Source organism: Copadichromis virginalis, linkage group LG18 (assembly GCF_057382275.1).
Source record: "Copadichromis virginalis isolate Kocher_CV1m ecotype Utaka linkage group LG18, C_Virginalis_male_GT1.1, whole genome shotgun sequence".
NCBI classification, from domain to species: Eukaryota; Metazoa; Chordata; class Actinopteri; order Cichliformes; family Cichlidae; genus Copadichromis; species Copadichromis virginalis.
This window is the reverse complement of record NC_140635.1, coordinates 20,717,292-20,789,380: the sequence shown is the minus strand read 5'-3', so window position 1 is coordinate 20,789,380 and position 72,089 is coordinate 20,717,292. Positions and strand designations below refer to the sequence as shown.

The following is a 72,089-nucleotide window of genomic DNA, read 5'->3' as shown; positions in this document are numbered from 1 at the left end:
GTGCAGTCCCCCCGGAGAAAGTCCTGAATACGGCTGCCACCTGGTGGTCAAAACGTGAAGCTCTCAAGCTCAGGTCTGAGAGGACTTGAATGTGCAGTATAAATGACTTATGAAAAATATTTCTCTAGTGACACAGTAGTGGTCAGTTATAAAGCTAATGTGCTTTCTTATTTTTTAAAAAGGTAAAAGAAACTAAAGAAAAGAAAAGCCTGCTCTAACAGCATTTGCACTCAGCTTTGCAAAGTGGCCTTCGCCCTTAATATTTGGCAGTTTTGTCCAGTGTTGACTGTGCAAATACAGTAATAAAGACCTGGAATAAAAAGTGGGCCTACTATTAATTCCAATTCTGGACCATAGCTGTTGGTGAAGGCCTGAAGAAAGCCTGATGCCTGATAGAGAGGTCACCCTCTGTTTGGTGCTCTTTATTTTGACCATGATGGGCCTCAAGGACAGCCCAGCAGCTTCTTCATAATGTTGATAATGTGCATCTTTATCTGGAGAGTAGATGAGACACCCGAGGGAGTAACGCAACTCTGTGACACTAGAATTTCAGAATGGCTTGACCATGCTTACGGTAATATCACCACACCTTGCTAGTAAAGGCTTGGACCCCCTTTGCCTTCAGAATGGTCTTAATTCTTCATGGCACAGATTCAACAAGGTGCTGGAAACATTCTTCAGATATAAATGTCCTGATCCACCAGATCTCAAAGGTGCTTTAGACTGTGGATTCCATTGGAGATATGGTGCATTATCCTGTAGGAATCAGCCCTTGGAAGACGTGTCCACTGGGTCATAAAAGGATGCACAATAGGAGGCAATCTGTTATCCATTTTTGGTGAGTCGGTGTGAGCTGTAGCTACACCTTCCTGTTCTTAGTGAAAAGGAGCAGCAGTAAGTGTGGTCTTCTGCTGCTGCTTCAAAGACGGCCGTTCACAGACGCTTTTCTGCCTCGATCATAATATTTTAAAATTATTGTCACCTCAAACACCATACCATGTCAAAAGTCACTTTAATCACCTTTCTTCCCTGTTCTGATGCTTAGTTTGAACTTCAGCAGGTGGTCTTGACCTGATGCCTACATATCTGAATGGAGATGCTGCCAAACAAGTGGGTAATTAGATATGCACGTTATCGAGCAGTTAATAACCATGCATTTAATAGTGGCCAGTATATGCATATTTTACACAACCCATCCATGTCTCCAGGACAATTACTTCTGCATGAGGCAAATCACATCTTGTAATTTCATAACACATCTAAGATACGACTCCGTGAAATATTAACTGAGAAGGCTAGCTGAAAACGTCAGCCAGTGGATATAAATGGCAATAAAATGCTTAATAACTTTTAAATCTAATTTTAAGCTTGAAAGACAGATGGAAAAACTGAGTTCAACAGCTGTATTTATGAGAGCAGAGAACAACCAGCAACAGTGAAAACATACATTTTTCACAATGTCGGAAAAAAAATCTGCAAAAATCAGTCACATCAAGTATTTCAGAATATGTAACTTAAAAAAAGGATTGTGGAAAATGTAGTTTTAAACATACCTGCATGCAGTACAGTATTACACTAGGCTGACACAAGATAGTTTACTGTCTTTGTATGCTACGTGACTTATTTGTGGATTTACAAAATCATACAGCTGATGTAAAGATTAAAAAAAAAGAAAGAAAACTATCCTCAGGTTTACTTCATAAGTAAGAGAACTTTGGCAAATTTATAGCTGACAAAAAAGAAAGAAAGAAAAGAAATATTTGCCAAGTTAATCTGTACTGATTTTCAACTACCATGGAAAATGAACAATTACATTTACCCTGGTCCAATTTAAACCACAACAAGACATTTTATTGAAACAAGCCAGGACAACAAAAACAGCTGTGAAATGACTGAGCAGTGGTCCTTTAACTCTTTAAGTGCGACTTCACAAAACACATAGGGGAATGTATGTAAGTGGGGAAGCAGACAACATTTTCCCTGCTTTCTACCCACAGGTTGGACTCTTAACGTCAGCTGTGATGAAATGTGTGCGTTCTTGCAGTCTTCAGGTCATCACGTGATGGACTCCATCCTTTTGCTTGAGTGACAGATGAGTTGTAGCCCATCACTAAGAACACCAGCAGCCTGGTTTTCAAAGCAGGGCCAAATTGAGGCCATCCCGAGCTTAGACATTACTTTAGACAAATTATTTATGAGCGGTGTATGTAGACTTTACTTTGAATAATTAAGTCATGCCTGCTTCAACCTTTGGAGCTCTCATTTGGTCCTGCTGTGGAAAAGTGGCAATATTTAATAGTCCATCATCTCCTCTCCTCTTAATTTCTTTTCTTGGGACTCTGTCCAAGCTTTGTTGATTGTTCTCTTCATCTCGTCGTCTCCCTCTGCATAAATCTTTTTCAACACATTCATCAGGCCCTCGCCGGGGTCAGCATTATCGTCAAGGCTGGGTTTTCTGTAGAAAGGCGGCAGGAAAATACTTTAATGGTGCAAATAATTCTTTGGATTGCTCTCATGTAGTATGTGTGCACCCAATCACTGCACTGCAATCACAGTGGCTTGAGACACAGCACTGTTGCTGCACTTTATTTCACAAACTAAAATCAATAAGCACATTTCTAACTCACTCTTTCTCTTTAGACTGCTTTTCCACCGCCGTTAGACAGTCCCACTTCTTTGTTGACTGCTTCTTGCACATGACCAAGACCATGTCTGTTTTTATCTGTTGCAGAGAGCAAAAGACAGTTTCAGAGTGTGGACAACAGACTGGCAGCTCAAATCAAAGACGAAAAGTGACAGGAACACTGACACTGCATTTAACAAGGTTTACGTATAATCACAATAGCCACCTTAATAAGTTAATGCAGTATATTTAAACTCATTGCTACAAGCTTAAAAATAGGGTGTCTGCTGCCCCCTAGTGGCCACACATAATTTTGTTTTAACTTTAAATGTTTTACTTTATTTGGCTTTTCATTGATGCTTACTTTTCTCTGACAAACAGGTCAATCACTAAGAATCACTACTCCAGTTTTTCTCTGCAAAATGACTAATATTTCCTGAAATCTTAAAATAAATACAAATAAATGCATCTATTTAAAATGATGCACAAGGTACCTTTTCACCTGCTTTCTTAGCTATATTGATGCGTACATGATTTTATTTTTTTTTCCCATTACTCTTCATCAAGCAGCAAGCTTACATTACAACCATCTAACATTTTTCTCTGGTTTAAAAGAGATTTAGTGTGATGGCTGCAGGAGGTAACATGGCTTAGAACTGTTGCAGAATATGCAAAGGCAATCTTAAAAAATAAAAACTTTGATTTGTCCTGCCACAGAGCTTTTGAGTAGCACGGAGTGGCTACCTGTCAAGCATTACCCTCTTGACAGACAGCAGAGGAAACCTGCATTATGCACAGCTTCATGCAAACTGATGTTTTAGCTGTGAGAGAAGGAGAGAGAGAAGAAGTATATACTGCAAGTATTTGGTCGATTACTGGCCTGCAATATCAGAGACCTACACAGTTTTGTGAAATATGGGGATAGTCTGCTGAGAGAGATTGCAACACTGCTTCCTAAAGCACACCCACTCATCTAAGATGACAAAGACTTTTGACCCAAAGCCAGCAACCGATTTCTGAAATACAAACATCTCATGGCCGCTGGGCTGAGGAGAAGAAGCTGAGTAAGCAGCAGATGATTTGTTTACCTTTTTGTAGCTGTCCTGTTCATTGATTGGATACAACAAGTTCAGAACTGTCATTTCGTGGTTTTTGCCATCTAGATCCTTCACCAGCACAGAAAATGACCTGCAACACAGACAAGGGGCAAATTCACGTGCACTGATAAGGGAACAGGAATGTATAAACAAACTGAACACTATGCTGATTATCAACTCACCGTTCTGTAAATTTGACCTCCACATTTTCTGCTGATATTTTGTGCACATCTTTCAATGCCAGATAAATTTTGACAAACTTATCTGACTGGTCCCATGCTGCAGAAAAGATGATACACATGTGAACAATTTTGAAATACTGTTTTTTCCCCTCCCCAGCTCTTGAACGCATCTTAACCGCTTGGTTTTCTCAGTAATGTTTGATAGTGCTACTCGATAACTGCCCCATACCATAGCTGGTAATCTTGACAGTGTATGCTGCCTTAGTGGCTGCAGATGGGTCTGCCTCCTTCCTAGCCTGTTGTTCTTTTTGTTGTCGTTTAGCTGCGAGCTCCTTCTCCACCTTTTTCTGCTCCTGTTTAAGTAGATCCTGAACTCTTTTCCTCTCTGCCTTCTCCAAGAGGGACCCCAGCTCCTGCAAGTCTTCCTCCAACTGTTTAATCTGTATGAGGGGAACAATACAATCACTGAGACATGCACATCCACTAATAGAGCAGTGCTGTCGGTTTGAATCCATCTACCAAACATTTGTTTAATTAAAAAAACAAAAACAAAACTATATAAGTAAATAAATGTGCAAAAACTAACATTTCATTTCTAAATAAAAATTTCTATTGTAACTTAATAAATAGTAAGAACAAAGTGCCTTCTACAATAATTATATAGTCACTAACCCATTTCCCACAATCAACTCTCGAAGTCATATTACTTTATTTAAATGTAGTCTAACCTAACTCACAACACACGTTGGAACTATGCATTTGTCTGCGATTTATCTGGCATCCAAACAGCTTAGAAGCCTGTACATATTACAGTTATTCATGTCTTGAGAGATCCTTTACAGATGTATTGTAATATGTATGTATGTATGTATGTATAATTCAAATGTAAAAGTGCTTAATGATACTGTACATGAGTGGGTCTAGTAACATCTCCAGACAGCTAACAGAGACACCGAGTAACTACCGTACTGATTTGTTTAGCAGCGCAGTAGTTGTTTTACACTGAATGATGTTGCTAGAATGTTCTGGTAGTCCACTAAAAGCTAACAGCTAAGTTGGGCCGCGAGCTACTGGCACCCACCGCCACGCACGACTACCGACTGTAATCGTATTTGCCAGACAGGCGTTTTGTTTTAGTTTACAACTGTAACGTTACCCTGGAGAAAAAAATAATAATTTTTTTTTTTTATCAGGCATCACGCAGCTGCTCGCAACGGGTTGATAGGACTGACGTTAGCAAGCATTGCACTAATTTCACTGTATCTATGTAAATCCAGCTACCGCAGCTAAACCTTAAAAGATGCAGTTTTGCTGAACACTAAACTGAATGAAACGATTCTGCTCACCTGTTCGGTTAAATCCATTCAGGCTTATCAGTATCAGCTACACTATGAAATGCCGTTGCGGTTCTTCTTCACTGCTCTCAGACTACTTTCCAGCGGCGCTTCTTTCCAAAGCTCTTCCGTCTTCTTCATTTGGCAATTTGCAAGGCCGATTACAGGTGTGCTACCGCCACCTACTGTACTGAAGTTTAATCATTGCTAAACAGCAAAGTGTCCTTGTATGTAGAGCATGACATGAATTAAATGAACCGTTTTAAGGTAATTTCAACTTTTTTACTGAACCTTTTAATGTAAAATCAAATGAATGTTACAGTTTGCTGGCTTTCAACAAACTTGCACCACTTTAAGAGACACATTCTATTTAATTGCATTATATATACGCACATTGGCCACTCGATCCTTTATCTGCTCATTAATGCAAATAACTAATCATGGCAACAACTCAGTGCATTTAGACAAGCAGATGTGGTGAAGATCAAACTGAGCACAAAAACAGGGAAGAAAGTTGATTTAAGTGACTTTTGTCTGAGTCTACTGGGACTGCTCTGAGCTGATAGGAAGGCAACATTAACTCAAATAGTCACTCATTACAATCATGGTAGAAAAAGCAGAAGCAGCATCTCTGAATGGATAACATAGAGGAAAATTTGTGTTTTGAATGATATAACCTCTATTAAAAACATGAACATAAGTGCACTCACACACACACACACACAGGTGTACAAGCAGGTACTCACAGACACACACCATCTTGGTTGGCTGCTGCCTCTAAACGTATCATGAATTATTAGTACTGTATGCTGCTTAGCAACATTCACTATTATTTACTGTTACTGATGCTTATGTTGGTTGTTGCTGTGGTTTCCCTACTGTGTTGTCTTCTTTTTCTCTCAGCAGGTGATCACGCAGATTGTCATCATCTTTTCTCTCTCTATCCCTCTTCTCTATTTATCTTTCCCTCTCCTTCTGTTAATTCTCTTCCCAACCTCTCTTTCTTTCTCTTTCCCATCCCCTGGTCCTGTCTGTTCTGATTGTAATAACTCAAAATGAAAAATTAATTAATAACAACAACAAGAACAACAATAATAATAATTATGAAGGTTGAATAAAATATGACAATCAAGTGGACCAGTATAGCAAAAGCCGTAATGGTCTACTTGGGAAAATAAATCTGGTGGGCATTTTTCTTGGCCTTCAGAAAATAATTCTGCTACAGTGCCGGAGAGGACACAAAAAAATTAAATAAAATAAATCTCAGAAAACCAGTTTCTTTTCATACTCCACTGATTTTTTTCCACAACACACAACATATCAAAACAACAGCAGCAGAAAGACATTGAGTGCCACTCGTCACCTAAGAACAGGAAACTGAGGCCACAATTCACACAGGCTCACCAAAATTGGAAGAAGATTGGAAGGAAGATTGTTGCCTGGTCTGATTAATCTCATTTCTGTTGGAACATTTTATGGTAAGACCAGAATGTGGTGCTAACCAAATGAAAGCAAGGATCCATCCTGCTTTGAAGCAAACGTTCCACACGTTTGGTATTTGTTACATCTTAGATACTTTTCAACTACATAAAAGACCAGTTATATATTACATACAGAATAAATGAAAAGAAAGTAAGTGAAAGGAAAATGTGGGCTTTCTTGCCTATGAATTACATCTCATTTTAGGGCAGCCATTACCTTAAAAAATAACTTACTTCTTTTCCTGTGACAGTAGAAGGTGCTAAACTTTTATAAAACTTTTATATTACACATAACATTTTATAATAAACCAAGACACTCACAAAACTGTAATGTACAACAATATTCATTTATTTATCAGTACTCATATCAACTTTCTCATTTTTTATATTAAGAAGGCTAATAAGGAAGCAACAGCACCTTACTGACCAAGGAAAACATAATTTACACAAGTAATCAAATGTAGCTGTCTATTGATAACCACTGAAAAATCTTGTTTTTCAAAATGTCCAGTGAGACCTCATCACCACCTTGCTCTCAGAATCCCAGACATCTGATTGTGGTCAGCTAGATGACGAAAGACAATACGGCTAAGACGCCACCTCCGCTTCACTCCTCGTGGTCGGGAAGTCATCACACACCTGTTACGTATCCTCACAGGGCAGCTGTCTCTGGGTAGTGCTGAAATCTCTTTGTCTGCTATCTCCTGCAAAAAAAATGAATAAATAAGTAAACAGACATTAGTACTTCACTCTGTACTAATGTCTTTTCAAGGATTCATTCTGTAACAGTTCAATCATTACCATTGCTGAGTTATTTATTAATACACATATGACTTAGACGTCCTTCTTCAGTGTATACCTGAAGCTCTTTGGGTAGGATGGTGTTCTTCCTCAGTGCGTTAATTCGTAACCTCTCATCAGCATAGTCAAAGGCCATCTGCCTCCTCTTGACATCCCTCAGCATCCTCCAGTCAACATAGTAACTTCTCACCTGCTCCACCGCCCCCCAGCAGCTCCTCAATGCCTGCAAACAGTGCTCCTTCAGTTAGTGAACAAGTATTTAGTCTGCCTCTGTACTCAATTACACACACTGTAGCTCTAACTGTCTGAACCACCTTTAGGCCCTAACAATTTTCAGACAAGCCAGAGCAGTCTAAATCAAAAGCTGATTATTTCGGCTCATCTGCACTGCCGTGTGCCATTTGGACAAGCTTTCACTTGAAAATACAGCATCTGACCTGATGTTAGCAGTTTCAGTTCTATGACAGAAATCAAGTTTGCCCGAATTAGAGCATCAGGTGCCCAAGACAACAGACACACAGATGTGAGCCAAAAAATAAATGAAACCTCCTTCGTACGCTTCCGAAATAACAGAGGGGGAGAGACCCTGGTGATTCGGACATAAAACTATTACATGCAACTTCTGATGATCCATTGAAAACTTGCCTTCCTATGACGCTTGCATATTCCACACAGATCGTGTTAACAAAAGGCTCACTTTGCAGGTTCAAGTAAAACTAAACAGGGAATAATTTTATCCATATAACGAGCGCTCAGCTGTAAAAGAAATCGGTTGCTCTTGAGGGATAACGGGCCACAATTAATGCTAACAAAGTCATCATTTTATTCAGCTTAAATATCTTGCTTTCAAGATCATTAGAAGCCATAGCCATAGCAGTAAAAATAAGTTAATCACTCAACCTTTCTTGCTAGAACAAGCACGGGAACTGAGCATATACTACCTGTCCTCTTATAATTTTCATGTATTATAAGAGGACATGTATCATGTCCTGTTAAACCCTTCAAAGAACCATACTGAGCCAGGTTTGACACATAGCAGGCTTAGTAGCCGCGAAGCTAACGTCAGAACGCTAGTTACATCAATAAAACAGCCAATGTTACATTTATCGACCGAAAGTCAGAGATAATAGATTGAGTCTGAATGAAAACACAACCTCAGCTAATACATGCAAGATTACCGTAAATGCTTTACCTGTTTTGGGACGCAGACGGTGGAATAAAGGGCATTTAACCCCAAACATGTTAGTCTGTTAACCGCCATATTGGATTTGACTTGCGCGAAACCACCGGAGGTTGAAAGAAAAAACATTCAACTTTACCGCCACCTATCGACCTGGAGTGTGACCAGATAAAATGAGACGTACAGTGTCTAAAAAAATGTCAAATTTATGAGCGAAAACGCGACACATTTACAAGTAAAGCGTGACAAATTTATGAGAAAAAACTCGTAAGAGGGAAAAATAGGAAAATTGTGTCTTTTTTTTCAATCAAAGACAGACTTCGCCTCACTTTTCTATCTTAAACTGCAAGGAAGTTCACATATACTACAAGCTGATTTCTGTTTAAATCGCTATGTGAGTGTTCAGCGATTGTGAGCATTGAAACATGTATTTTGTTTTTCATGATTTATCTTTGTAGACAGCTTCTACAGACACCTCCCAACCAGTCCCGTTGATAATGGGATTTCAACATTTCTTATGAGTTATTGATCCCAAACATTCTCTTCAACCTAACCACGAACACTTAAGTGATATTGCTCCCTTTCTTTAAAAAAAAAAGAAAAGAAAAATTGTTTGCAAGCTTTTCTCGCATTATTCTTACATTTTTTTGTCTCAAAAATATATTTTTTCTCACTTTTACTCTGTCCACAGTGTAAATCACAGTATAATAAACAAATATTATTCAAATAACTGATGCTCAAGGCAGTTTATTTTGTAAGGTTGAGACCTTACAGCAGGGGTGTCCAACTCCAGTCCTCGAGAGCTACGGCCCTGCAGCTTTTAAACACATCCTTCTTCCTGAATCAAATAAATAGCTTATTATCAGGCCTGAAAACTTGATGGCATGCTGAAGAGGTAATCCAACCATTTGATCCAGCTGTGTTGGAGTAGGGATGCATCTAAAAGCTGCAGGACAGTAGCTCTCGAGGACTGGAGTTGGACATCCCTGCCCTACAGTAACAGAGAGAAAACCCCAACAATTAAGTAACACCCTATGAGTAAGGGCTTGGTGGCAGTAGGGAGGGGAAAAAAACCCTTTTAACTGGAAGAAACCGTGGCACAACCAGGCTCAGGAAGGGGCAGACATCTGCTGTGACCGGCTGGGGGAGGAAGATAGGACAAATGACACTCTGGAGAAGTGAGCCAGAGATGAATGATAACCATTAATTAAATGTAGATTTGTGTATAAACACATATAGAGTGAAAAGAGGTGAGTGAAGAAGAAACACTAAGTGCTAATTATGGTGAAGTTAATATTAGATTTTTGCAGCAGCATTACATTTGTTATTACATTTACTTCATCAGTGCTGAACCTGCTGTGATTAGTTTTGCTTTGAGTCTCAAGTAACTGATAATCCCCTTTGAGAACATGCTGTAACAATCTGAATTTACTTGAATTTTTAGTCACGTGTAGTACCATTTGACCACCAGTAGGTGGCAATGTAGTCCTTTCATGATAAGGTCATACTCTCTCTCTCACCACCCACCATGACCAGGGCCCCTGTTCCAGCTGAATCTAAACCTTGTGTCTTAAATCTTCTGAAGCACAGAGTCATCTCTGCTTCCCCAGCACTTCTAACAATGAAACCCTTGTGTTTTAAGGAAGCACATATATTAAACAGTGTGCTCTTCTTCTTTCAACATATGTCTCAGCAGGGTGCTGTCTTTAATAGATAAAAAAAAAGCATATAAGCAGAATGGGTTACTTTCTTAAACAGTTCCTCAGTACTCTGCAGCCTGGAGGAGATGCGTTTTTGGATAAATATTAACACATGACAAACTCCAGGCAGTGCTTCCTCTATAAAAAGCATTGTTATGAACCAGGCTGGAAAATTGGTATAGGGATCTAAGCACTGACTTAAATAATAAATGACTCAAAAAGTAAGCACATTACTGCTTACAGATAATGGTATTTGTAAACCTGTCACAGCACCAAGCGTATTAATGTACCAAGAAATTACCTTAACTTTTTTTGTAATGGATGTCAAAATATTCGGCTGTCTTTCATTTTCTGGGTTAGCGGGAACAACTCTTTATGAATCACTGTAATTGCAAAATTATTTGGTTTGTCAACCAGGAGAAATGTTTTTGAAATTTGCGAAAACACAGCTTTTTCATTTGACAGCACCAGTTTATCATACTTAAATTGCTTTTTGGCTCCGAGTTAGTTTTGGCCCGTAGTTCAAAACTTCCCGACACGGCTGTTCCAAGATCATCATGACGAAGGCAGAATTTTTCTGTCAGTGATTTCTTTTACTTTCCTGAGCAGAGTTGAAAAGGTGACCCGTTGCAATTAGGAATAAACGTTTGTGATGGAGAGAGGAAGTTAAAAATATTCCTTAATCAGTCCTTAAACAATTTGACAAGATAAGAGTAAGGTACTCTTTTAATGATAAAGGGTCATCATTCAAATATAGCACAGGTAATATAAAGTAGTTATAGTTTAGAGAGCTTATGGGGGGCAATGCTGGTCAGTCTCATTCAAAGCAATCGACCTAACATATGAAAACAACGAGAACAGGTGGTGTTACAGATTAATGCATGCAAATCGAACTTTAATTTAAGCTGGCAACATCCTTTGTCATCATTATTTCTCAAGCAGCGAATCTATTCTAAATGACTTGGGACGAACAGCTCTGCAGCTGCACTGACAGAGTAAAGAGTGGGAGGTACTGTGTCACTGTATAACAGCAGTGTGATAGGGGTCACCGGTGACAAATGTCCAACGTGCCAGCAGATAATTTAAATTAGATCAATGATATAGTGTTTCTTGCCCGCTGGCTTTAGGGAAGTGATGCAATTTCAAGGTGTCTTGCGCTGGTGTCACCCTGGTGCACCAGTGCGCTTTACAGAAGATCCGCAGATCTAAGGTCAGATCACAGCTAAGACTGGGGTAATTTGGACACAAAATCAGGCGATATGAAACTGAGATGTAACTGAGAGAAGTTGCAATTGCTCACCGAGGTGGCCTAATGAGTAAAAATAATGGTGCAGCGGTGAACTCAGTCAACACCCATGACGTGATGTAACCAAGCAGCAGCTCGGATCACGGGTTACACCAGAGGGTTACACAAAAGGCTAAACCACCATCAAAGGGTCTCTATGTACTCAAGATGATGTGGGTGTTGGGCTTGGTTCTGAACTACTCCAAGCAAAACAACATCTTTAAAGTAGCGACGTACTTGCAACAGCTACAGTGGGGCAAAAAAGTATTTAGTCAGCCACCGATTGTGCAAGTTCCCCCACCTAAAATGATGACAGAGGTCAGTAATTTGCACCAGAGGTACACTTCAACTGTGAGAGACAGAATGTGAAAAAAAAAAAAAATCCATGAATCCACATGGTAGGATTTGTAAAGAATTTATTCGTAAATCAGGGTGGAAAATAAGTATTTGGTCAATAACAAAAATACAACTCAATACTTTGTAACATAACCTTTGTTGGCAATAACAGAGGTCAAACGTTTACTATAGGTCTTTACCAGGTTTGCACACACAGTAGCTGGTATTTTGGCCCATTCCTCCATGCAGATCTTCTCGAGAGCAGTGATGTTTTGGGGCTGTCGCCGAGCAACACGGACTTTCAACTCCCGCCACAGATTTTCTATGGGGTTGAGGTCTGAAGACTGGCTAGGCCACTCCAGGACTTTCAAATGCTTCTTACGGAGCCACTCCTTTGTTGCCCGGGCGGTGTGTTTTGGATCATTGTCATGTTGGAAGACCCAGCCTCGTTTCATCTTCAAAGTTCTCACTGATGAGAAGGAGGTTTTGGCTCAAAATCTCACGATACATGGCCCCATTCATTCTGTCCTTAACACGGATCAGTCGTCCTGTCCCCTTGGCAGAAAAACAGCCCCATAGCATGATGTTTCCACCCCCATGCTTTACAGTAGGTATGGTGTTCTTGGGATGCAACTCAGTATTCTTCTTCCTCCAAACACGACGAGTTGAGTTTATACCAAAAAGTTCTACTTTGGTTTCATCTGACCACATGACATTCTCCCAATCCTCTGCTGTATCATCCATGTGCTCTCTGGCAAACTTCAGACGGGCCTGGACATGCACTGGCTTCAGCAGCGGAACACGTCTGGCACTGCGGGATTTGATTCCCTGCCGTTGTAGTGTGTTACTGATGGTGACCTTTGTTACTTTGGTCCCAGCTCTCTGCAGGTCATTCACCAGGTCCCTCCATGTGGTTCTGGGATCTTGGCTCACCGTTCTCATGATCATTTTGACCCCACGGGATGAGATCTTGCGTGGAGCCCCAGATCGAGGGAGATTATCAGTGGTCTTGTATGTCTTCCATTTTCTGATGATTGCTCCCACAGTTGATTTTTTCACACCGAGCTGCTTGCCTATTGTAGATTCACTCTTCCCAGTCTGGTGCAGGTCTACAATACTTTTCCTGGTGTCCTTCGAAAGCTCTTTGGTCCTGGCCATGGCGGAGTTTGGAGTCTGACTGTTTGAGGCTGTGGACAGGTGTCTTTTATACAGATGATGAGTTCAAACAGGTGCCATTCATACAGGTAACGAGTGGGGGACAGAAAAGCTTCTTACAGAAGACGTTACAGGTCTGTGAGAGCCAGAGATCTTCCTTGTTTGAGGTGACCAAATACTTATTTTCCACCCTGATTTACGAATAAATTCTTTACAAATCCTACCATGTGAATTCATGGATTTTTTTTTCACATTCTGTCTCTCACAGTTGAAGTGTACCTCTGGTGCAAATTACTGACCTCTGTCATCATTTTAAGTGGGGGAACTTCCACAATCGGTGGCTGACTAAATACTTTTGTGCCCCACTGTATAATTAATTGCATGCTTTAGCACTACATCTAAAGTCTTTATAAAGTCCTTAAGTTCCAGGGAGACACATTCAAGCCATAGGAAAAGTCTACTAATACATACCAGACAGCCACGAGCAACCAGCTAACCTTCCTGGTATTCATCAAAGATACCTTCTCCTCTAGTGGTTTATGCATTCTTTCATCTAACCCTAAACAAGATGATTAAAACAAACAAGGATCTCTTGGCTGATCAAACATGAGGCTCATTCACTACGTACCACATGCAGATGAAAATGTGACAGGAGTAGTACGTCTGTATATTTTCTGTGTGCGTGTGTTTTTTTACGGTGTGTTTGATTCAGACATAACACGGTTTTCAGGGGATGGTGGAAGTGGCATGTTTGCTGCCAGCATCTCTAAGCTTTCCTACCCAAATATCTGATGTAAAATAGATGCAGAGAAAAACACTCTGGATCCACATCAGATTCCTGGGTAGAAACGACTGTGTCCGCACGTCTGATCAGAATGATATTTCCAAAGCTTGTAGGCAATAAACAAAGTGTCATTTTTCTTCTTACTGGATTGGTTTTCCCACATTTGACCTGTGTCAACATGTCTTGTGAACATTATTCATACACAGCCCGTATAAATAAACTGCACTGCAGCCCTTTGGCAGCTCAAATATTAGACACTAGTTTGAATGCAGTCATATCCAGCAATTCCTTATCATAGCTATTCCTATATCATATATTATTTTTATGTGACCGTGATATGAAATCAAAGATGAATTGCGTCCCTCATCTGCTTAAAGATGTGGCCAATTGGAAACATAGTCAGTCAGTCATACTTTTATTCATAATTTAGCTCATTTCAGGTATGTCATGTAAACTGAAAACTGAAATTAATAAACAAATAACTATATTTTATTCTTGGAAAAAAAAAATACACTTAACAGACTGCTTTAGTTCTATTTTATCTATAAAGCTCCACATCACAACAACAGTCGTCTCAAGGCTCCAGCCTGATAGGAAGGCAGCAGTAAGGTAGCAGTTAAATAACCAAGGTATGTAAAAGAACATCTCTGAAGGCACAATAGGTCAAAGCATGAAGCAGATGGGCTACAGCAGCAGAAAACTACACAGGGTACCAATCCTATCATCTAAGAAAGGAAATTTGTCCACAGTTTTCAGCTGGTTTGATGAATCTTGATTTCTGCTTCCACATTTGATATTGTGTAAACAATATCAAAGTATGGATCCGTCCTGGTTTGTATCAACAGTGTATTGGTCGCTTTATGGAGTGGGGGATATTTTGTGGAACATTTTGGGTACCTCAGAATCAACTAAGCAGCACCACAGCCTACCTGAGTGTGGTCTCTGACCATTTATCACCAAAGTGTCCCGTGGCTGCTTCCAGCAGGATAACATGCAAATTCACAAAGCTCAGACTTGTTTCGAAACATGACAGTGAGTTCAATCAAATGATCTACACAGTCACCAGTAGATCCAGTAGAACAGTTCTCTGGGTCAGAGGTGGTTGCCAGACTGTTTCAGTCAGCAGTACCTTTAATAAATACTTATCATAGCCAAATTATACAGAAGAGCATCTCTGAATGCATTATAGATGGAACCTTAAAGCAGATGGGCTACAGCCGCAGAAGACTGCAGAAGAAGAGCATGAGACTCAGCTGGTTATCATATAACTTAATGCCACGGCTGAGTATTATTGCTGACTATGGCCATGCATTCATGACAACAGTATAGTCGTCTTATATTTTCAGCAGGATAATGCGGCCTTTCACAAACTTTAATAGCATGCTGGTATCTTTAAATGGCCTTCACATTCATCAGATCTCAATGCAAAAGAATATTTTTGGGATGTGCTAGAACAGGATATTCACATCATGTGCAGCTGAAAAATCAAAAATCTCTGGCAATATATATATGCTATTATATATATATGTGTGTGTGTTGCAAAATAATGCAACTCACTCAATTTCAAGTTGTAGACAATTTTCTCTGTGTTTTCATTTCTTCTAAATGAAAGTAATCTACATAGTCTACTTTCGTGTGCCTCTTTATAGCTTCTCTAAACACACCATAGTCATTTAACGTCAAGAAAGAATTCTGTGTTGAAAGACCAGCCATTGCACACATGGTACATTCTGTGATACTGTAAACTGATTTCAGTTCATTTTAGAAATTACACCATTTCTATGAAATAACAATCAAATGCATGTAGTACTGTAAATGGAGCACGAAGGAAAAACTGTAACAGTGAGACATTTGCTGTGTTTCTCTGGCAGAGTTAAATAAATAACTCTTTCGCCTACAGATGTTATAAACTTTACAATCTCAGCCACAGTTTTCAAGTTTTCAACTGCTCCTTTATTCGGAACCGGATGTCTTGGGCATTCCTCCCCCCCCCCAAATGAAAAGAACCAAGCATATGCTACTGCATTTAAAGGCACTTTAATAAATCTTTGACAAAGCAAACCTTTCAGGCTGGATTTTTGATCACGGAAACTCATGCAGAAGTCTACAGTATATTTAAGCAATGTGAACACTTGCCTTAAGATGTGAGAGAATCTGCAAAATTAGGGGAGAAAATGATCCTTGAAGCCTTCTAAAATTTCACAAATAAACACATTATTGAGATAAACACTGATAAGGTTTTGTTCCACAGTGACTGCATTTTAATCAAAAAAGATTCTTACATCTACGAACTGATTTTCAGAATTCCACATTTCTGTAAAAGAAACAAAAACAACAACAACAACAAAAACAATCAAGCAACATAGACACTGTTCGTGTTACTGCATCAGGATAGGTGTTAAAATATCTTCTCTTTAGTGGCATTTCAGCATGGAAACTCTGTTGCTTCTCAGTAATCAGTGTGCATTTGAACCAGATACAGCTCATTTAGCAAGAGGCCATAACCTGACTGACTTGGAGGTCCCTGCTTTGCATTGCTCAGGAATGTCCAGCATTCCCCCAGGAGGGACAGACCATTCAGCTTGCAGGCAAGTATGCTATGTATAGGTTAGTCCAGATGCCAGACAGACATTTAAGGTTAATAAAGTACACAACAATGATTTGCAGTTAAATGGAATTGAGCCTTTAATAAAGGGGAGTGAAAAAAAGATTTTGGTTTTATTTTAATAAAAAATGTATGAAAGTTTATAGTAAAGTTAGTACACATACATACCTAACATATTAATACCAGTATGTGGCACTTTTAATCAGTGTTAGGCCAAAGATTTATTTTTAAATTCAGGGTATAGCAGATGCATAAATAATATGATTGAAATGAAGATGATAATTTACTGAAACTTGATTTATCTGTGTGTACTTACATCACAACTCTCTTCCAGTCTGGATAGTGTTAGCATGAGTGTTATGCAACTTTATCATTATTTTGTCCTGGCTGATGAGTCACCAACTTAATATTGTCAATCACAACACCATAAGAAGGGGAAAAGTTAGTATTTTGAGTCCCATCTGCAGATATGCTACATTTAGTAATACTCAACCTAGGGGAGTCTTTTTTCTAAAGTCACAATTCACCTCTCCAAGCAGTGCTGGTTGTTGTGGGATTAAAAGGTCTGTTGCGTAAACTTATAAAGTCTGAATTTATTTCCAATACTCCTCTTTCCTGTGATTTGGAGATTTGATATTTAGTTCATTGGGAAGATGGAAAAAAAAGAAGAACTTTGGATTTGAATGGACTCGTTGCTTTGGTAGAGAAGGGAAGAGAAGGGTAAAAACACATCTGTGATTATACTCACAGGGCCATCAGCCACCCTATAGGAGGTATAGTGCACAAGCTTTGACCGCACATCCTTCTTGTACCGAGACTGCTGGTGACGAATTACAAGGCTGAAATAATTTCCTATGTGTCAGTGTTAGAAGAAGTCTTCTTTCGTGTGACCTCGCTTTTTCTGTGTTTGCAGTTGAACCATATTGATATAGCCAAAGAATAAGGGGTTTCTAATTCTTCTGCAAGAATGAAGGTAGTGTGTTATTTGCCCCTGTTAAAAAGTGCCTCTCTTTCCAAGTAGAAAGCCTTGAAGTCTTGGCCCTGCTTAACTCATACTTACTGTCTTTTAAAATGCATTATCTTAGCAAAGAGAAGATAAAGCCATATATATATATATATATATACATATATATATATATATATATATATATATATATATATATATATATATATATATATATATATATATATATATGCATATATGAAATTGGTGACAATTTGTCACACATTCCATAAAGACATTACGGTAAGTCTGGTAATTTCCCTGGTTGGATACATTTTATAGAGGAAGCCACAAAATAGTACTCCATGACTATTTATGCTGTAAAAAGAGAATTAACCTCCAGTTTTTACAAGAAGTGATGTAAGTTTTCCTGCTCCAGCTTGTCCCACTTTTAATTCTCACCTTTTCTCTCTTCTCCTGAGGCCAGCTCACTGCTGTCGCGTCTTTAAGATCAGAAAGCATAAGGAGTGCTAAGTTATGTCAGCTGGGTGAATGGAGGTCAGGTCTCCCCACGGCGACACATGCACAGGAGGACCAGACCCTGATGACTGGTATCCACATTAGCCCAGGAAGCTCTGTAACAGCTGCTGACACCAACTCATCTGTCACGCTGCTGCTCGACTTCCCCTGTCTGATCCAATTAACTTGTTTTCAAATACGCTTCACTGACTCCCTCTATATGAATTAGGACTCATTAATTATCATTCTGATGGCAGCTTCATCTTATTTTATGAATCAAAGCGCATGTAAGTGCCAAGTAATTTTTACCGTAGTGTTTTTTTCTTTGTGTAAAATTTAGAGTGACAAATGTATTCATATTTTTGTTAATGGTTTTAGAAATGGTTTTGTGAGGCAAAGCATATGTGTCACAAGACTTCTGACAGATCACAGGTCTGATGCCAGATCACAGCCGTAGCAACATGTTGTCAGATCATTTTCAGCACTTTGCAATACACTATCTAACAAAACAGAAGCCAAAATAAAAAAAGAAATATGTTGATTGCTCACCAGAAGTCGAATAGCTTCAGCCGCTAATCACGATGTAGACAAACAGTTACTCCACATATGTTGTATTTACCACTTTCTGTGGTTGGAAAAGAACTAAAGCTTTACTGTGGTGTGTGTTAAAGATCACTGGAGATAACAGTTTGAATGTGTGTTACGCTGGTGTATGAGTGTCCGCAAGTGTTCGTACCATATATCCCAAATGTGGAAGGAATTAAAGATGTCTAACCGCACAACATGGGCTCTTAAGGAAACACATTCAGCAAAACTTTCATATGGCTTTAATCTGTTTTCCCGGAAATGACTTCAGCTTTATCTACATGTATGGTAGTTTTCTCATCTAATCTGCTTTCCACCAAAGTCACACACCAAGACCTTTGACAACTGTAAACATGTAGAAAATGACTCTGAAGCTAGTGTTGGCTACAATTCCCCTGATACGATCTTGTCATTTCTATGTAAACAAGGAGCAAACGTTTTGCCTGTTTTTTGGCGTTTTTCTTTTTTTAGTAGAAATGGAAAAATCTGCTTTTTAACCACAATGATGGAAAATTGTCAGCTCTGAGTTGGCTGTTTTTATCTACCATAATTACCCTCAGACAAGCCAGGCATTCAGTAGGTCTTTAAACACATTTCATGTGTTAGATATCTGAGGGTGCTATTTGGACCTATCTGTCAGTCCTCATTTCACAACAGGCCTTCATAGTGTAGCTCCCCCTCAGCTCAAATCAGTGCTCTCAATCAACAGCTTCCAGATCCATGAGGAGACACGCATTCAGCGTTTCTGTTAGCGTGTGCATGACTAAATGTGCCATATGATTCAAAGGGTAGAGTTAATGTGCTTTTTGTATATTTATATGGAGCAATGAGGGTTCAGGTCTTCATTACTAAAATGGTTGTTTAAGAACAGAATTACAAGCTGTCGTTATAAATGTCTGATGCTGATCAAACGTATTTACACTAATGTGGTTGCAAGCCTCAGACAATTTTAAGTTCTCAAGTTCTGATAAACTTCTAAAGGCTAAATGTTTTCATGATGGGTGCTAAACCTTCTCAGTAGATTCTAATGAAACCTTTTAAAGTTTAGTAATGTTGAGTAAACAGTTTGATGTTCTTGCTGAAAGTTAAAAGAAGGGATGACTAACAATGCTATTCTGAGCTAACCTGTTAGCTTAGCATAGCATAAAAAACAAGAAACTGAGTTTTTCTGTAGAGTTCTTGCAGTTTCCATTATTTAGTTTAATATCTATTTGATTGACTTAATTAGATAGAGCTTCAGAGGTGCTGGTATGTGCGTTTTGATACCTTTAGGCAGACCCAAAAACACCCATCAGAGTTTATGCTAAGCTATTTCTGTGTCGCAGATCTTATACTTTTGTATATAAACTTGCATTTTCTTTTAGCTTCCTGGCAGGTATTCTATACATAGCCAACGTTTCTGTACTAACCTATGTATAGAATACCTGCCAGGAAGTTAAAAGAAAATGCAAGTTTATATACAAAAGTATAAGATCTGCGACACAGAAATAGCTTAGTTCAGCTTGAGCATTATTCAAGCTAACTGAATGAAGAGTGAGGTGGACAGTCTTTGAAAGGTGTACCAGGTGAGCATTTTTATGTACTTTGTTAGCCCTTTTTGTGTCTACACTTAGCCAACGTTTCTGTACTAACCTAAGTGTAGACACAAAAAGGGTTAACAAAGTACATAAAAATGCTCACCTGGTACACCTTTCAAAGACTGTCCACCTCACTCTTCATTCAGTTAGCTTGAATAATGCTCAAACTGAACTAAGGTCTTTCTGTGTCTCAGATCTCATACTTTTGTACAAAAACATACCTTTCTGAATCTATAGTAAGTATTGCTACATGCAATGTACCACAAGCAATACAAGTGGTCTGCAGTCATAATGTTGTATGATGACTATCCTTAATAGTCACCACCTTACTGGAAAGGAGACAATGAGCCAATTTTCAGCGAGCAGGAGGAAGATATATGGTCAGCAAATGCATCCATTTATATGTGTTAAATTGTCATTGTCACTGTATAATATTTTAATATTACAACATATTTATTGAATATAATATAAAATGAAGCAAACTTCATAAAGAGTTGAACTATACTTTTGGTCAACCAAAGATGTCACAGCCACCAATATTAGGAGAGCAGTTGTTTTCTAATTTATTATATCAAATTTATAACTGCAAACTCATTTTCTAGTAAGTGCGCAGATTTGCAAATATGGAATAAAAAAAAAAAAAAAACCTAAAATTTTTATATAGCTTTGGATTAAATGATGTCGTATGTATTAATAAATAATGTTGTCATAAGTTCAGTTAATGTCATCTTTGGCATGTTTTATGTATCAGGGTACTTGCAAGAGAGTATTGGAGCAGCTTAAAAAATATTTTGCAAGATTTTTCTTCCAAGAATTACATGATTATGCTGACAGCTGCTATTTATCTTGGCTGTAAGTGAAAACAGTGAAAAAAGGTAGCCATCAAATTGAATCCAAAATCTGTTTAAGGGAATATGGCAGGACGGAAGATCCTGACATCAACACTTTATGATTTCTAGACACAGAATATTACCTAAATCTGTCTTAACCTTAACCCTTGTATGGTGTTCGGGTCTGTGAGACCCGTGTTCAGTTTTTTTCAAAAGAAAAATTAAACAATTAATTATTTTTTCACGTGTAAATGTGTTGTGTCTTTCCACTCACTCCACTTGATTATAACTGATTTATTTATAACATTTTATATAAAAGAAAAACGAGAAGCACATTAATTCATAAATGTGATCTAACAAAGGTAAAGGGAAAAAATTAACCATGTTTGCTGTTCATATGTCTTGTAATTGGGATGAAGTAAACATCTGTTGAGTAATTTAACATAAAATTGTTTGATAGTGTTAATTTGGAAAGCCAAAACTCTAGCGGGTCCACCAGACCCATGAACACTGGCTGAGTAACAAAAATACGAACACCACACAAGGGTTAAGTGAAACCCTGATTCAAGGCTTGCGGGTAAGACACAGAAAAATACTAACATTTCATGCTCTTGCAGAACTAAATTAGTAACACTCTATAACCACCATCAAAAAAGTCTTTGTGTTATGAGGATGTGCAGTTATGACGCTTTTTATTTTATCCTCTTATTGCTCTTCTTCCAAAGCTTCCTGCCACAGAATGTTGCCTTTTTTATGATTTTAATGCTGTTTTGGGAATTAAGAAATATTGCTGCTAATATTTTTTTTATTATTGTTGTTTTAAGTGTTATACATTAGTCTTGTTATGATCCTTGCTCATCTGTGAAAGATACATAACAACTAGCCACCAGAAATGCCAAAAGAATGCTTTTTAGCTTACTTTAAAAAAGTAAAGCTGTTATGGAACGGCTGTGTGCAGGCAGGAAAAGGACCCAAAGTGCAGACTCCGGAGACAAATGTGAACTTAAACAGCTTTAATGCTGAACTCAAAAGGGTAACAAGGCTGGTGAATGGACAGGTGAACAAGGTCCCGACTGGCGTGTGAAAGGAGAGGAGGTCCATAGCAGCGTAGAGGCAGGTGGAGAGTGTGTGTCTTGCTGAAGCAGCGATGGGGAAGATTTAGTGAGTGAGAGAGCAAGCTCACCAGCACTGACTTGCTCTCTCCAACTTAGTGTCCTTAGCAAACTGAGTAAGCTGAGGGTTATGCCTAATGATGGCATCTACTGTACTTAGCCCGACTGCCATAGTCCGTAAATCCTGTGACTGGGCAATGCGGTTGAGCAGACTCACCATCCGCATTATCTCGGCGTTGAACTCCGAGGAAAAAGAGTCTGTGGGGTCCATGTTCTGGTCGCGATCTTCTGTTATGTGAAGGTTGTGTGCAGGCAGGAAAAGGACACAAAGTGCAGACTCCAGAGACAAACGTGAACTCAAAAGGGTAACAAAACTGAGACTACAAAACACACTTACACAGACCGAACACACAGCAAGATAAGGGTAGATCACAACATAGACACAGAGAAACACAGGGCTTAAATACACAGAGGGAGCAATCAGGGAATGGGTAACAGGAGGGAAACACAGCTGGGGCAAATCAGGCCTAACGAAACAGGGGAAGCAAAACCAGATACATTAACATCAGACATGGGTCGTGTCCAAATTCCTGAGGCCGCATTTGTAGACCTATTACGTCACAGCGACGCGCCGAAGGCTGTCCAAATTCGTAGACTCCTCCGAATGTAGCCAACAAATGCGTCCTCCTTTTCCCCGAATTTTAAGGATGGGTCGGGTGTGTCCTTCGTGGCCTACCATATCCCAGAATTCATAGCGCGGCCCAGCCAAACTCCAGTTTCCAACAATGGCGGCCGCTACTAAGTTTTAAAATTACTCATACTAATCTTTCTGGGTCACAAAATAAACTTTTAACATTTTTTCAGGCGAGGAAGTAGCTGTGTAAACATCAAATATCTGCTCGGTTTATCAAGATATCGCATATTTGCAAAAGTGCTTCGACGTTTTCGGAGGTGTCTGCTACCCACCAGCTCGATAACTAGCCAGGAGCTCGAGGGTTACTGATGCGGCCGAGAACGGCACAACTCCCGGCACATCATTTTCAGATCACCGCGGACTTTCGCTGCTCGGGTTAAACGTAATATATAAGTCACTTAGACAACCTAAAAATGTTATTGTTGGGCTTTTTTCAGTGTTTTGTTTGTTTGTGAGTAAATCGGTTTGGCTGAGATTAAAGTTATTAGATAAGATTAGATAAAATAAAACTTTATTAATCCCCTGGGTGGGTTCCTCCTTGGTTTTTACACAGCTGACTAAACGTCAAACAGAAAACTGATTAAACAGAAGTATGAGACAGTCGAGAATTTACGCCAGTGTCCTGTTATATTTTAGATAGCAAGGAGCAGACGGCTGAGTTTATTAAACTCCACCGAGACAGCGGTGACGCTAATCAGAAGGCTAGACCGTCCAATTTCACGGCCGTTTACTTCCGGCCTACCCGACCTTCTGAGGACCCGGCCCACGTAGACCGCGAAGGCCGGGTCCTCAGGAGGATGCAGCCCATGAATTTGGACACGACCATGGACCTTCAAAATAAAGCAGGAAACAACACAGACTGAACTAAAGACACAGACTCACACGCAGGGACTGCAACAGAGGAAACCGAGACGTAAACCATAAGACAGAACACAGACAAAGAAACCAAAGACTAGAAATGATAACTAATATAATAAACTCAAACATGGGTCAACGACCCAGGCGTCCTAACAAAAGCATCATAAAAAAATGATTGTGGTTTGACAATTCTCTTGTTTTTGCTACACCTTGTGACAGAAATGTTACCTGTCAGTTCAATCAAGCGTACTAACAGAGAATCTCACGTACTGTAATGTCAGCTGCAACAAAATATGTCTGTCTTCACATAATCTCATAATGATTTCTCACCGTGTGCTTGAAACTCATATTTGCACTTGTTTTAAAAACATGAGGAAAAAATGCAAACCACAAGCCATGACTAATCCTGCTTACCAGACCCTATCCTAATTGAAAAATAACTGCGATGTTAAAGCCAAGATTTTCCACTGTCATGAACAAAACACAAAGTAAGGTTATTGCCGTTGTTGTTTTCAGGCATTGTTTTTGAATTGTCTCCATTATTAAGCTCAGGTTGAAGATGAGGAGTTTCCATGTCCAATTAGGCAGACTAGACTAGTACTTTTATATTTCTTACCTTCAGAAAGCTTTCATTTACATCTTTCATATTACATGTCAACGTACACACACAGGGCGAATGAGAATTGACATACACCCTGATGCATTTTTATCCCATGCAGGCTAACTCATTTGAGGACCAGAGGTGCGTGGGTTCTTCTAAAGACAGTTCAGAGTTTTTCTTTTTTCCCAAAGAAATAATACAGAACAGGAGCAAAGACATGCATCGCATTAAAGAAACCATAAAATGAAATTAATCCTGCTGGGAAAAGTTCTTTTACATCTGCTGTTAGTGTGGCGTATATTTCCCAGCATGGGAAAAATTCACAGTGTACAAAAATGCAAAATTTAAACGGTCACACCGTCAACTTTTATAGTGACATGCATGAAATAGTTTCTCTTTGTCCTATGAAGCTATGCAAATCTCATCACCTCCCACACAGCATGCCCCCACAACAAAGCGTATGGATAGACTTTAAAGTTCCATTTGCAGACTTTTTTGTAACATTTATGCATCCAAAAGATGGAGGTCTTTCTTGTTTTGATATTAAATAGATTTGTGAATTAAAAATGAGAAGAAGTTGATTGTTACGTTTTAGTATTAAAGTCCGTTCAGATACTTTTGTCTGACTCTTTCTTTACAAAATCCTTGAAAGCAATTGCTAACAAACAGAAAATGACTCAGAAGAAGTTGCAATTTTTGTAATAAGTACAGAGGAAAGCAACGAAAACTGTTTCCATCGTTAGGAAGCAGTTATGCCATTTATGATGCACTGAATTTACCAAAATCAGTCGCTTGTTAAGGGGTTTGTCAGCAGAAACACAACAGTAATGCTTCATGACATTTACAGCTAAATTTTTGGCAAGTGAATCTTTGCATGCATGCCCCTGATTGTGACATTTGTTGTGTTCCTACAAACACAATTTAAGAGAAGGAACATTTCATGCAGTGCTAAATGACCAAAGGTAAAAAGACCTGATAATAATGGTGTTACAGTATTGCCTACTGTAATACATGGTTCAGTGTGTAACCTCTAGTTGATTTCTCTGACTCGTCACAGTTTTCACAATAAATACTACGTTACCATGTATGTTGCTTATTATAACATATTTAAATTTAACATTACATTTGAGCTTTTGTTATACTTTATTCTGCTCCATAAAATGTCCAATAGTTTGATAACAACAATGGTTATTTTAAAATAAACCCATTGTCTCTATATGAGGTCATACTTTTGGTTCAAAGATAATGCATAGTTTCAAATTCAAATTCAAATTCAAATTCAAATTCAAATTTTTATTTGTCACGTACACAGTCATACACAGTACGATATGTAGTGAAATGCTTGGACAACTGCTCGTGACCTAAAGAAAACAAAAAAGGAAAAGGCTATGAATAAGAAAGGAAATAAATATGAAAAATTAAAAAGGGTAAATTTAACTAGGAAGGAATAAAATAGTTTTTATACTTATCGAGTCCAAACAATCTCAAATAGCTAAGAGAACTTTAAATAAATACATCGCAAACAAGATCTCCAGTCTCAGGAGGTTAAAATTAGAATGGCATTAGGGAAAATGTGTTTTTCTTCCATGCTAATGAGAAGCTAGATACCACTCGCATATCAATTTGATACTACAGCCACAAGCTATAGGGCTTAGTACAACAAATACTGCAGATGCAGGAGAAATACTCTAAATTTAGCGGAGGAAATACTAAATAAATGGATTATCTCCCAGAAAGAAAACAAATATGTATATGTTCTCTCTGGGATGTCTATGGCCATACGAGACACAAGAGGCAGTTTTTAAAAGAAGTATTTTTTGTCATTGGGGATATCAGATCAGACTCTTTTTTTTCTTCCATACAAATCTTATTCTCATGATTTTACTCTGCACTCTGACGAAATTAATTAAAAAAAACCCTGATTCATATCTACATATGCCTTTTTCTAATAACAAGGACCGAAGAGATTTGTACGAGTTGAAAGGAATCTTTCAGCTTGATAAAAAGAAAGTCAAGACAACTTAATTAATCACTGTTGGCTTTACTCTGGAGGCATAGTGTAATTGAAAGTGTCCTAGATTCACAGTTGTCTGCTAATGCAAGTTTGAAAGAGGGCTAGAAAGCCCTGTTATAGAACCAAATCTAAGGCTCAGCAACACATACTGATGTTCCAAGGTTACGTCTTAACTTCTGGAAGAAAGGTAAATTCTCTGTAATGACTACGCCATTATTGAGCATATGGTGAGCCATTCATCTCTGTCCATTATCCAGGGAGGAGTTTGCCACTAACGGCACCAGAGATACCGCTGCTGAAGGACAGATGTTATCTTTCAGTAGCTATGCTGTCTTTAAGTGACAATAATACTATCATTGGTCTTTTTAGTTATTTGGAAAATATTGCTATTTATATATATGCTATTTAAAAAAACAAAACAAAAGAAAAAAACCTGACCCATTCATCAACAGCAAACCCACAGTGAATTTTTATAGAGTTAAATACTTATATACTTATGACCTTATATATTTATATGGGAGACTGAATTTACATCATTATTTAAAGGAGACTATTTGTTATTTCTAAGTCATTATTCTTTCTCAAGAGTTGCCCAGAATTCCAGTTTTTGAGGAAACATTTTACATTCGTGATGACATACATGGTGCAACAAGTGCTGCTTAAATAGACAAACCTGCTCAGATTGAGCACCTAATTGTGCAGTTGTACCATGTTAACATATCTATAGATCTGTATAGATCTGTGGATCTTCAGGGAGGAGGTGGATGATGAAACCGAACGAGGGAGTGAATATTTGGTGTGGGATATTCAGTCTGATCCAAATCGAATTCTGGGGTCCTCGTGTGTGAATATGTAAAATAAAAAGTAGAAAGCAAAGGTGAAAACATGTGATCACAGGTCTCTGTGCCCCAAAGACATCTGACACCTTACTTATGTCAGCTTAAAGCTGTCATCCGTGACACACGGGGTCTTCAGTAACAGTTGCAGTGTTAACGGGTGATGTGTTTTCTGCCCTCGCTTGTATGGATGCACTTAGCTTTTGCATTTTATTCTGTGCTAACAGGAAACATCTTGAAACGCAGTACTTTTTCATTGCATGTTTTAAAGTGATGACAGTCTGAGGAGGCAGGTTTTTGAAGCTTGTGGTTTTTTCTGTCGGCTTGAAAGAGTTAGCGTTGCTATGTGTCTTCACAGTATGCTTAGCGGTGGCCCGTTTCACAGAAATAAATTGAAAAGGAAAATAACGTGAGAAATATTTCAGAGAGAAGAATATGTAAGTTTTAAATCACATCAAGACTTTGGGGTTTCTAATTGCCAGTCATCCAACCAACAGCAAAGTGATTATTATTACTCAAGAACTCATCCCCAAGACAATATTTTTTCCAGGAAATATCCCTGTCTTTCCTTTTCTTTTCATTTAATGTTACACAATCTGTATGCCACTGCTATATCCATGCCATTTTAAATATCCCCCCCCTTTAGTTCTTCTTGTATATTCTTGTGCACAATTTTGACACTTAAGTTGTTTTCTTCTTCTAACCTAAACCCACTCAGAGTTTTTCTTGGCTTCAGTTTTGCCCCTTTTGACCCAACCTCTACTCAGTTATTGTGTCTTAAATGCTACCATCTCTGCTATAGAGATTAAATTTAACTCCCGCTGCTGGCTCTCTGCTAGCGTAACTAAACTCACACAGGGAGGAAAAAATAAAGGAACGAGAGTGTTGAGACGAATGAGAACTATGAGTGATAAGAGCCACGAGGTAAACAGAAGTAAATGCAACTCATTATCTCCTTCTCTTGTCCCCCATTTTTGTTTTAATCACTTGAGCGGATGGGGGAGAGCAGACACTCCCCAACTAACTGCCCATTGGCCTACAGGCATTTAGAGGAGATTTTAACAGTTGTAGAGGGAGGGAGGGAGGGAGGGAGAGAGCGCTGGCAGTGCAGAGATCCTTGACTCGTTGGCCCTGGCCTGTCAGCAGGTGGTAGAGAGAGAGTTGCTGAGTGACACTCGGTCCGTCAGAGAAAAGTCAGAAAGAAGAAAGGTAGAAAGGAGAGAAAGTTAACAAAGCTCCCCCCAAGGGTAAGACATATTCATATTCTTTTCATTTTTAAGTGCCATTTCTAACTTAGATACGTTAACTATATGCTCCTTTTCTTTTTTGGAGGATTCAAATATTGCTTCACTCTTGCTTAGGATATTTTTATTTGTGCATTTCTTTTTGTCTGTTCTACCTTCCTTTAGCCTTTCCCTTATTTTTAGAACCCTGTTTACCTCTTTTTTACTCAGAAGGTTTGAGGGGCAATAATGAGACATGACAGCAAATGAGCTAAAGTGAGACCCAGAATTTATCAAGTGTCCCAGGACTGAAGCTGTTCTTGCGTTAGTCTGGGCTTGCTTTGCAGGACTTGGTTTAAGAGAAGGTTTTGTAAAACTTGGTAAGCGATACAGACTGATTTATGATGATATTTGACACGATCAACAACTTCCTGTGAGCATTTCATGCTTAATTTGCATAATCAAAGCATACTTAGTGTATTTCATTGAAATATGAAGAACATGCGTTCAGGTAAACATTTATAAATTAAAAAAAATAAATAGACAGATCGTCGTAACGTAGTATAAATGTGATCAGTGTGATTATTTTCCCATCAGAGTAACTGTGACAGCCTCAGTTTTTCTAACGGTGTATTAAAAATATTAATTTCATATCATGAATATGATTGTTGTCATGACAATCCCGTGCTGTTTGACAATGAAGCTGCCATCATAGATTTTCCTCTATGATAATAACAAAAATTATTAGTATTCAATTATGTGCTGAGGTGAGAAATGTTCTCGCAGGACTGTTGATCCAGTAGATTTACCTTTAATGCTACTGTACTGGCACCGCGAATTCACAGAAGCCCTCGCAAAATGAGCTACAGATGTGGGCCTTGAGCCATGCAAAATGATAGAGAGAGAGAGAGACCCACAACCCTGAGTGGGTGGCTTATAAAATGTGTTCACATTGCATAATGTTACTGCTTTCATGGAAACATCAGTCATTTTATTTACTCAAACCGCCTGAAAATGACCTTACTGCAAAGCTACTGAAAACACTTTTATTTTTAGAAAAGCTAATCTATGTCAGGTATTTAGCTGCTTTATTATTGCCTTTTCACTGGGTTCTTCTGTCAGCCCACTGAGGGGAATTAAGTCTCTGCGGTTCTGATGAAGCGAGGTCCTTATCGAGGTCTCCTTGTGGTCTATGTATCAGTAGGAGACAGACAGAATCGTGAAGATATGAGCTCTGCTCTCAGACGATAATTGCTTTCAGCTTTGTTTTATTCATTTTCGTTTCCATGTTCTGTCTGCGAGTTGCCATGTGTGAAAGGAAGAGAAGAAGGGAGAGGAACGTCTAGAAGTTTGCAACCACACATGAGGCACGACCTTACCTCTTCTCATCCTCCGGCTTGTCGGTTTGTTCCATAGAGATTAGTCAAAAGTTGAAATCCGGTGAAACAGTCAGCCTTTTGTCTGATATTTAATGGCTCTCTAGAGAGGATAGGGCAAATGTGCAAAGACTGACCGGGTCTTATTCTACTTCACGTTTCTCTCTCGGAGTCTGTATTCCCGATACAAGCTTTCCTCTGCAGCTGTTTGTTTTTCTTTTTATGTGCAGTTGCCTTTTCTCCTCTTTCTCTGTATTCTTGTGGCCGATTGTTTAACACGGTGAGGTTTCAAAGGCTTTGACAGAGAAACACACAAATGCACAATCATCCCTCACAGCTTGTCAAGCAGCCTTTAGTGAAAGGTGTCTGCCAGTCCAGACAGTCTTGTCTCAGGTCGAATACATTTCTCTTGTTACCGTTGGAGGGCTCCTCCACTGCTTCTGGAGGCCATAAATACCAAGTTTCATAAACAGGACACAGATGGGCAGAGTGAACAAATATTATATCAGCAAACACTACTAACACAGCGTTGCTTTCAAAGGAAAGTCATTGTCAGGAAGGACCGTGTTTACGAACACTCTGAATTAGGTTTGTGTTGGCTTGAAAGCCATAATGAAATGCCGAATGACCCATGTGGAAAGCCCATCGGTTTCCCTGCTTTATCCTGCAGTCTAGAGTCATTACTGGCAGTCAGCTGAATTATGTTTCCAAATCAACTGGACGCCAAAGCCAGAAAGCTCACTTTTACAATAATCGAAAATATATCATGGTTTATGTCATGGCAGATATTGAATTCTACACCTTTATTTAGATCCCATCTGTTTCATTCATTGATATTTAATCTTGCCTGTCAGTTTACTTTTAATCACCCCCTCTTCCACTTGTCCATTAGTGGAGTGAATGATTGGTACCTAATAAATCATAACGGCGTATTTGTTCTATACTGTCCTTCACATTTATACATTCATATGCCAATTATCCATCATCCATCTTCTATTTCTCTCACAGACTGTAAATTAAGATGGGATTAGTCACTCTGATGTCAACCAGCAGTACTGAAACATCTACATTAGTGTTTTGGCTTCCTCATTGTTGCCTTTTGGAGCCAAAAGTAACCATATTTGGATGACAGGGAGTTGTTATGTGACTTTAATAAGGTAGGTGAGTTAATAAAATACTTGAATTTCAAACAGCAAAACTGGAACCCACAGTCTGCACTACAAAGCGTACAAAAAATTTCCTATGCTACAAAATGGACAGCAGTTCGGTAAGTTGAATTAGGAAGGTGAGGCCTCGCGGACAGTACCTTTCAATCAAAACACATCACTAGCTTTATGGAAAGTCCAACAGGATGAGTTGCAAAGAAAAAAAGGTAAAATTAGCTATAGATAACATTTTGTAACAGGCTTTAAACCTGCCTGTGTTTCAGAGCTGAAAGTGCATCAATGTGCACGCTTACAAAGAAGGTCTGGAAAATGAAAAATATGAAAACACTGAACAAACTAATGTTTTCACTTATAATTACAGTACCATCTGGAAATTCCAGTCTTTTTAAAATAGACTAGCTCCTGATATTTTAGGTTTTTTGTGGTCCAACTGTTCAGATTTGCTCAAACCAGCATGAAAGTTGAATCAAAATAGCAATATTTTCATTTATGACACTGAGAATTTGATGTTAAACGGACTATACATGTTTTATGGTGCAATACTGTGAAACCCTAGATTACAAATTATATAACTTTCAAAACTTGACACAATTACTCTTCGCAGTGTGATTTGTTTTATTAGTGTGTGCTCAAATACGAGACTTACACAGAACTGCTTTAACTTTTTAAATACATAATTCAACTAACCAGTCCTCAGACCTTTTTTGAAGCAGCTATCTCAAATTACAGATCGAAATTTAACATTACAATCAGAAAGACCTGTGAAAATTTCAGGGTTCTATCTTTAATACTTTTTGAGTGATTCATGTTCAAACATGACCTCAGATGTCAATGAAAAAAAAGAAAAGAAAAGAAAAAGAAAGAAGGTGGGTAGATGAGACTTAGGACAAAAATAAATACAAATACTACAAAAACAGTGTAACATATGAAACTAAAATTTCACAGCAAGCAATATACTGCATGTGTCCAAACTTTGAGCAGTAACATTTTTTGTGCAAAATGGTCAAGCAGTGTTGGAACCAACACTTTTCAAAGAACTGCAGTTTTGTCACACTGTAGCACTGGCTCCGTTTTGTTTGTTTTTTTTAGCCCAACTGGTGTCCATCCATCCATCCATCCATCCATCCATCCATCCATCCATCCATTCAAATGTAACTGCCCCACTTCCCTCTTTATCCCATTTTCTTTCTCCATTAATTCCTCCATCTGTCTGTCTTTCCAACATGAGGACAGTCTCAGCAGTCAGACACGACCCTGTGCTATGCTTGGAAAGTCACACTGCAATCTCCTCCAAGAGAAATAAGAAAAGGCCTTGAAAAAGGCAAGCATCAAATAAAACCTTGACAGGGAGCTATAAACATGCTTGTTAAGCATCTCTGTGAGCCCGTGCTCAGTGCTATTACACACCATACTATACCATCTGTAATGTGGCTAACTGCTAGAGTGTCAGTGATTCCAACACACAACTCTCCATCACTTCTTCTCTTACCTATTCACTCTCCCTCACCCACTGATCCATCTGATTCTCGATCCTGTTTTCCGCTCTCCATACCCCTCACTTTATTTCCATTTTCCTGTCTTAAGGCCTTAATCTCAGTTTTACAAGCCTAAGATTTGGCCATTGACAAAAGACCTTCTAAGGTCTAGTTTTTCACCACAGCATAGGGTAAAAGACACAGCATGTCTGTGATGTCATAGCTTGGATTGTTTGCACAGGCACCGGTCTCTGACCTCAAGCCTTTGACCAGCAGTAGTTAAATACACAGCTAAAATAACCAAGCTGGATATACTGAGTTTGAACTGGTCATGATAATTACACGTGCATTTGCCTCCCTAAAAAAAGCACTGGGAATTCTGAATCACAAACCTACTTGAGTTGTGTGCATTCATTTGAGCTAGAACTCATATTCCAGCACTTAACTCAAAATAAAATGTATTGACTCGATGAAGAGAAGCTTTCCACTTTAGAGTTTGAAAATATGTCACGTATAACAGCATGTAACTCAACTGTAACTCAAAATGTCAGATATTGTCATATTCTCAGTTTCCTAGGATCCCTGCTTAGATTATATGTTAATCTGATAATGGTGTCATCGTGGTATTGGCAGATTTTTAGTTCTGCTTGTTGACAACTTAATATTCTGGCCAATGCTCTCTCTCAATGTCTAATGGGATTTTAAGTATTAGTTTCTCTGTCTGCACATTATTTTTTAACTTTTCCAGCTGTTTTAGTCTTTGATGCTCAAAGAGAAAATGTTTTGATAGATTTCCAAGTCATTCATTGTTTCCACTTCAAAATTTCACATTTTGAGCAAACACAGGAATAAATCTCAAAATAAGAGAGCTGTTTTTGCCCAGTTCTTAGAGTTTATAATTTATAGTAAAGTTGAGCTAAAACACTGAAATAAAACTGAATAATAGTTATTTTTGTATATCGTGACATGCCGGAAAAGCCTGAGAAATATTTGCTGGTTTTATTTGTGCAGTAGTATATTTGGTCCTGTATTGGACCCAGTGGAGCCACTCAGTTTACATGAATAGTATAGGCCTGTGAGACTGAAGCCATGTATACACTCTGAAAGCTGCTGTTTCAGCTCCTCCCCCTTTAAGCAAACCTGATTGGCTGCCCCTCATAAGCAGAGGGTGGGGTTGCTGTGCTCACAACCAGAGCTGTATGTCTGACCATAGTAAGGAAATTTTGGTTCATATGGATTATTTGCACATACGCTGACCTCAGTAATTAAAACTTTATTTTGCATTTATCAAGCATGACACCGTTTCTCCTTCTTTCTTCTTCACTTGATTAGAGGTTTTGTGTTTCCATAGACCACATGAGCTCAGCACAGTTAGCTCATGTGTTCCTTCAAGCCACCTTTTAAACTTTTGTACCATAAGGTTTAATTCAAACCAAAGTCCGGCAAAAGGGCTATTGAAGCTTAAGCAGGATTTCTATTTTGAAAGCATGTAATTTAGCTTCCCCGGGGAAGCCGCTGCAAGGTTTTAAGTTCACATGACATCACTGTCATTAGACACAATGACATCATCACCGAGGACAAGCTTCTGCATTCGCTGAAGCTTTGAAATGCCTGACTGAGCACAATTTATGGTTTGCGATCTCTGCCAAAGTGATGACTATTCACTTTCTACTGCCACACTGTGGAATGAGAGCTCCATTACGACACACACAGGGTGACACAATGGCTCAGGTTTCTTGTGATTAAATATACAGTAGTCTGCCCCAGTGAATCTAATGTAACTTATGTATTTCTGTCCTCAGCTCTGTATAAGACACTGTTGAAGGTACAAATCTGTGCCTTTGTCAGCCACGAGACACAGGTTCAGTCAGGCGCAACAACAGACGCCTACAGTTTCAGGGGTTTGTTACACACAGTTAATGCCAAAGATACAGTCTGTACAAAATGTATAGTCCAGCACTAAAAAACAGATGGGATATTTCATCTCCATATGCTTTTGCTCATGCCAATGTGAGAGTCCTCGAAGTAAATTTGATGTACCTCACACTGAGCTGTGAGGTGTTTAACGTTATTGTCTTTGATTTCAAACACAGACTAGCAGGCAACTGTCTGGAGGGCCCAAGACTCCTAGGCCCCCCAGTATGAGATATAATTTCTGTTTGACTAACCACACACGCACGAATTCTGCTTTAAAAACTGGTTTTAAGAGATTTGGTGTTTAAGTTGGATTTTTCTCTTATGTTCTAAAATAATGTTCTGTTCAAAAAAGTACATCCTTTTTCAATTACAAGGTTTTACATGTCAGTTCATTATAAAATCAAGCCAAAATACAGAAGCAGCATATGAAAAATTAAGTCCACACTTTCTGCTTAACAATATGAACTCAGAACACAATCCGTCCACCTATAAGCTGTTGAATCATGGGGTATGCTTAATTTTTCACTTATAGCTCATGCATTTTGGCTTAAATAAATAACTACAACAAAAACAACAACACAGCTTGATTTTAAAACCTACTCAGAATGAGCTTATTTTTTTTTATGTGCTGATATGTAAAACTACAATTCCCTTTTCTGTGACTGTATGAACAAGACAAAGCTGATACCATTGGAGTTTCGTTTTTTTTATAATAATGGATTGGATTTATATAGCGCTTTTCAAGGCACCCAAAGCACTTTACGATACCACTATTCATTCACTCTCACACACTGGTAGAGGCAAGCTACAGTTGTAGCCACAGCTGCCCTGGGGCAGACTGACAGAAGCGAGGGTGCCATATTGCGCCATTGGCCCCTCTGGCCAACACCAGTAGGGTAAAGTGTCTTGCCCAAGGACACAACGACCAGGACAGAGAGCCCAGGGATCGAACCGGCGACCTTCCGGTTACAGATGCGATTCCCAACCCCCTGAGCCACGGTCGCCCGTATGCTTGAAGATATGTAAGATGCAGCACTGTTGTTAAAGGGAAGATGATTATGAGGTAGTTAGTATTTTTTTCCAAGCTTAGCTAATAAGTTCTACCACATTTTGTACTCTTTTCATAAGAAGACTTTTTTGTACACGTATAATTCAGAAGGGAGTACCCCCAGACACATGAAGAAAAACTGTCTGCCATGTTTCCATGGGCTTCCTCACACTCCTGGGATCTTCAGACCATAGAACACACACGTCGAGTCCATATCCAGTCATTGTTAGACTATGTGCAACCTCTGCTAACAGAGTCCATGTCAGTTCTTTAAGACACTTCATGACATTTTCCAAATCTTGCCGGGCCAAAGGCAACAAATTCTAATGGTAAAAAGATATATTCAGAGGGAGTTTTGAAACTGAAGATCTAGTAACAATTTTACAGCTGGTCCTTATCCAGTGATTGTGTATAGGGAAAATGGTTATGGGGTAACTGTGTGTCACAAGATGAACGAAGTAGGTGGAGTAACAAAGTATGACAGCTTAACCAAACTTGCCAGCAACAAACTCTCAGACTGAAAGTGAACAAGTTCCCGAATGTTGATTTTATTTTTGCATGTCAGAGCTGTTTTATATGTTGAAACATAAAAAATAAGTGACCTCAGTTGCACAAATACACTGTTAGAAAAAACAAATCCTAAAAAAACGGTAATATTCCGGCTGCTGGGCGCCAAAATACTACCGTAAAATAACAGAAAATAACTTTCTCATGAAAATACAGTTATTTTCAGTAATGAAAATACAGTTTGTTGTGTGTGCTAATTTTACATGGGATTCTGCCTTTTCCAAGTGCTGGTCAATGAATGTGGCAATATGAAGCATAATACGTAAATGTACAGAAATATACAGTTAACAGTTGGTTTAAATAATAATGGATTGCCCTGGGACAGACTGACAGAGGCAAGGCTGCCATATCGCACCATCACCAGTAGGTGAAGAGTCTTGACCACGGACACAATAACAAGAGTGTCGACGGTGGGGCTCGAACCGGCAACCTTCTGATCACAAGGCGAACTGCCAACTCTTGAGCCACGATGGCCCTAAATGGCAATGATAATAATACTTATGTGATGTAACACAAGCTTATAGGAATCATGTTATATACTTTTCCATAGCATTACATTTGAATTCAACAGTTCAATCTTTCAAATAACGGACAGATATTTGTGAGATCATGATTTGTGAATGTATTTTAACAATCTAAATATGCATATGTACAGACAGATACATTTAATAATCATGACAATTATGTTTTATTACATTACAGTGATTTAACATTAATTTACATTTGAAATGTCTATCACAGTCTATTTACGTAACTTTAGAAGAACAGAACAAAACTGTAAAATGCACAGTAAAATACTTTTATATTAGGATTTTTTCCTACAGTGCAGCCATACCCGCGACCTTGTGGTTGTTAGTTCACATTCATTGGCCGATGCTTAGCGTCATGTTATTATGTGTCCCAACATCCAATGGCATGTCACATTGTTTTCATGGCCACACCCCAGGTGCAGAGGCCTATTTCTGTTCAGGAATGTGGTGAATACTTTGAGATTTATATTAATTGCAATTCCTACCTCTACATTTATTATTTAAAATATATAATTAGCACAGCATGGCCGTGCAATGTTTTATATGTTTTTTTTTTCGTTTTTATTCCTATTAATTATATTTTCACTTGTTACCTCTGAATTATTGAATCAGATCTAGATGACATGAAATTTTTAGCAAAATTATAATTCAAATACTCATTTAATTATTGATTATTCTCATTAATTTTCGATCATTTTATATATTTTTCCATAGTATTACATTTAATAATAATAATGGATTGGATTTATATAGCGCTTTTCAAGGCACCCAAAGCGCTTTACATTTGAATTTAACAGATCATTCTCTCACATAACAGACAAATATTTGTGAAATTATGATACATTTCTGAATGTATTTTTACAATCTAAATATGCATGTGTACTAAAAAATATATTTAAAAAACAAGTAAATTGTGTTTTACTATATTTACAGTGATGTTATGTTATTTTACCTTTGACATGTAAAATCACAGTCTACTTATGTAAATTTAATGATATTCTAGAAAGACAGTACAAAACTGTAAAATATACAGTAAGATACTTTGACATTACTATTTTTTGGAACAGTGTACCACTAGCAATGACCGCTAGACCCCTGTGGAGGGCCCTGTGCCTGCTGGCCCTACTCTGCACATGGTCACGCACAAGTTCTGCTGACACCCAGCCAGACCCCTCAGCTGCAGAGCAGGAAGTCACCTTGAGCCACATCTATAAAATTGACATCCCGGGGAGCACCAGCTGCAACCTACAACACATATCAACACAGGATGAAACAGGTCATAAGAAAGATATAACTAAGAGATTAAGAGTGAAGAGCAACAGATAGGTGTAGCAGCATGAACTTAACAAAGATATCCATTTTGCAGGTCTGCAGATGGAGACCACAAAAAATGGAAACAATGACATTATCTTCAGACACAACATCAAGCTGCAGTCACCCAGATGTGACTGCGAGGAGTCGGAAAGCTTTAAGTCTTTGCTTTACAGAGTCAATGGACTCGAAGAAGAAGTCAACTACCTTAAGACCCAGTGTGCACAGGGATGCTGTGGTGCTGCAGGTAGGCCATGACATGACATGATAGACTAGGCTGCTGGGGACTTTCCATGATGAACTGAACGTTTCTTCTTCACTCACTTCTTTTCACTCCCGCTGTGTTGGCGTATCTCTTTATCAAGGCGTGGACAAAAGCTGTAGTGGCCATGGTACCTACCAACACGACACCTGCAGCTGCCTCTGTAACGTAGGATGGGAAGGCCCCGACTGTTCTGAATCCTCCTGCCCAGATGAGTGCAACGACAATGGCAGATGCGTAGATGGCCGGTGCGTCTGCCATGAGGGCTACACCGGAGAAGACTGCAGTGAGCTGACATGTCCAGACAACTGCAATGACAATGGCCAATGCGTGGATGGCCAGTGCGTGTGCTATGAGGGCTACACCGGAGAAGACTGCAGCGAACTGACCTGTCCAAACAACTGCAATGACAAGGGCCAGTGTGTAGACGGGAAATGTGTGTGCTTCTCACACTTCGCTGGTGAGGATTGCAGCAACCAGAAGTGTCCCAATGACTGCACAGATAATGGCCAGTGTGTGAACGGCAAGTGCATCTGTGATGACGGCTTTTACGGGGAGGACTGTTCGTTAGGTAAGCTTAACATGATTTCTGTTGATGCTTTGCAAACTTTAACACAAGGGCGTCAAACTTAAGGCCCGGTGGCCCGAATCGGCCTGGCAGCGACTCCAATCTGGCCCAGTGGACGGCTTGAAAATGTGAAGAAGGACATAGGAAGACATTTACTGAAATTTAATAAAAACCTTTTCAGTAATCTGACACATTTATCATATAGCTTCACTCATCCAGCCTACTAAAGATCAAAGTAACTAAAAGACATAGCTTGGGGAGTTTTGCAGAAAAATCACAGTTAAAAAAAAAGAAGAAGTGAACTTTGTGTGCATCGAGGTGTGGATATTAACTTTATGTGACCCAAACTTGCATTTTTCACTTGAGACTGAAAAGTCACATTTCTACAGTCACCTCTATGGCACTAACATTAACCTGAGAATTTTAAGTGCTATGTCACGAAGCTCGGATGCTACAAGCAGCTCAGGGACCGTTAAAAAATATAACACTTGGCCCTAATGACCTGTTCACCTTCATATAAATTTCCATATGCATCCTTTTAGTAGCATTTTCATGCCCAGACTGAATGATTCTCAAGAGCCAAAGCAGTGCAGTCTGGGCTTTAATCATCTATCTCCTACCATCTGTGTGATTCATGTACAAGTGTCCAGGGTCATACATCAACTGAATGGCAATTACCTTACAAGTAATATCAAGTCATATTCATATAGGTGCAGCTACAGGGCAGAAAAAGCTTTTCAACCAGCCTGTTTTAGTATTTGCTGTTACATCTTGCCATCAGCCGTTTAAGATCCCTGCTCAACAGCTGCACCTTGCTCTGCTAAAAAAAACGAAAGAAGATATTTTTACTAAAATTAAACTAGTCATTGGAGCCCAGCTGTTATCTTCACAGCTTTCTTCACAGCCCCTATAGCCTCCTCCACTGGCTCTGTACTTTTTGGTACAGTAATGACCTGCAGCAGAGTCCCTGATGGTGCTTGAACTTTAAGAGCTGCCTCAAAAGCCAGTAAACCCCTACAGTTAACTATTAGCCAGCTCAGTGATGCTGAAGAGTTTCTGACCAAACCTACTATGGAATTCAAAACATATCTCCCGACAGTTATTTCAGAGATATCAGCCGACGGGGCGCTTTCAGTGGGCTGACCTGATGACCACTGCATTTTTGGCCTCCAGACAACCTATAACATCAGGTCACATAATACCACAGAAATATAAGAATACCCATCAGTCTTTCAGGGCTTCATCTGGCTTTTACCCTGCAGAAGAATCTCACCTTTCCTGATAAATGCACTGCTCGCCAAATCACTGTTACTGTGCTGCCCGAGGAGCAGAGTACAAAATTGCATTTTACAGCAATTTAAGGCCAGGAAAGCAGAAACGTGAGCAGCAGCTGCCAGGCATGAGCACTGAATTCCCACTGTGACAGTCAATTCTGCAGAGATATTGAACATTTGGCTGCAAGTGAATGGCACTTTTATTTTTTCATAGCATTGATCTCTTACATTTGAAATAGTATTCTATTTATATGCTAACATCTGTCTATGGTTGTCTTGGCATGTTTTTCCTCTGTATTTAATCAAGAGCACAAAGCATGTGTTTTAAAGCCCTTTTTTTTTAAAGTCAACTGGATCCATCAAATGCAGCTCCGTGAACCATAAATGTTTCAGACTTCACAGTAGCAGGTCAGAAATGTCAAACCGTAGATGACGATTCCATTTCTTCAAGCTGTGTTTCATACCACAGAGGTAGAGAACAGATCTGTAGCTTCGTGTTTAGGTGCTGTTGAATGGAGTCCAACATCAACAGTGCCACCGTGTCAGAAGAAAAGTCAGGCAAGAAGGGAAAGTGGGAGGTAAGAAAAAAAAAACCCTGTGTTGATTTTAGGTGTTAGCGGTAATAAGAAGGCTGAGAGGAAGAGCACAAAAGCAAAACAGTTGGCGCTTTCTTTGTTTTATGTGGCTATTTGCCATTTCAACACCTGGCTGATGGATGCCAATCTGTTTTTTGGACGCTGATGGGAACAATACTCTTGAAGTATGGGTTTAGATACAGTTTCTGTCCTTTCCAGTGAGGCACACTTTAATGTTTTCTTTTGTGTTCTTAACCATCAAAGGCAGAAGCCTCATGGCTTAGAAATCAGCAGCCCTTGCACAGTAGGAATAGTTTTCTTAGCCTCAGTTTATGTCAATCCAGAAGATTTAGTAAAAATGCAACCAAATTTAATGAAGTAATCTGAATATAATACAGGTGAGATTATTAAAGCTTTCTCAACATAATGCAGATGGTCTGTATTTAGCTTATTATCCTTTATTTTTTCACGGCCTCTAAAATGTTTCCTTTTATTATAAAGCACATTTAGAAAAGTTGACTTTAAACCATATTTAGCCATTTTTTCCTTACCAGTTCTCTTTTAATGAGCTGGATCAGGATTTCCTCTAAAATATCAAGCTACAGACAGGAAAGATGATAGCACATAAAAAATCAAATTTCTCAAAGAAGTCCAGACGTGTCGTTTCAGTAAAATTTTCTTCCTCTGATAGCATTTTGCTGATTTTCAAGCCGAAAAGGCAGAAAATCACCATTATTTTCTGCTTTTCCAATCTTATTATGCAAATGTATTCACACCAGCTGTTCTGAAATAATATTTAAGGGCAAAGATGGTTGATAGTCATGCCTGGATTAGCAACAGGAGAATTTTAACTGTTCTTTGATGGAAAAAGACTGCTGCATTTGAAGAAAAACATCGAGCTTCCTGACTTTACCTTGTGGAACAGCATCTAAATCTTATGTGAATTCCTTGCTTGCCAAAGCTATAGTGGACCACATAACCACTCATTTCACATTTCTCATTTTCCCTTGTAATAAGCTTTTACTTGCACGCCATGTTTTGCTTTTTCTTTTTCTTTTTAAAAAAATCTATACAGTCTGCCATTTTATTTCCCTCTATCATACCCACAAAAGCTCACCTTGCCTTTAAAAAGCCTCACTCCCCAACACGGCTGACATGTCGTCTTCTGTGTTTTGGCTGCGGTTTTGGTTTGTTTTTACTCTTAGCTCCCCCACCATGTTTTTCCAGAATGGCCAGAGAAGCACTTTAAAGGAGTCTTTCTTTCCATTTAGAGTAAAAAAACAAAACAAAACACCTATTTTTCCGTGTTCATGATTTGTTGGTTCTTTGACAATCAACTGAAAAAAAAAAAAGATTTAAGCCTTTTGGTAGATTGAATAAGTGTAGGTGTTATGCAGCACAGTGAAGGTGTTTGTGGGGACTGATAATAGGCTTTATTAGCAAATTCAACATAATGCAAGGCACAAAGAACTGAAATCCAAAGACGAATGTGAGAAACACAAGACAACCAGGAAACACAGGTTGTTAAAATAGATGTCCTGACAGAGCTCACGGCAGGGAAAGCAAAGACAGGAAGTAAAAGCACAAAAAACACACAGGGAAAAACAAAATAAATCAACATTTGGAAACCACAGAGCTGTACTACAGTACAAGGCAAGACTAATAAGATAGCAATTTATGTCAAACTTAAAGTTTTAAAACTTTAAGAAAACCCAGTTTCACAGAGAAAGTTGATAAAAGATCACAATGATATGTGTTATCTCTGTCTAGGGCTTGGGGTTTTGTTGACCCAGCTAACTCGAAGAAAACCTATCTATGTTTAATTTCCTTCATAGTACACCCCCCTCAGGGCCTTGTAGTACGAAGTGAGTTTAGCATATCCAGGTTATGCTTTCATTATCTGTATTCACTTATCCTAACAGTCAGGTGGTGAAGCCCTTGTAGGCTGGGGTCGATTATCCTGACCCTAGCGGTCAAGCTATCAAGCTGTTTATCAACCAGGAGTTTATCAATCTAGTTGGCAAATTCATATGAACGTTGTTGTGTTGGCAGCATCTGTCAAATCAAAAAATATAGCTAAGTGTACGGCAGCAGAGCAACTGCAAAGGAAGCTGAAACCATATTATAGGAACAATATGAAAAGGGCTTAAAGCAGCACAGCTGCTGTAGACAATGCAGTGTTCAGTAATTTAATATTAAACATGTCGTATGAATGTGTGTGTGGTTTGGTTGGTGAGAAGAAAAAAACTTTAAACCCTGCCACTATCCAAGCTCTGAGGTCTGGGGGATCTTTTACAGGACAGGCAGTGATTTAGATTAGATTAGATAGAACTTTATTAATCCCTCGGGTGGGTTCCTCTGGGAAATTCGATTTCCAAAAAAGCACAGCACCGACAGAAGTTACAGAGTTACAGAATATTATATATATATATATATATATATATATATATATATATATATATATATATATATATATATGTATACACACACACACACATATATATAAATACAGAGACAATATAAATAAAATATACGAAGGGGATAAATAGAATAAATAGGAATAAAAATAAAAATACAAGTGAATTGCACATTTCAAGTATTGAGTCTATTGCACCGTTGACTATTTACAAAAGTATTGCACAAGGTATTGCACAGTGAGGTGAAGAGGCACTACAGCTTAGTTGTTCCCCCCTCCTTTGTCCTCCTGTTTCTCCTCCCTCTCCCCTCCAGGGAGGAGTTAAACAGTCTGATGGCGTGTGGGACAAAGGAGTTTTTAAGTCTGTTAGTTCTTGTCTTGGGGAGAAGCAACCTGTCACTGAACAGACTCTTCTGGTTGTTAATGGCCGTGTGCAGAGGATGCCCAGCATTGTTCATAATGTCCAGCAGTTTCTTTAATGTCCTTTTCTCTGCCACTGTCACCAGAGTGTCCAGCTTCATGCCGACCACAGAGCTAGCCCTCCTGATCAGTTTCTCCAGCCTGGATGAGTCCTTCTTTGCTGTGCTGCTCCCCCAGCACACCACAGCATAGAAAAGTACTCCAGCAACCACTGACTGGTAAAACATCCTCAGGAGCTTCCTGCAGATGTTAAAAGACCTCAGCCTCCTGAGGAAGTACAGTCGGCTTTGGGCTTTTTTATACAGGTGCTCTGTGTTGCATGACCAGTCCAGTTTATTGTCCACCCACAGCCCGAGGTACTTGTACTTGTTGACCACCTCCACCTCCTCCCCCTCTATCTGAACCGGTAGTGGACCTTCTCTGGACCTCCCGAAGTCCACAACCAGTTCCTTAGTCTTTGAGGTGTTGAGTTGCAGGTGGTTTGTGTGACTCCATGCGACAAAGTTCCTCACCAGACTTCTGTACTCCTCTTCCTGATCATCCCAGATACACCCCATGATGGCTGTGTCGTCTGCAAACTTCTGAATATGGCATAATTCAGAGTTGTAGCAGAAGTCAGAGGTGTACAGGGTGAAGAGAAGAGGGGACAGCACAGTTCCCTGTGGTGCTCCTGTGCTGCTGACCACTGTGTCAGACGTGATGTCCTTCAGCCTGACGTACTGTGGTCTGTCGGTGAGGTAGTCGGAGAGCCAAGCCACCAGGCAGGGGTCCACCTCCATCCTGTTCAGTTTTTCTTGAAGCATACAGGGCCGGATGGTATTAAAGGCACCAGTTAACCCAAGGTTAACCCAAGGTTAACCCTGAAGTTACATGGATAAGATGAAATCCTGCTTCATAGTGGAGGCCTTAGGAGGACAACAACAGCTACAAATAGACAAGACAGAGGAAGAGAAGACAGTGAAGCGAGCAAAAAAGAAAAATTAAAATGCAAGCCTGAACAACAAAATCAGAAAAAGAACTTGTGGACATGATAGCGGACTTGTTGATAAAAATAACTGTTAAATTCTGTTAATTCCTGACTTCTGTGTATGTCTCTTTGTTCTCTCAGTCTTGGCACCTCAGGGTCTGCAGGTGGTCCAAGTGACTGACGTCTCTCTCCTGGTTGAGTGGGAGTCCGTTCAAGGGGCCGAGTATTATGTGTTGACATATTATCCGAAAAATGACGAGGGTGCGCAGGAGCAGGTAGGTTTTTCTACTTTGATCATTTCTGTGTCAAATACAGGTTGTAGCAAAAAAAAAAGTATATTACCTATTTCATCTTACAAACTTATTCTCATCAACTGCATATTAGATTTCGGTCGCCAACACAGAGAACTCCTACCTCATCACAGGACTGACTCCTGGGGTTACCTACATTGTCCAAGTACATGCGGTGGTTAAGGGCATCCAAAGTGAAGCTGACGAGATTGAAGCCACCACAGGTGAGCACAGATGGTTCTGATCAGGACAGAAAAAACAAATACAGAGCTTTAAAATTAGTATTTTTCAGACTAACAGACATTAGTGCTGTAGCAGAACTCGGCGGTGTGCAGCATGTTTCCTTTAAATGAGCTGCTGGTTTAAAGTGAAAGCAGATGTTACCTATTAAAGACTACCGTGGCTTTGAGGGCAGGTGTGGCCTGCAGGTCTTAGGGATTAAGTTAGATTTTCTCGGGATAAAATAGTTGCATTTGAAGTCAAACGTAATTGTGTATGTGATTTGGCATTAAAAGACCATAAATGCTATTCTGGTAGAGTCCAGGAATGAAAATATGGACCTGGCATGGATTGATAACCTGCCTCACTTTCTCTGTTACTTTTGTAGAATGAGCACGATTGTTCCTGTATTCGTCTTTGTCTTTCACAGAAATTCTATGGTAAAAAAGCAATGAACAGACTGAAGACTTTAATTACTAAGTGTTTCATTAAAGGCTGGCTTGTTAGCCTTTAATTCTCAAGGAAATGGCTCCATGAACTTGCTCACAGATGTGGCGGGACACAGATGTGTAGAGAAAGAGATTACTTGACAGGATTGATGGGAGACGTGCAGAAAGTGGGAGTGTGGTTAGATTGGTTTACCATGGAAAACCTCACAGAGCATAGCTTTCACATATGGGCATAAGAAGCCACGCCATCATCTGGCTTATTGTTGTGTGAGGCAGACTGGTACATACTTTTTGTTTTAACTTCAAACAATGATCTACTTCAAAAGAGGGTTTGGATGGATGTTTTTAAGTTTTCTTTTGGGAAGCACAACAGCTGGCATGAAAAGAAGCTTTTCATTTGGTAACGCTTGCTTTGTTTGATGGAACTCACTTTTTCCTCATGAAATTGCAGAAGCATATCTCTAATTAACGTCTGAATTATTCAGAATATTCTGAGAGATGGGAGGATGCAGTGGCATACAAAGTTCTGAATGATCAGGCTTCATCATATCTTAAAGACCTCATAGTATCATTTCATTCCAACAGAGCATATCTCTCTAAGACTGCGGGCTCATTTTTGGTTATTTGATTATCTAAAAGTAGAATGGGAGGCAGAGACTCCAGCTATCAGGCCCATCTTCTGTGGAACCAACTCCCAGTTTGGGTTCACGATACAGACACGCTCTCTACTTTTCACATCAGACTTCAATCTTCATCCCTCATTTATGCTGCTATAGACTCAGACTGTGAGGAACCATTCATGATGCACTGATATCTTCTCTATGCCCTTCTTTTTACTACTCATACCAGGATACCAGGATTGCATGTCCTTAACTTCGATCCTCTTTTTAGTGGTTTTTCCCCTTATTCTGATTTGTTTTGTTTTGTTTTGTTTTGTGTTTTTTGGTTTTTTGGTTGGGTTTTTTTTGTGGTTTGTGCTCCTCCTTTTCTGTCATCTCGTTCCCATCACCTCCAAATCTATAGCAGCTGATTCCCCATCCTGGGGAACATGGGGATCTGATCATTGAGGTTGAAGCATTTTGACATGGCGGCTGCTTTGAGCTGTTACTGTTGTTTTAAAGTAATTACATACAGGTAGAAGTGAAAATGCTCATGTGACATGTAAAGTTTAAAAATAAAAGTAAGTCACAATGTACACTGTGTAAAGTGTAGGCGGCACTAAAGCATTACTATGATGTTTGATTCTTGAGGTGTAGTAGATGTCACAGCTTTACAAATAGCTGTAAAATGTTAGTCTACAGAACTGCTCAAGGATCGTTCTCGACTATTGAACCCCACATGACTGTGTTTAATTTGTGTGTCCTGCTGGGTGATATGTTAAACTAGTTTATCCTGACTTTATTATGTGAATGCTGTGACTTTAAATGTGGGAAAGCACAGAGTACGCAAAGGTTACTTTAGAAAACATCAATAAACCTTTATATGCACTTTTCTAAGATGACGCTGGCGATGTCAAAAAAAGAAAGAAAAAAGAAATGCACCCATGAGTGATTTTAATATTTGTTTCATGCCAAATACAAATATTTGTCTATTATTTGGTTATAATATCTTGCAGATGGCCAGAGGCGGAATTCTTGCTTGGCTCTCTTTCCTAGAAATGTCACATTTCAGTGTGCTGGGAGATCATTGTCTAGCTCGGGGACATGTGGAAGCAGAGCAAGGCAGATGCTTCTGTTTGCAAAAGCTTTAAGGCAGACTTCTAAGTTTGAGCTTCATGTCTATACACTCAGTTCCACCTAACCTTGTATCACCTTTCCCAGATGTCTCAACTATTGATGGTATCCGAGTTCTTGGCCAGACAGAGGTCTCTATTGAGGTGGACTGGCAGAACCCTCAAGCTGAGATGGATTACTTCAGGCTTACACACACTGACCCAGAAGGGCAAGAGGAGGAGCTGAAGGTACAGAGGAGCCAAGAGGCGCGCACCAAACACACTATTGTGGGTGAGTCTTACAAGTTTGTGAACAATGTACAAAAGTATTTCTCGAACTGTTGTGCTATTAGAGTAAGCTATGGGTTCTAAGCTAATCAATAAGAAGTAAATAGTCCCGTAACCTTGTTTCTTGAATCTTGAATTGGACGCTTTTGGACATAAATCTTGAAATAGTCATCCAATTTGATTTAAAATAATCTTCTGGTTTTACTTTGCAATTTATATTGTAAAAGTGCTACAAAAACTTACATATACAGACACAGTTACTTTAAATATTCAGTTCAAATTAAGCTTTAGGGTAAAAATATTAATAATGTTGGAATATAAAACATGGAACATGACATCATCTCATAAACACACAGTATACAGCAATGGTAAAAAGAAGGTATGCTCTCTGTCCGTTCAAACGTTTTACATATCACGAAACAATAAACAATTATTTATTTATTATCAGATCTTAATTAGGTAAATATATAACTGAGATGAACAGCAACACATGACATATTAAACATCATTATTTAATTCACAAAAACCAAAATGATTCAAAAGCCAAAGTGCAGAAAAACTAAGTTCAGGCTGACTGTTTCAGCCAAGCTTTAACTGTTGAACACACGGCCTCACATTTCTTGATTTCTGTGGTATACAGAGGAATTCCTGGTCAAATCAATGACTTCAAGGTGCCCAGATCCCATGATTCAAAAACAAGTCAAATAATCAATCCATGCTATGACTGGTTTTCACCAAACATGGCTCTAGGCATCATGTAAAAACATCTCGACATCGTCTGATCTGTCCAAAGGACATTGCTCCAGAGCTCTTGTTGTTTGTTCAGATGTAACTTTGCAAACATGAGCTACGCTGCCATGTTTTTTTTTTTAGAAAGAAGACTTTTTCTTCTGCCAAGCCTCCAAAACAAGCCATGCTTGTTCAGTCTTTTTCTAATTGTACTGTCATGAACTTCAAATTTAACATGTTAACTGAGGCCCGTTTGTCTGAGAGCCAGCTCTTGGGTTTGTTGCATTGTACGGTCTGGCCTTGGGAGGGGAATTTGCTGGATGTCCACTCCTGAGAAGATTGGCAGCTGTCTTCAATGTTTTCTGCTGAATCATCTTTTTCACATGATGCACTTGGATTTATTTGGAAAGGACCTTCTCAGGCTGAATGTTTCCCCTACTTGGCATTGTATAAATTAAATACACTACTTCTGCGATTTGGCTTAAATTTTTGTTAAAATAAATAATGACAAATAAATAACTAATGACATGGGTTTATGTCTCATATTTTCTAGTTCATTTGGAGTTGTATATGACCTGGTAAGGAGCAGAATTTCTTTCATATAATTTTCTGATATGTAAAACTGATAGAGGGTGAATGTTCTTTTACCAGGAAAGTGGGTATAATATACATTTCATGTAGTCTAATAGAAAAGGGATCCCATAATTTAAGGATTTGATTGAGAAAAGTCAGAAAAGTAATTTCTACTTCTACTCAAGATTTTCCTCAAAGTTTGTAAATCCCTTGTTTTGGAGCATTATATCAGAGACTGATGGACATTTGCTTCTTTTAAGACTAACTGTCTCTTCCCACAGGTTTGTATCCAGGAACAGAGTATGTCATCTCAGTGCAGGCCATTAAGGGAAACAATGGGGGCAAAGCTTCTTCTGTCACCGGTGCCACAGGTCAGTGTCAACACATCAGCATTCACGAGTTGTTGAATCTCATACTGCTGTGCCTTATTATCAGTTAGCATAAAGTGGGCCCAATTTTCTCAAAATTGACTGCTGCCTGACATTAATTGCATTGAGACTGCATTTCTGCGACCACTGGAGAAGTCTGACTGTGGATGACACTTAATATAATAGATCAGCCACTCTTGGAACAGAAAAACATCAGAGAAACAGCGAGGAAAACCATATTCCACTTAATTTTGAATTGGGTGTACCACCAATGAGTGCGCTTAGCTCTTGTTGTGTCACCTATAATTCACCTGTGGTCAGATGCTAAGAGGAAAAACACATAATCTGTCAGACACAAAAAATGCTATGGAGTATTATGCAAACTGCTGTTACCATCCTTACAGAGCCAGTGATAACATTACAATGAATACAGCCAGCAAGAGGCAGGATTGTGGGTTATGGATGGAGGGCTGGAATTTACAACCTAATAATTTGAGCAATCTTTAATGGTTGTGGTGAGCTTGGTCACAGAGGGGAAACATGATATGAATTCTGTAATGACTATGAGATGCTCCCTGACAGTCAGGGTGAGAAGGTCCATGATTTACAGAGTCTGGTGTTGTTGGATATTAGCATTTTGGTCTTAGCGTGAGTTTTAGGACGTGATGAGGAATACATTTTTACTCTTTACTTTCACAGCCATTCTTGACATTAAGTTGCTATATAGTTATAATTTAACAGACCGCCAAATGCTCCACAGTGGCACATCAGGTTTTCAGTTTCTCCCATTATCTTCTTTTCTGTCTCTCATTCACCTTCCCATCTTTCCTCCTCTCTTTAGAGATTACTCACTTCTAAAGCTTTCTTCAGTTTGAAGTCTGTTCATTTTGGGTGGGTGAGTTGTTATTTTTGTTTTTTTAGACACTGAGGCAACCAGTTTAATGGTTTTTAGTCATCAGCCTTAGCAAGGTATTTTCAAGACTCACCTCTCATCTTTTGAAGACAGTCAGGTACTCAAGAACTCATGTCTTCACTAATCTTTTTTTCTGTGTGTATGCCACTTACTTTTGCAGCAACTGCATAAGTGTGTGTGCGTGTATGTGTATGTGTGTGTGCGCGAATGGGCTAATCTACACCAGACAGACAGTGGCTTGTCTCCACTCCAGCAGCTACAATCCTTCATTTTAGGTGTAGCACGAAAAGGCTTAGAGGTGATTGAAGAGGATACTCCTCAGCTCTGTCTGGCAGAGAGGATGTGCTAGTTTCTCGATGACTGGCATGGCGCAACAGAGAGCACAGTCACCTATTATCTCGCCGAACATGATAATAGGTGACTATTGGGCAGCGGGGTTATACACGGGAGGAGATAAAAGGAACATGAGGGGGGGGGAATATTGAAAATACACAAACAGAGAGGAAGCTGTAATAAAGAAGAATAAGACACTAAGTGTTGGCATTAGAGCTAAAAAACCAGAGTCGAGTGATAAATCAAGATATTTATAGGGGGAATTAAGAACAGGAATAGGACAGGATATAAAAACAATGGGTCATAAAGAAACAATTTATGGGACATTATGTAATGCGTTATTGGGTAGGTACTTCTAAGACTACAGCTGCCATCTTACATATTGTGTAAGCGCCACAGTTGAAAGGTTTCCCCACTGTTGCCATCTGTCCTATGTGCCTTCTCATCGTCTCTTTCGCAGTGTCTGTCACGCATCACAATTGGCATCCTGCTAAACTTATTTTGCTGTGGCTCCTTTTATAGTTGTTTACCTTCTGCACTACTGATAACAAGGTATTACATAGCAAATAAAAGAATGACAGTGGATATTTATAGCTGGGCCTCGTTATGACTTTTATGTTGGATTTATGTTTATGTTGCGGAATATGCACAATTTTTGGCTGAATGTTTTCATTTTATTGCCACCAATGACAACATACGAAAAGAGAAACTGAGGACCAGACTTGTCATCCTTACTATAACCTGTCCAAAGCTTAAGAGGCATATAAACACATCATACCACAGCTGCTACTGCTGATTCAGATTCAATAAAGTCACCACCAAGGCCTTTATAACAAAAAGCAGATGGCTTGACGTTCAAAGATGGGTTGAATTTTCCACTCAAATGTGTCCATCGGAGGTTTTTGAGCCAGCTCTTTGCGTTAGACAAAATACAAAGAGCTGGAAAAATGTCAAATGAAAATGTGAGAAGAGACATTTTATAAAAGTAATGAGGATTCAAAACAAATTCCCGAAAGGTCAAACTGGGAATGACAGATTTTGTGTAGAACTACTCTTCGTGTGTTGATTCAATTGGAGCAGTTGAACAGCTCTATGCACCTATTAAGTGTGAGAAAAAGATAATGTTGTTTGTAGGTATCTTCTTAATTAATCTTGGTGTAGGTTATTGCATTAGTAGCATTGATGTTTGAGCCTGTTATGCTCAAAAGTGTGTTGTTGTTTTTTTACTTTTTCTAATATTCATAATAATTGTAATTAATTTTAATTAATTAATTTTTTAATTAATTTTAATTTATACATTGCACAGGTATCTTCCAAAATTGTTTAAACATGAACAAAAGAAAAATCAGGATCTTTTAGCCATTGTCCATTGAAATTTGGGCAAATTTTTTCAAACCTACTATATAATTTTGCTACAAGAATTGTCCCTTATAACACAGAAAATGCTCTATTTCTGCCACAGATTCACACAGACAGTAACACAGATTGATTGCTTTTATTCCACGTTTAACAATCATGCTTCCATGAGTGGTCAGTGCCAGAAGTTAGGCTGTTGTGTATAATCTGAGGGCTGAACTAAGATCACAGTTTGTTTTTCCCTGAAATATGTCCATGTTAACAGTGTACTGTATTTTCTTGTTGGAACATATTTGGATTATTTTACAGTTACAGTGGTGTTTACCTTTAACCTGTCATTCAGAAGAAAGAAAAATTGTTCTCTTTGTGTATTTGTTAAAACTTACTTACGGCTGCCACGTGGAGTGAATAAATTATGAAAGGATAGTTCATAACGTAAAAAAGGGAGTTTCACACAATTCATATTATATGTAAGGACAAAATATAGGTATGTTGATAAGTCAGTTCTGTCATTAAGAATTATGAGTTACTTAAAGCACATACAAGTCGTTGGGCAAACATGCTAATAAACTCAACTAGGGCATAGATCAAGCCTGACATATTGTAGTCTCTGAATGAATGGAGCTCTGTTGCTCCATATGTAGCCATACTGTATGGCTTTCACTGTACAGTGAGGCTGTGAATCTGTAAGGCTCTAAATGATGAAAGACAGCCTACTACTGAGTGCCTTGTGGTCAGTGTCTGCTGAACATGTCACCCATAATGGATAAGTTGTCCTCCAAATGGCCGTAGTCGCAGCTTGTGTTGTGTAGCCATGTAGTCACTGACGCTGCACAGCTAGTGGGGTAGAACGTTTGGAGTAACTGGATCCATCATACAGAGCAAATGCAGGCTTGGAGCACGTAAGAAAACGTATCAAATAACTTATAGAAAATGTCAGACGACTGAGGGATTGGACTTGTTTGTTCAGAGGGGAATAAAGAACATTAGAAAAAAGAAAATCCAGTGGTGGGCAGTAACTTTAACACAAGAGAATAGAGATAACGAACACATTTAATCAGCGTACCAGTGTATGATTCTGTATTTTCATTTGTTCTTTTTTTATATGCTGTACTTAAATAGGCATAGACATCTGCAACCTTTCTGCACTCATTCCTAGCTGAAGAATTGTGAAAAGGTCTGACTTTTATAGTTATCATCATATTTTGCATTAGCTCACCATGATGAATTCTTCAGGAATTGATTAGAATTGTAGTAATAATAGGAGCAATAAAACACTATAAACAGACCTCACTACACATAAACTATGCATTACTGGCAAACTGTACATACAATTGTTTGCAAAAATGACTCATTCTGCAACGATTTTCCCCATTCAGTGTTGTATAGTATTGGTATTTCTGCTGTCAAATTTCTACTAATGTTCTATTAATCTTTTAAATACTATATTCTGTTTATTCTACAGTCGTGCATCACATTCAGTTAAATCATGTGGTCGCTCTCCTGTGAGAATCAGATATCTATTACAAAGCACAGTTTGTACATTTGTTCAACCAAGGTATTTCTCTGGTTTAATTAAAAGAGGTTTTTTTTTTAAATTAAATTAGAGATGACTTGAGATCCCCTCTCCATCATAAGTTCTGATTCAAAGTCCTGAAGGAGATATTAAAATCTTCTTTCGCAGTGCAATCTAATAAAATTAGGGGTGGGTTTTTATAATCGATTCATCGATTAAAATCGATTCTGGCTTGGATGACGTAAAATCGATTCATTAAAATCCTGAATCGATTTTTTAATATAAATTTATTTTGCCCAAAATGCCAGAATCTCTGGTGACATCTCACAAAATTTCAAGAACCACCAAACAGTTAAGACAGTAAATGAGAGCAGGTACACGGATTCTGCACATAGACTTAAACACACAGCGCAACCCGCGGATCAGAATCAGTTAGATGTCGCCTTTCTCACGGTCGGGGCTGAAAGCCGACAGCTCGCTGATTCTGATCTGTCGGCGGGTCCGCGCTTTGTGTTCACGCCCTTTATGCGCCGATTCTAAAGCTGTTAGTTTGATCTCTCTCCAAACAATACTGACCGAACCAGCAGCAAAAGAAGATCCAAACGGTTCACATAAAATCGTCATGAATTCACTCTGACTTTTACTGTTTTGCTTCCACCGCGATGCACAGCTCTCTCTCTCTCTCTCTCTCTCTCTCTCTCTCTCTCTCTCTCTCTCTCTCTCTCTCTCTCTCTCTCTCTCTCACACTGTTTTTTTTCCCTTTTACATTCTTCCGAAAAGAAAACCTCATTTCTGCTGTTCAATACTGAACAAATTTAAACTTTTTAAAATTATTCAAAATGCAAAACGCTTAACGTGTCTCTAATAAAACTGCTGTAACTTCAGAGGTAATGTTCATATGTTGATTAATGGTTTTCTTTCGTTTTTGATGTACTGCAGAATATTTTTATAAATCCCAGGCCAGGAAAACCTTCATGTTTTTCTGTTTTATCTTCAGCTACTTTGACACAAAGGCATCTGCTGTGACGCTCACACCTTTGATAAAGTCTTGCGTGTGTCAGCTTCCTTTTTATTGATACAAAAATATGTAAATGTACTGATCTGACTGTCAAAATTTCCCAGATTTAAATCGAATCGAATTAAATCGAATCGTGGATCGAATCGATTCGGGACCTTGTGAATCGGAATTGAATCGATTCTAGAAATCAGTGACGATACCCAGCCCTAAATAAAATGTACATGATAACTGATCTGAAAGTAGAGCCAGGGCAGATTGTCTAGCGCGCCAGTATCCAAATCAATTTCCAGTCAAAAACCAGAGGTTTATCCACAATGTGCATGTGGAAGCAGCTAGAAAACTCTGCTGGCCTATAGATTTAATTGGAATCAGAGTCAAGCGGAGTAAATCCTGGTTCCAGAGACAATAGCCAACTGTGGACACACGATGGCAGTAATTTAAAGGCAGTAAGACAGGTTCTATGGCAAAATGCTATTTAAGATGAAAGGAGAGAGACTACGGTAAGTTCATTTTTTTTATAGTGATTTTCTGATTTTATTGGAAAGGCACTGCCAGCCTTGCTTGCCCTAAATGCTACCGCTATGTTCTAAAGGAGCTTTGTTCAGGTCACATAGCAAATAATTGAATAATGAATGATGAAAAGAATGAAGATATTCAAACTGATAAGTTCTTTCAAGTGTTTTAGATCAATTCAAAACGAAAAACATTTTTGCACTAACAGGCTTTATATGTTGTGCCACATGCATCATATGTTATTGCCTCACACCTCACAGTTACTGCCAATTTCCAGAATGCAATGACATCTCCCTGGTGGTGCATACTGCCACTTCCTGTTTTTAGGTCATGCAGTTCTGGTGCAGAACTGACATTATTAGTCATTAATTTCAAAATGTTCTTAAATGTTCAACACTAAGCTTGTTTAGTGTTTTTCAGTTAAGGTGCTTAGAAAAGTGAATGACCTCTCATTTCGAGGCCTTGGAGGAAACACACAGCTCTAATAAAAAGGAGCTATTATAAATTCTTTCTGTGGTTTAGCTCATGACAGGCTGTCAGGCAGTGCAGCCACAAGGACAGGGAAGTGACAGAGGGAGAGGAGAGGAGAGACAAAGAGGGGATATAGAGTTAGACAGTTGCACACTTCCTTTCTTCTCTTGGATGCATCATCAATCAGTTTTCACGATGCACACTGCACACTGACACAAGAACGACCTCGACTCAACTGCTGCCACAGAGGAATAATCCTAAATGATGATTACTTTTACATTTCCCTTCACTTCCTTTGTGTCTCTCCTACTATGCCTCTGTGACTTTATTTCCAGTCTTACTTTCTTTGTTGCTCTCCCTCTACACTTTCATGATGAGTACCTCGACCGACCCCAGAGCCCATCCAGACAACACTCACAGCTTCACCAGAGTCTTGTATGCATCCTTCATATTTCCTCGAGCCACCGAAACAGAAGCTCGATGTTCTGGTCTGCTTGTCTTTCCTCTACAGCTCATGCATTACAGTGCAATGAACAGATCAGTAACTTAGGTTGCTTTGATGTTACAAATTCTCCTTTTGTTCATTTTTTTTAATCTTCAGCATCCATTAATAAAACAGTAACAGGCTTATGTACATTTCTGTTGGATAAAAATGTGTATCACGAATGTGCCATGTTACAGCCTGACCTGCTGACTAAAAAGGCGAGACAGCCATCAGTATTTGAACGGGCTGTTTTTCAGGGGTCGGTGAAACCTTTTAGAAGCGCTTGTGAAATGGTCAGAAAATGCCTGGCCGAACACATTTCCTGTGTCACAATTTGTTGGTTTTGTTTCCAAAACCAACAATTTGAACTTCACCTCAATTTTGCCAGCTGTGTTGAGGTAAGAAAGTCAGCAATTTGAATGTCTCTGAAGCTGTCTTCAGTTTTTATTGTTTTTATTATTCTATTTTATTGTCTCCCCCACTCTTTTTTTCACTTTCTGTGCACACATCAAGAAAAGCACAACACATTGTCGGTCTTCCAGGAAAGACTGTGAAGACTGCTAATGTCTGATCTGACAGCATCATAGTGTCCTTGCTTCAAGGAATGTCTTGAAGAATGCAGGGCTGCAATGTGGTGTTAAATCAGCTAAAGTGAACTAATGGGCAAGAAGTCTGTCTATCAAATCCATGCGCAACTGGTGGCTAAGTGGGTAATTATAGACTACTTACATGTTTCTAAGAAAAAAGAATAATGGTGTCTGCAGAAGTTAGATGTTAACTTCTTAAAGTCCTCTCTGTATAACCCTTCAATTTTAATGTTCGGTTTAACAAGTGTTAAGTACTGTCTATTAACCACAGAGATCTTTCTGGCTCTTTCTCATCAACTGATGTTTGACTGTTAGCAACAGCCCTCATCACCTCATCGGTGGAGTTACTGTGACTATATCTTACACATTTGTGATGCTTTCAGTTTTGAAAAGTCTGCCCAGCATTCATACACATAAAGTACACCACAATAACCCTTAATAAAAAATTTAAAATATTTGTAAAAATATAAAACCATAATAATCAAATCAAATCAAATCACTTTTATTGTCACATCACATGTGCAGGTACATTGGTACAGCACATGCGAGTGAAATTCTTGTGTGCGAGCTTCACAAGCAACAGAGTTGTGCAAAATACAATAACATAAACAGGCAAAATATACGAATGGCTAAATCTGAAACTAATAAATATATGTATAATATATAATAGTATATGCAAAAAAATAAATAAAAAATTTCTGGATGTGTATACTAAATGTTTTTCTACGTGTGTGTGTGTGTACACATATTTTACAAATTAAATAGAGCCAACAATAAATAAAATATATAAAAATATACAGAGTTGAGACATGTGCAAAACAGTGGCATTACTGTACAGTATGGAGTGCATAATGTTGAAGTTCCAGTAGTGAAGGTGAGGTGTCTATGACGTGTTCAGCAGTCTGATGGCCTGATGGAAAAAGTTGTCTCTCAGTCTGCTGGTACGGGACCGGATGCTGCAGAACCTCCTTCCTGATGGAAGTAGTCTGAACAGTTTATGGCTGGGGTGACTGGAGTCCTTGATGATCCTCCTCAGGCACCGCTTCCTGTAGATGTCTTGGAGGGAGGGAAGCTCACCTCCAATTATCCGTTCAGAGCACCACACTACTCGCTGGAGAGCTTTGCGGTTGTAGGCGGTGCTGTTGCCATACCAGGTGGTGATGCATAAAATACACTAATAATTACCAATAACTAAAAAAATTATTGGCTATTATATTGGCTATTATAAAAGGCACTGACAGAAAACCCAGGTCATGTATTTATGAGGATTTACTTCAGGGTTATGTTGTTTAGTCTTGTAAAGTTTGCCAATAGACCCTGGCTGATGTTGTCCAGGTATTCTACTTTTCTTATTATATAGAGTTCTTTTTTTTTTTCATTATACAACCTTATCAATATTGATTGCCATAGTCTACAGCTATATGTTTCTGTAGAGACCAATGTCAGTGATGTTGTGAATTCTCTAGCAACTGACATTAATAGATGGATGACAACAGTTTTTTTCTTTTTTTAACTTAACAAAGACAAAATGGAAAATCTTTTAATTGGCTCAAAAACCAAGTTTATTTATAAGTGAGCAACAACAGGTGACACAGTAAGATTTCAAGTAAAAGGTCATGGCATTGTTTGACATTCTGATTTGAGCTTTAAACCCTGCATTAACTCAAGGCAGCTTTCCTTCATCTTAGAAATATCGCCAAAATATGACTCTCCTGGCTCGCCACGACTCAGAATTTTTTTTCATTTTTAGTAGACTGGATTACTGCAATTCTCATTTTGTTGGACTTCCTAAAAAGATTATCAGTAGACTGCAGCTTATCCAATACTCTGCTGCAAGGTTATTAAGTAAAACGAGAGAATAACAGAGCACATCGCTCCAGTTTTAGCAGAGCTACATTAGCTTCCAGTATCTTGCAGAACTGCTTTAAAAATACTCTTACTTAAATGGCATTGGACCATCTGGACCATCTTATATTTCTGAAAGTCTGTCACTTTATATCCTGGCTCGCACTCAAACATCCTCTGCTGCCAAACTCTTAGATATACAGTATTCCTCACAGAGAGAAATTGGGGATGCAGCTTTTGGTGTTTAATCAATTTTAAATCATGCTTTTTATTTGTTCTTGTTTCTAATGTCTCTGTAAAGCACTTTGAATCACCTTGTTGTTGAATTGTGCTATACAAATAAACTTGCCTTGCCTTATGCCCCCAAAATCTGGAACAGACTATCTCAATATACCGAGGAAGCAAACTGTGCCAATAATGTCAAGAAACTCTCAACATCACACATTTAAATCTGGCATTTAGCTAGTGTTTACATTTAATAAAAATACCACTTCACTGCTTTACCTTTAAGTGAGTTCAGCAGCCGTATTTAGTATTCTGGTTCAGAACGTGCAGTTTCTCTACAGTCCCGTCTGCTTCTGTTCCTTCAATGTTTATTTTCTTTTTCTATATTTTTTATGTAGAATTTCGTCTTATTCATTTAGTATCCACGTGTGGGATGTATGTGGATGCATATATGAACATATTTCTAATGGGTTGTTTGACTTTTTCAGCTCTTTTTGATGCTTTTTTTTCTTTGCTTTTTTACGTCTTCAGATATTGATGCTCCAACAAATCTCGTCACTACCGAAGTAACAGAGGACACTGCAACAGTCTCCTGGGATCAAGCCCAGGCTGGAATAGAGGGATACATGCTGAGTTACACTTCTGCTGAGGGATCCAGTTCAGACATCTCTGTAGCACGTGATAGTACCTCATACAGGCTGATAGGCTTGAGGCCTGGAGTTCTCCATACTGTCTATATCTGGGCCTATAAGGGAGACAAAGTCAGCGGAAAGAGTTCAACAGAAGCTGAAACAAGTAAGTGCTGAAAGGGGAAACATTACAGTAGAGACTGATTTGATTATTTGGCTGTCCGTCATTGAAGACTCCCACAGAGGAATCATATTTTGGAGGTCAGCTAGGAATATCTACAAAGGTAAGGCAGAAAAAAGAAACTCTAACAATGGTGCTGAAAGTGTAAACAAATGCTTTTATCTTTTGTCTCTTTTTTACTGATTGCACAATAGCCTTTGATTGTCTGAAAAGTGATCAAAAGCGCAACTGTTCTTTGCTGCCTTTGAACTTGGAGCAGTCTGTGAACTAAAGTAAAGGTTGATTTTAGGGTCTCTTTTTCTTAAGCTCCTTTATGTACGACCTTAAAAAACATACAGATAATTGGTCAATTACTACCTCTTGATCTTGTGCGTGCTAGGTTGACAATGTGTGAAAAGCATTAATATAGACATTACACACTTAGCACACCAGCCCCTCTTATCCATCTGCCAAGAGTGGAACTTGAACTCTGTGTGAAAAATGCTGTTTAACATAATTAGGTGGTACACCTCATTTAAAAGCAGCCCAGTTTAGCCTCGGGTTGAATGTTCATAAGAAGTTTGAGCAGAAGCATTTTGCTTGGTCAACAGAGCAAGACACTTCTCATGTCTCTTAATCTGGCTGTTGTGCAGATTAGCAGCTGTTGCTGTCTGCTGGTATTGATGTTTTTGGAAGAAAGTCAGCAGAACAAGAAGTATGAGTGCTTTAAAAAATATCTTTACGCATCAGGATCACAATGACTGTGACGGCACAAGCTGGTGAAACAGGCTGAGCTAGTAATAGAATTAGTTTTCCTTGACAGCATAGTATGACTTTAGTTTCTTAACAGTTCTTAACAATGTTTTCCTGCTCTTAGTAAAATGTATGCGATGTAGAATTTCCATGTTCTTTGCTTACAAGTAGCTCCTAGAACCACTGCTTACATAGCAGTGTGTCATGCCGTCAAACTTGGATTCAATAAAAAATGTGTCAAAATAGTTGAATGTGATATTTTTGGATACCATTGAAAAGATTTTTCATATATGTCATATATGAAAAACAACAGGTTTATATAAGAGGTGCTGTTGTTTAAGGCTAGAGAGCTGCTAAAGCTCACCACAGAGTATAATCCAAGTTTGACATCTATTCCAGTGTCTTCTGCTTCTAGATACAGGTGAAGCTCTGCACTGCTGATTTTTTTTAGTTCTTCTGTTTGCAACAGCTGTGATTACGTGTTTTTACCAGTATCTACTAACTACAACTCCCTGTGCAGACCTGGATGCTCCTACTAACGTCTTCGCCCAAGATGAGACAGAGTTCAGCTTCAGGGTGCACTGGGATCCCCCTCAGGCAGAAATTGATGGCTACATGCTAACATATAGCTCTTCTGAGGGCTCAAGTGAAGAAATTGTAATTGGGTCTGACAGTACTTCATACACGCTGACTGGCCTGAGGCCTGGGGTCCTCTACACTGTCTACATCTGGGCTGTCAAAGGGAGTAAAGCCAGCAGGAAGATCTCGACACAAGCTGAGACAGGTCTCAGAAATTTAACTTTCTTTTCAAACCTCAGCATTAAATGGTTAATATCAAAGTTAAACAAAACCCATTTCCTTGCCTCTTACATGATAATATATTTTATGTTACGTATAAAGATACAATATTGTCCAAAAGTCTTGAGTCATCCCTCATTTTTTAAAAATTTTGCTCCGAGTGAGGCAGACAAGAGTTATTGAGTTATTGAGCAATAGTTCCCCCTGGCTTTATTGGTGTCTATACATGACACATAACTGATTTTAAATTGTATTTTCAGGCTCTTTATTACCACCAGCCTGTTGCAGAGACATATAATTCGTTCCCATTTCTTGTTTGAAAAATGCCAAAGATAACACAGTTTGACAGGCATAAAATATAATTTCTGAACTACCTGTTGGACAAAATCTTGGCATATATCAGGTGTCCTCAAAAATATTTAAGGAGAAAAGAAGAAGTGGTAGGCTATCTAGAGCAGATGAACAGTACCTGAAAGTCCTGTCTTTAGGAAGTAGGAAACACACCAGCAAAGTCCTGCCACAGGATCTGAGAGAGTGTCTGGCCCTTTAGTTTTGGTCAGCAAAGTGGAACATGTTTGCATTTCTCCTTCAGATTCATCTATTGTTCACTGAAGCCTCGTCAGAAATGGTCTCAGTGGACAGGTGGCTGTCAAGAAGCGATTCTTAAGGAAGGGAAACAGGGAGAAGACTGAGGAATGTTAAATCACAGAGGAATCAGACTGCAAATCAGTGCCACAGGGCTTAGGGAGTGATGAATCAAAATTTGAATTTTTTTTAGTAAAATCATCATCAAAACCTCAGGAGTCGTACATCAGTGAGTGTCTAATGCTGTGTGTAAAACACAGTGGATCTTCTGTTGAAGTCTGGAGAACTAATGCTGAAAACTACTTAAAGAAATGACAAGATAGTTTGTCCAAGAGAGTTCAGAATGTGTTGAAGAATCGAGTTGTTCACACAAATACTGACTTTATCATGATTGTTTGAACATGTTTGAGTAAATCGCTAACCCTTCCCAATTCCTCCAAAAGTATTAATTCTAAATTGTCAGCACTGGTCTACCGTCACCTTGACATACAGTTTTCACAAGGTTTATCAACCAAATAACTGGATTTATTATATTCCTTCACATTTTTTAGATTAATTTAATTTGTCACCCATAATATTCCAGATGACTGTAATATTCATCATTAGAGTTTGTGTATTAATATCTTCCCCTAGAACTGGACGCGCCTGCTAACCTCTTAGCAGAAGATGAAACAGAATCCAGCTTCAGTGTTTCATGGGATCCCGTCCAGGCAGAAATTGATGGCTACATGCTAACCTACACATCCTCTGAAGACGGCTCTAGTGGGGAAATCCCAGTGGGGGCAGATGAGTCTGATTATTTGTTGACTGGTTTGAGGCCTGGGCTCCTCTTCACTTTTTACATCTGGGCTGTCAAGGGAGACAAAGCCAGCAGGAAGATCTCAACACAAGCTGAGACAGGTGTCAGATGCCGGTTTTGTTAAAACAAATTGTCTGACTAGTAAATTCATGTTTAATACCCTAGAGCTTCAGATGCCCCATAATTACAGCTTTTCTGAAAAGACAGCAAGTCAACCTCCTTGTAAACCTTAAAAAAATGTCTCTCAGATGGTAGACCAATCAGAATCAGCTTGTTTGTTTAAAGCAATTTTCCAATGTATCCATTCATCAGTTCATCCATCTACTTGCCAACTTCTTTGGGTCAATAAGGGGGAAAGCAGCCCAGACATCTTTTTCCCCAATAACTTACCTCAGCTCTTCCTGAGCAGTCATGTGCCAGCTCACAGCATGTTCTGGAACAACCCAGCGATTTCCTCTGAGTCAGTCATGCCTGCAGTGCAGGGAGGCACTCTGGCCTGTTCTTTCCCATTGACTATTATGCTCACTATTCGGAGCAGTTGCTCCTTTTATAGTTCCGTTCCAGTCGAAGGACCCTTCCTTGATTCATGCAGACTCAGATCCATTCAGGTTAGCCAGCATATTGGAGAACTTCATCTCAACATCTTTTATTCAACAGTATGTTAATTTCACTTGCTTCTCAGCATCTTTGATTGCAAGGGAAGCATGGATTGAAGAGTTCTCTTAAAGCCATTTTCAGTCATGACATAATGTATGTCAGCAGTTTTTGAACTGCGATGATCACGAGCACTTTTCTTCTTCAAACTACAGCACCTTGGACCTATAACATAGGAAAAAACAGATCCGAAACTGAAATGTTTCTTGACAGAAAAACAAGACATTTTCAGCAATATCAGAGGAATATTTGACCAAAAAATCTCAGTGCATCATCAAATATAAATACCATATTCAAGTAATAAGTACTCTCCTTTCTGACAATCAAACAGGCAGTTAAATTTAAATTTTTAATCCTCTTCACAAAAATCAAGTAATTTGCCCCCAAATCTGTCTTTATTCTGTTCTCTATGCTCTTAATCATGTTTTTGTACAGAACTGAATGTTCCTATTCACCTGTTTGGCGAGAGAAAATCTTAAGTGGATCATCAGACCACATTAAGGCAGGAATCAGTAGATATAATTTTAGATGTGATGAAAACACAGTTAAAGAGACCACTTAGGAGCTGAATAGTTTCTAACTGAAGTCCTGACTCATCATTTCCTTTAAACCACTTTGGGCCTGTGAAATGTGACGCAAACCAGCAGGTTTCTAAATGGACAAAGTGAACTTAAAAAACATCAGTATTCATCACGTACTCACAATCATGATACTAATGCTTGTAGAAAATTCAAGCTAAGTTGTTTCATCCCCCTGATGTAGTGAAAGATGAAACAACACATCTTGTAGTTTGCACAAGCAGTTCTTGAAATGTGCATGAGTAGTGCAGTAAACCTCTTCTACTAACATCTTCCTTTAGAACTGGATGCTCCTGCTAACCTCTTAGCCCAAGATGAAACAGAATCCAGCTTCACTGTGTCATGGGATCCAGCCCAGGCAGAAATTGATGGCTACATCCTTACCTACACCTCTTCTGAGGGCTCTAGTGAGGAAATCCCTGTTGGGTCTGACAGGACCTCTTACATGCTGACTAGCCTGAGGCCTGGAGTTCTCTACACTGTCTACATCTGGGCTGTCAAGGGGGACAAAGCAACCAGGAAGATTTCAACAAAAGCACAGACAGGTCAATACAATATGAACAAGTGGATTTTTTCCCCCCTTTTGGCGATATTGAAACTCTTCTTTCTTATGAAACATTGAAAAGGGTCATTTTTCTTCTCTTAAATTTGTTGCAGGCTTGGGTTCTACTGTTAAATACATTGATGCATTTGGGCAGAGCAGCAGGATGTTGCAAAACCAGTTTCTCCTATTAAAGTAGTCCTTAATTGAATGTTTACATGAGCCAACTCTGAGCTTTAACTGGCTGTAAATGCTGAAAATACCCATTACTTTTAAACAGCGTTTACCTGTTTGTGGGTCTGACTCTCTGTTTGGATGAGAAAGCCCCCCAAAAATCTACCCAACTAAATTTTATGACGCTTCATGGCAAGATGGAGAATGCCCAAAAGAATAAACAATGGTGCAGCTCAAGATTATTTCCTTGATAATGAACAGCAACATTTGAGTGTCCTTTTGTTATGTGTCAGCAGTATTGCACAAAAACAACCAGTCAGAATTTCTTACAATTTCCTAGAGAGGCAGAGGAAGACACCATTAAATTGTAGTTCATCCAAAAGCAATTTATTTAGTATTCTTTCTTACTAGACATGAAAAGCTGCAAAGGGTCCATCAGTACCTTCTTTTAGTAATCAGTCCCAGGTGTTTTCAAATGCAAAAGCTCAAACATGTTATTGCTTTTATACCGGTAATAAAAAGATCCGAACCTGAGACCAGTAAATTATTACTAAAGTACATATGCCCTAGTTTTGGGGGTTTATTGGTTGGAAAAAAAGGCAAAAAGGCATCACGTTCTCTGAGCAGCTGCAGATCATTCAAACTCAGTGAGTTTCTGATGAAGAGACCAGCAGTTTGCACCGACTTGACTGCTGTGGAGTTGACTAGAAATCTTTTTACATTTCTTTCTGATGACAAACAGTATAAGTTGTACTTCTTGGCATAGCTTGGTATTGAGAGGGATCAAAGATTAAGTATAGCTGGAGATTTTTAAATGAACTAACATGCAATCACAGAGTCAATATTTGTTTGTTTGGAACCTCTAAAGTATCGAAGACCACCTCTCTGACTGGAATATGATTCCCAGAGGCCTGGGAGGTCAGGTCACATGGCGGGCCTCAGAGGTTAGTTTGAAGTAAAAAGCAGCAGCACGTGGTGATCGTGTTACAACAGGGGCATCTTTGTGATTCACAGATGATCTGTAAAATCATCTGGGAGCACTGAGTGAAAGCTGGGTCTTTTTCAATTAGGCAGAAAATGACCGAGTTTTGGATGATAAACTTTTCTCGTCGTAACTCGTCAGCGGACAGAAGGCCAGTGTGGTGCTGTGTTCAAACAGGAGCGTTACTGTGTCAAACGATATCATCTGGGACACATAAAGGAACATGTTATTATATTTGTGACTTTATTGGACCTAGTAAAAAGCACCATTATTATGTCATTTAAAGCTGTCTCGAACCAAACTGTTTCACAGATTTGTCAGGAGCGTTTCATTCTCCTTATGATACCCAAGGTGCTGCTCAAAATGTCACTCTTCACGCTGTTTTGCCCTTTTATTTACAAAAAAAAAAGAAGTAATTTTTTTAATACAAACAGAAAATGGTTTGGGATGATTTTGCACCTTATGGTGGCATAGACTTCCCCTAATTTCTTGATCCATGGGAGGTTAAAGCTCCAACTGCTCTAACAGGCATCTCGGTGTCAGACAAATTATCTCAGCTTCTGCTTCAGGTCAAACTCCCAAAGCATTTAAATGAGAAAGCACAAGTATTAGCTTATCTGCACAGGCAAATTGTAACTGTGCAGGTAGATGGTTGTCATATCTTGTGTTGTGCTTCATGTGGAGAAAGTCTGAAAATCTAAATTGCCAATTTAATCGGCCTGAATCAAAAGCTCTACATTTTAGGTTCACAGAGGAAAATAATAGACAGACGAATGATTAACATTATCAGTAAAAATCATGTAAAAGTACCTATTGTTTATAGAAATCATTAATTTGTTCTTCACAGTTTAAATTTTTGGGCTAAAGGCTTGTAAATGGAGCACACGTTTATTTACCAAATGAAAACATGATATTATCAAATGCATTAATGACTAAATGACTGCTGAGCTGTAATCCACTTTGATTTGCACTCATACCCACCAGACATTGATTCTCCCAAGGATCTGAGGGCTGTAGATGTGACGCTGGACTCTGCTTCTTTAACTTGGACTCCTCCTCTGGCTGACATTGAGGGTTACATCCTCACCTACAGGGATGAAGAGGGAAACACAGAGGTAAGTCGCCATAATGATTAGCACCGATGAGTTTGCACCATAGAGCACGGTATTCACACTTATAATATTCAAACGCACAATTTCTCACATATTATGTTGTTTTCACTTCTTGTGTAACTTTAGCAGCAAAAAAAACAAGACCTGAAGGTGAAGGATGAAGGATGATTCCTCTTATTCTGTACTGGTTATAAGCAGAATCTCTGGGCAACATGTTCTCCTAGTCTCAGTCATTTAAATGACATTTGGGAAATTGACTGGGGCTAAAGGTGCATGTTAATCTTAATCTCTGTAGAACACTGACCTCTTGTGGCAATAAACAAAGCAAACCTGGTAGTAATCAGCTTCTTTTGTTGCTGTTTGCTGTCTTTTTAAAATTGAGATCTAAGTAATTAAACCTAACACAATTTACTTTTCTGTTTAGTCTGAAATGTTAAATCCATAATGTGATGCTATTATATTCAGTGTTCTGTTATATGTTTTCATCAGACTGTTGAAAAGCAGCTTGTAGCCGGTGAGAGCAGCTTTGCTGCATCAAGTCTTGAGATGGGGAAGAGGTACATTGTCACTATTATTGCCTACAGGGGCAACAAGAGGAGCAAGGTGGTAGAAACCATCTTCAAAACAGGTTTGTGCCACGTCACTTAACATCTCGTACTCTGTTAAAAATCATCGGTATGAAAAAAACTCTAATAATCTTCTCACAACATCCCCGTCACCAGTTGGTCTCCTGCACCCATTCCCCATGGACTGTGTTCAGATCATGAAGAACGGCAATAAGAGGAATGGTGTCTATACAGTCTATATTAACAATGACCGCTCCAAACCTATAGAAGCTTACTGCGACATGGACACTGATGGAGGCGGCTGGCTGGTAGGAATTTTTGATATGATATCAATAAAGAAGCTCACGGTGTGGAACTTTTGTCTAACAATGAGAGTGACTACATGAACACTGGCATGTGCGTGTCACTTATTTGCTCCTGGGTTGTATTATGGGAAGTGGATTCATTTCTTTTGGAGTCTGAATGGGCCATGGGACTAAAATGGTCTCACCTGATTCAGTTTAGATTTTTAGCTCCATGCCTGTTTGAAGCTGCAACGCTAAATCAAAGGAATCCCTAATAAAGGCTGATCAGTTTATTGGCTGGTCAATGCTGGCAACCTGTATTAGTCTCGCTTTGAATAACAAAGAAACAGTGGTGAACAAACTGACCCAATGCTGGTTATGTGTATAAAAATTTATTAGACTCCAAGACGTATTTTCTGCATCAAATCTGGAAATCCAGTATCGATTGGGCTCAGCTCCCTAATGATAGCACTAAATAGTTAGAACAAACCATTTGAAATGTTTGTGTAACACTTTGAGTGCTTTCCACTTTTAGGTGCTTCAGCGCCGTAACATTGGCAAGCTGGACTTTATGAAACGCTGGAGGCAGTACATTGCAGGTTTTGGCAACTTAACCGAGGAGTTCTGGATTGGTGAGCACTTCAGTGTTTTGGGAAAGAGGGCTTTTCTGCAGACAGGCATAAACATGCACATTTGAGCATTAGAGGAATGTCTAGTGTGTTCTTGAAATTCTCTGTTTGTGTTTTCCCTCAGGTCTCGATAAAATATACGAGCTTACCAACACTCCTACTCAGTATGAGCTGAGGTTTGATTTGGGTGTGGGCTCAGAGAGAGCGTATGCTGTATACGACAACTTTAAGATTGCACCAGTCAAGCAGAAGTTCAAGCTCACCATTGGCAAATACAGTGGGACAGCAGGTGACTCTTCCTCCTTAACTATAGGCAACATAAAAGGCTGAGGCTGTTCAGACAAATCAAACAGCCTTCAAGAATTATATTCTCTGTGGCACTTAAATGGAATGAGTTATAGCCAAAAGGGGATGGCGAAAATAGCAATGAAACAGACAGGGTCAGAAAATAGAAGGGTTTCAAGCGGGAGGCACCCCACCGGTCATGCTGTAGGATGCTGAGAAAGAAATGTACCCAACAGTAGGTGGGATATTTGTTTCAGAAACTTACATTCAGTCACTTATAGACAGTATCTATATAGGGATGAAAGCAAGGCTTAAGTGGGCTTTGAAGCCAGACAGACACAGACACACACAGCGAGAGCTATGCTGTGTCTACATATAACTCAGTGTGCTGAAACAACATGTGCTACAGAACTGAATCACCCTGAGTTTGGCATTATATTCAATTTCTTCCATCTTACGGTAATAACGGTGCAATCCTAATTTTCTCGATGATCCCCAGGTGATGCCATGACCTACCACCAAGGCCTCCCCTGGACTACCATTGATTCAGATAATGACATTGCCCTGACCAACTGTGCTCTGAGTCACCGTGGCGCCTGGTGGTACAAAAACTGCCACCTGGCCAACCTTAACGGCAAATGGGGTGAAACCAGGCACAGCATGGTAAGTGAATGAGACTGTAGCACCTCAGCAGCAGCAAACTCTGGTTTATTGGACTCAGTGTTGATTTTCTAGTTTTCTGGATAGCATACACAAAAACACACACACGCATATTTAAATCAACAGTATTGTGCAAATGTCTTGAGACTCATTTCTTTATATTTCTTTAATGAAAATGGGAAATATGTGCAGTGATTTATTGAAATGTGCAAACATTCATACATGCAGAAACAGCTAGTGCATTGCTAATGAGCTTGAAAATTAATATTTGATCTGAACACCTTTATTCAAGAAATCGTTTTTATCATTTCTTTAAGTAGCCTTCAGAAATAGTTTTCTGGGTGTTTTTGAAGATCATTCAACGCTCTTCTCTGGATGTTTCTTCCTTTTGTTCCATTCTATGTCAAGATGATCCAACACCGCTTCAGTAATGTTGATGTTCGGGCCAGATTCATCTCTCAGGGCCTGCATATATTCTTTGTTGGACTCATATTTCTTAAGGTCATGATTGAAGATACTGCTCATCTGCTGTACAAAATCTAGCACCTTTATCTTTTGTGCTCCATTTGTCCAGATGGGCAACATAAAATCTAAGCTCTGCATTAAGTCACACTTTTACTGTATGATCGTTATACCATACCGCTTCACCAGTTGGTGGAATCATAATAGACTTGTATTAACAAACATTACTGAAAGCTTGCCTCCTAAACAGTTTAGGAGTTTTACTATACTGAAGAAAACTTTTGGATTTCAAAAATCTTTTTTACTCTTTTTATTTATCAGTCCTCTTCAGTCTGAAAATATGTAATTTCATAGTTACTGTCCAGCTGTGACCCGCGATGCAGAGCAGGTTATCCATAAATCTGTATTAGTGGGCACTGTGCGAATAGGTGAATGCAGCTTGTGGTGTAAAAGTACTTTGAGCAGCCAAAACTATTGGAAAAGAGCTCTTTGAATGCAATCCATTTTCCATTTCCATTTTGAAGATCAGATGCATTTTTAGTTGCCTTTCTAACCATTTTTCACAGTATATATTACAACCTTGTCTGTTAGGATTTAAAACAACACACAAGTACCGCAACTAACTGCTGTGAAGGAAAAACACATCCCTGTTATTTAGGATCTTTACTAAGCATCTTATATGGAAACAACAAGAACAAAAAGAAGCTAAAAAAAAAAGCTTTCTGGGAGGCTGCTCCCTGGTCAGCAATCAAAGACAGCTTCACCCCAGCCCACTTCTACTTGTTTTGGATTGTTGAGGTGAAGCAGAAATGGCCAACATCCATCAGAAGTGATAAGAAAACACATTTCTCACACCAGCTATAAACCATAAGTGTTTTTACCAGGCTGCTCGGGTAACAACAACAGTTATTATGTCTAAGGAAGACTGATACCGAAGGAAATGCCAGGGGATTTCTCTGCTCTTGTCGAAATTTCATCCATAATATTGCCGTTGCAGATGTCTCCTGCAATGTTTGTCGGCAAAATGCAATAACAGTCAAAACAAGTTTGTACTCACATGAAATGAAGCAGCGGTAGGTATTTATTACTGCATGTCATTCCGCCTGCCTGTCATGCCACTTGCCTCTTTCGCGACTCGATCTCTCCGCTCGCTGTCTCCCCCTTTCATTACGACTCTCCTGTCTAAACATACGGCATTTTTCCTCTTCCCTACTTTGCCCCAATCAGCTTCTCTCTCAATCTGCTGTTTTTGCTGTCAGGGGGTGAACTGGGAACCGTGGAAGGGCCACCTGACATCCCTCGACTTCTCTGAGATGAAGATCCGACCTGTGGGAGCCCTGTCCAGCAGGAAGAGGCGATCGCTGGCGGCTAGGGAGAAAAGCAGAAACACAAAACTCCAAAAGAAATAGAAGAGCGCCTGTGACCACATCAGCCCCATCAGCCTGACATCACACAAGCTTTTGGTGTTTCTGTACATATGTACACATGCATGTTTTAATACTCTAGACTAGAATACCTACTGGTCTCCCTCTCTGTGTGTCTCAAATCTTGGACAATATGTACACCTTTTAGAAAAACGAATACCTTAATATCTGTTCATAGAAATTCAAAGATTTACTGTGACTGCAAGAAAGTGGCAAATGACAAACGTCCTTTGACTTTTTTTGACATTAATTGGTTTTGTTTATCACTCAAACTTGAACCTGTTTATATTGCTTGTGTTATATTTGCTTATTTCACATCCTCCAAAGAAATTGAGTGCATGGTAGAAAACAAAAATAGCTTGTCTGTTGTTGGGTTTTTTCGTGGATCAGGTGTAGACTATTAGAGTTAGCACCCTGTTTATTGATTGTGAAGCTAGCTGGCTTCGTCGCATTAAACTGCCACTGTGCTTCTAACACTGTCACATCACATCAGTTTGTGTGGGACAAGGCCGTCAGTAACAACGGATGGCTGTCTAGAGACGCCAAAGTGCTCCTGCTTTACATTCAGATGACCGAGACAGCTAATATCCATCGATGTGACGTGCCTTTATCAAATGTCAATAGGAATGAAGTTTGTTTGCCCCATCCTCGGGAGCATAATGACCATACTCTAGTTTTTCAATCTGGAAAGCTGACAGAAGTTATTAATACGTCTTTGACTTTGACTTTACTTGATTACTTTTTTCTCTTTTTTTCTTCTTTTTTTACACATTTATATTACAAACTTGGTTTAGGTGACAAGGACTGAGCACATCAATCAACTTTTCTCCTAATCTGCCAGAAGTTATTTGATTTGCAGTCAGTGACTCTCACACATTACTTTCCCCTAAAAGTTATTGTGATTTTTTTTTAACTTCCAGCTAATCCTTAGGATCAGCTTTGAAGGTCAGAAATGAGGAAGTAAAAACCTGTTTATCCATATTTTATTTACTAATTGTATTCTCAAGCTGACATTATAGCTGCTCATTCATATTAATGCAATCATTCAGGGAATAAAACTAAAACATTTTTTATATGTGAAAATCTTGTTTGTTTTTCTCATCTCAATATAGCGATGGCCTTATGGGATATAGGAAAGCAAGTAGTACTAAACCTTTTTTTGCTTTGCAGATTTTAATGAGTTGCTTTGAAAACTGAATATGTTACCGTGGAAAAGCCAGACAAAGTGTTATAGTTATTCAGTATATTTGGGTGTTTCACTGCTGTAAGAAGATACATAGCAACCCCCCAAAAATCTGCAGCCACACTAGAAGCTACATTAAGTTTTATGCAGACATATTGAAGCAGTAAATGCTGATGCATGCTTCTTTAACTTTGTCTTATAGATTTGTCTACGTATATATGCATAGTAATGGACTTATTAGTTCTTTTCATTTTTATTTAATTATATTTTTGCCTGTTCATTGGACCTGAAGTGCTCCATTAAAGGACTTTCTGGAGACAAATCTTGTCTTCAGCTAATTTGTATTTTTTACAATAAATTATTCATGTTAATTTGGGGAAATACAGGCACCGAGCAACTGACTAGATACACCCATTCAACTGTTTTTTAATATCTAATGAGCTAATCACACAGCCATTCAATGCATTTAACATGTTAATTCTGAAGTCGAGCATAAGAATAAGGAAGAAAAGGTTGATGTAGGTGACTCTGATCGTGGCATGGTTGTTGGTCCAAGATGAGCTGGTCTAAGTGTTCAGAAACTGCTAACCTAATGGGAGTTTCCCACACAACCACCTCTGGGGTTTATATGGAATGGTCTGAAAAAGCTTCACAGCATACCCATCTTCTGATAGTTCCTTTCAGCAGAGAAGCACACAATGTCACAAAGCTCAAAT

General features: G+C 39.0%; 3 protein-coding genes across 3 annotated transcripts; 1 reads left to right on the top strand and 2 right to left on the bottom strand.

Moving 5' to 3' along the window:
• Nucleotides 1-1,389: 1,389 nt before the first annotated feature.
• On the bottom strand, nt 1,390-5,399 carry cacybp (calcyclin binding protein). The gene is made up of 6 exons (XM_085439369.1): nt 5,249-5,399; nt 4,132-4,342; nt 3,903-3,999; nt 3,712-3,811; nt 2,628-2,722; nt 1,390-2,455 (listed from the first exon to the last, which is right to left on the bottom strand). The coding sequence occupies exons 1-6, from the start codon at nt 5,264-5,266 to the stop codon at nt 2,293-2,295; spliced, it is 684 nt and encodes a 227-aa protein (XP_085295495.1). The 5' UTR covers nt 5,267-5,399; the 3' UTR covers nt 1,390-2,292.
• A 1,646-nt stretch (nt 5,400-7,045) lies between these two features.
• Nucleotides 7,046-8,834, bottom strand: mrps14 (mitochondrial ribosomal protein S14). Its single transcript, XM_085438873.1, has 3 exons — nt 8,711-8,834; nt 7,577-7,741; nt 7,046-7,421 (listed from the first exon to the last, which is right to left on the bottom strand). The coding sequence occupies exons 1-3, from the start codon at nt 8,825-8,827 to the stop codon at nt 7,239-7,241; spliced, it is 465 nt and encodes a 154-aa protein (XP_085294999.1). The 5' UTR covers nt 8,828-8,834; the 3' UTR covers nt 7,046-7,238.
• A 19,429-nt stretch (nt 8,835-28,263) lies between these two features.
• On the top strand, nt 28,264-71,259 carry tnn (tenascin N). Its single transcript, XM_085438636.1, has 19 exons — nt 28,264-28,379; nt 37,502-37,710; nt 37,801-37,992; nt 38,111-38,578; nt 44,369-44,502; nt 44,612-44,741; nt 47,006-47,188; nt 48,768-48,857; nt 58,647-58,910; nt 60,178-60,441; nt 61,674-61,940; nt 63,353-63,616; nt 65,753-65,883; nt 66,370-66,508; nt 66,603-66,754; nt 67,266-67,362; nt 67,484-67,648; nt 68,144-68,307; nt 70,026-71,259. Exons 2-19 carry the CDS (start codon nt 37,515-37,517, stop codon nt 70,173-70,175), a joined length of 3,450 nt encoding a protein of 1,149 aa, XP_085294762.1. The 5' UTR covers nt 28,264-28,379; nt 37,502-37,514; the 3' UTR covers nt 70,176-71,259.
• The last annotated feature ends 830 nt before the right edge of the window (nt 71,260-72,089 follow it).

Excerpts from the sequence above, each read along its gene's own strand:
- cacybp (XM_085439369.1), bottom strand. Across the intron at positions 4,000-4,131 it reads TGTCAAGATTACCAGCTATG|CATGGGACCAGTCAGATAAG; the intron begins GTATGGGGCAGT and ends TCTTTTCTGCAG. Across the intron at positions 3,812-3,902 it reads GAGGTCAAATTTACAGAACG|GTCATTTTCTGTGCTGGTGA; the intron begins GTGAGTTGATAA and ends TCTGTGTTGCAG.
- mrps14 (XM_085438873.1), bottom strand. The coding sequence starts at position 8,827 with ATGTTTTTTCTTTCAACCTCCGGTGGTTTCGCGCAAGTCAAATCCAAT. Across the intron at positions 7,742-8,710 it reads CCGTCTGCGTCCCAAAACAG|GCATTGAGGAGCTGCTGGGG; the intron begins GTAAAGCATTTA and ends CACTGTTTGCAG. Across the intron at positions 7,422-7,576 it reads TCCTACCCAAAGAGCTTCAG|GAGATAGCAGACAAAGAGAT; the intron begins GTATACACTGAA and ends TTTTTTTTGCAG.
- tnn (XM_085438636.1), top strand. The coding sequence starts at position 37,515 with ATGACCGCTAGACCCCTGTGGAGGGCCCTGTGCCTGCTGGCCCTACTC. Across the intron at positions 44,503-44,611 it reads ACGAGGGTGCGCAGGAGCAG|ATTTCGGTCGCCAACACAGA; the intron begins GTAGGTTTTTCT and ends ACTGCATATTAG. Across the intron at positions 44,742-47,005 it reads CGAGATTGAAGCCACCACAG|ATGTCTCAACTATTGATGGT; the intron begins GTGAGCACAGAT and ends CACCTTTCCCAG.